This window comes from Thermobia domestica, chromosome 16, assembly GCF_964235325.1.
Source record: "Thermobia domestica chromosome 16, izTheDome1.hap1.1, whole genome shotgun sequence".
NCBI lineage: Eukaryota > Metazoa > Arthropoda > Insecta > Zygentoma > Lepismatidae > Thermobia > Thermobia domestica.
The window spans coordinates 105,204,223-105,276,311 of NC_137469.1; the positions used below are offsets into that span (position 1 = coordinate 105,204,223).

General features: G+C 35.9%; 1 protein-coding gene across 1 annotated transcript; it reads left to right on the forward strand.

The window, feature by feature from the left end:
* The first annotated feature begins 13,018 nt into the window (after positions 1-13,018).
* Positions 13,019-54,185, forward strand: LOC145672552 (putative glutamate receptor). Its single transcript, XM_081741710.1, has 6 exons — positions 13,019-13,062; positions 19,224-19,397; positions 22,073-22,302; positions 24,454-24,671; positions 44,570-44,826; positions 53,585-54,185. Exons 1-6 carry the CDS (start codon positions 13,019-13,021, stop codon positions 54,183-54,185), a joined length of 1,524 nt encoding a protein of 507 aa, XP_081597836.1.
* Positions 54,186-72,089: the final 17,904 nt, after the last annotated feature.

Here is a 72,089-nt window from a genome sequence, read left to right on the forward strand (position 1 = left end):
TTTCTACATCTAACATAATGGTCTTAAAAAACTCAAAAGAAAAAAGACCAGATTCTAGACTCTATTATGCATAACAAATTGTTAACTGTGTGCATGCAGTTAGGCAAATGAGAGTACAAAGTAGATGATTAATTTGTTTTGTTTTAACGTGTTAGCGTGGTTTACTTTTTTCTTAAATCTTTCATATTCTATTATAAACATTCTTCGTTTGCTGTAGGTTTACTAAACCAAAGCAATTGACTAGGAGGAGGGGATAGGGGCAGGAAATTGTTTGGGAGCCGGGCTCTCATTTGCATCCTGGGGACTACAGTCCTAGGCGAATGAATGTGGATGGATTAATATATTTTTTATTTATTAGCAGTTCCAGATACCTCTAGAAATCCATTTTAGATAGAAATATTAAAAATGAAAGATGGGAAGAAAATATTAAAGATAGTATCGCACTTTTTATCTAGAAGAATGAGGAAAGAATTAAAGTTTAATAAGAATGGCTTGCTGCAGGATTTGAAACTGGGATTTCATGATTAGAAGAGGCAAGGACATGAACTATTCATGCTCACCGGCTTGACTAATTACAACTATTTATGTTTTCAATGTCAAGACTATATAAAGTATTAGCAGAAGTGCCTGGCTTCGTAGGAAACTAGTAATGTTTAAGCACAATATTTGAAAATACAGAACTAAATAAATCACGACAAGCGTTGCCCTTGTCAATTCGTAGTCCCTCGTGAATCGTGACATGCATTGCACATTCTTGACTAAACTTGGACTTAAAAGTTATCTGGACTATCACTAGTCAGTTTACCGATTCCACCCCAAAAAATATAGATTTAACACTGACCTCGGTCACTTTGGATACTTTATTTTTCATTGTGTCTCACTCCCTTGGCAATGGAAGCTGAACTTTAACTTAAAGGACTTACATGACATCGGCAGGATTATTATTCATCTCAGCGACCCCGAAAACTAGAATTCGATACTACTGTCAGTTGTTTTCGATTATTTTTTTTACATGGCATTCCTTCTCACTCCACTAGGGGTACTAGGAGTGCTGTCACAGAATATTTTCGTTCTAGCATATTTCAGTACCTGCAATAAATAAAGTAATATCTGTAAATGGGACAGGGCAATAAACTTGCTAAGGATTTTAACTGCAAATAATTCTTGCCTTAAAAGCAGAATAAATGAACAGTGAATTACGCTCACAGTAATATTTTTAGATTGCAAGTCATATATGTATATCCATATATTTTTAAAAATGAGTTTCCTTACCGAATATCATCTTCCTAACATGAGGATCTCCTGAGATATCATATTTCTGCCATAAAATTTAAACTACCTTTTTCTCTTTGAAACCCCACCCTCTCCCGTTAGAATACACATTATAAAAAAATAATAAATAGCTTACGATTTCTTTCAAACTACGGCCTCTTCGATACAGTTACTTAGAGGTATACAAAGCCTATGGTATGGATTTATGCAGGGTGTTACAAAAAATGTGTCACGATATTTTGGAAACAGATTCCTTACATCAAAATAAGAAAAAGTTCATATGTGTCTGTGCTCAAAAGTGGATAGTTTCGGAATTACAGGATGCGGAAATTGTGAAACAAGAGAACTTTAAAAGTTCATAGCTCCACTACTATGGGACCCATCATGGTCAGGTCAATACCTCACTCAGAAAGTGATAGAATGGGAACTATCCAAATATCTATGTTTAAGAATGCTCCAGTACTTGCATATCATTTTTTTTTTAAAAAATAAACCCCCCAGTAGTTGTAGATAAGCATATTTCAAGTGACGTTAGTCGATTATTTACTAATTTAATACATTAATTTAATACGTTAACGCTCTTAAGTCATCATTCTTTATTTCCTTTAACCAATTAGTTATTAGTATTTTTAATCTATGCATTTTTCCTTCTTCCCTAATTTCTTTTGGAGTATTATTATAAAGTTTCGGAGCCAAATAATATGTTTGATTTTGTGATATACCCACTGAGAAAAATTTACGGGTAAAAAGTACGTAAATTCAAGTGATTTTTAGGACCTTTCGTAAGAATGACTTTCCAACATTACTGAGAATGTTAATTGTTCTTGTCCGTTCTACGTATGTTTTCTCCTTACTTTTCCAGATAAAAATGATGACGTCAGAACTTATGAAAGATATGACGTCATAGTTAATAACAGTAATAATGGAGCGACATCATTACCGGTCATGTTAAAACTCAAGTGGAATGGAAAAATCACAAAACAGGAATGTTATATTTCTAGCTGTTGCTAGACATTTTCCGAGGCAAACATGGAAAAATCACATGAAGGAATGGTAGAAACTCCGTCTTTGACTGCATTTAAATCTGTATGTGGAGACTTACGCACTGTATGTTCCAGTTAAATCTGCATGCACTACTGTGAAAATGCCATGACGAAAGGATACGAATACATGCATATACTTTCTTACCACGGTATAATGAAATGCTTGTAACAGTCAGCGACGAAATTAACTTAATCGAGCAATGTGTTTTCCGCAAGCATCGAAATAACGCTTGCAGTAAATAGTGCACGCAAACACTAATAGAATGTAGACTCCACTACATAGGATCGAAACACGCTCCTTCGGAATATACAAATTGTAAGCACCCGCCGCATGTCTTCCAACCATATCAGAAATAACTTCTGTACTGGCTATGAAAATTAGCATGATTTTATTGTTTGAAATAATCAAAGGTTTACGCAGTATCTTTGGCATTTATACCAAGTAACAAATAATGTTATATGTTTTCTGTATGCCCATCTGTCTCAATAATAGTTTTGTGAACGTGTGAATTGTTGGATAAAAGTTACAAGTCAATAGTGCTGCCATCTGTTTGCCATATCTGTTATTCTTGTGTCCTAGCACAAAAACATCCCGGTTTTTTTCATATAGTGTGGAATTGTGGGTGAAGGAAATTTTGTATTTCTTTTTCCCCACCTATTATAACTGGAGTAATGCGTTACTGTCTGTATGGTAATATTAAAGTAACATGACAATACAGACTTTAATACCAAACAACTGTATGATTACACAGAGTTTCAGGACTTTTTTCCATTACTTACTGTAAATTACTCGTTCTAAATGTAGTTTTATCCATTTTCTGGGATATATATAACATTATAATGACTTTCTATCATACCTTTACATACTTTATTTGTCGCACTTTCCGAGTGAAAGGTCAGTTGTACGTAGCAATTATACGTAATCATGTTTTCCTTAGACTGTCTTTTAAAAGTAATGATAAAACATTTCGTCTCCTTGCATAATGTCTGTAAAGTACGGATTTGTTTGATCTTTGCAGTGTAGAATGGGTAGGTCTCATTATCATGACAAAATTTCATTACTGACGTGAAGTTTGCACTTTACTACGAACATTTTCACATTACTGAGTTTCTTTTAACATTATAATGTAAAAAATGCATTACAAAGACTTTTTGTTCTTCTTCCTGCGATATTTTCTTTACTCATGTCAAAAAACACGTACTGGATAGGATAACCTGTAATATTTTCATTCCTGAAAGGCATTTATCTCTCGTGGATTACGTCACATTTTCTGTCCAGTCTGGAATGTATTCTTAACATTACAGAACTGAAAACCTTTCTGTCGTTACGTACATTTATTGCGTACTACAGATTTTTCATGAAAGACAAAATGCAGCATGTTGTATTTCCATTTCGCCACATGATAAATTAACATTATAATGGTTTCAAGTCCAAATGTACGTAATTTAAGTACGGAATTACGAAAAAATCAACTTTACATGTCTTTACTGTTAAATTTTCTATGAAAATTTTTCTCAGTGCCCTTATTTACTTTTATTGTTTCAAGATCTTTTTGAGTTACTTTTCTGGTTTCATACCCATGAGAAATTTTAATCCATTCATTTTCATGTTTTTTTTTTTTTTTTTTTTTTTTAACATAGAGTAGGACTGCTTTTATATATAATTTTTCAACAGTTAAGACTGAAAATTCTCTATACAGGTTTTCTAGACTGTCTTCTTTCTTTTTATTTAAACATATTCTTATAATATTATTTTGTTGAACTTTTAAAGGTCTTATATGCGTCTCATAGGCAGATCCCCAACTTAAGATACCATACTGTAATATATTTTGTGTTAGTGCATAATATACCATACGTAAAACTTTTAATTCTAAACACCCTCTTAATTGTACAAATTTATACAGCAATTTTCTTAATGTCTTGGCTACATGTTGAATATGCGATGTCCACTTTATATGTTTATCAATTTTCACTCCTAAATAATTTTGTTCAGTTACTTTATTTATTATATTACAGTTACAGTCTAAAGTATTAATACAGTTATGATATTTTAAGATTTTGTGGTTGTCCAGTTATTGTTGGTGAGAAAGCAATATAATTGGTTTTCGTTAAGTTTAGTACCAAGGAATTTTGTTCAAGCCATTGTTTTACTTTCTTTAATGTTATTTCCGCTTTTTTTATAAGTTTCTTAACACTTTTTCCCTGTTATTGCTATATTGTTATTGTTATTGTTATAGTGTCGTCTGCAAAAGATTGAATATAGCCATCAATGCCTATATTGTACAAATCATTTATATAAATTATAAATAAAATTGGACCTAATACTGATCCTTGTGGCACTCCATAGAGTTTTTAGAGAGGTAAGTGGAGAGTGATCAAGTACTCTCAACCAGCCTCTCTAGAAATGATTCCCAAAATATTGTGGCCAATTCTTGTAACACCCTGTATACCGGACAAACAAACAAACATACATTTTTATATGTAATAAGAGATTGACTTATAGATTAACGTGGGAATCGAGTAACATGTACTTCCATCGGGAATCAAAGTCGTATTTGCCGTGCTTCAGACACCAAAGATGAGAGTTACTTTTATGCTTCAATTTAGTATCTTCATATATGTAAAACCAGGATATTCTGCTGAATGAGATAATCAAAATTAAAGTAATCAATATTGTATTTTCAGCTTTTGCTGTATCTGTCTAAATGAACGAATCAATATATTTATCTTGTCAGGAATTTTACGATCGTATAAAGCGATTTATGCGTGTTCACAGAAACACGAAAAGAAAAAATGACTAATCATTTGGACACTCAATTATGAAGTCATTACTAGTTGTGAGAATTTATCGAGACATCAATCGTTTCTCTCGTGTACTGAACATTGTTCGCAGTATCAAAGGCGTGGATACAGATACTTAATAAATGTCGGTATTATTTCTATCCACGAGAGATTATGTCGCGCATTATTAGCTCTCTGTATTCTCATTCGTTATTACTTTATGAAACAAGTGATCCATAATTATTTTTCTTTTCCTGCCAATACAGTACATATACTTTTTGTATGTTAAATGCCTAATATATTATTTATACCTTAAAAACTAATAATGGTAACTAGCTCCAGTCATACTTAGTTACCTGAAGGTTGTCATAACCAATATTTACCCATCTTTTTAATATTCTTTTTTCGGAGATAGTTCCGATAATAGTATAGATATATTATTAAAAACATGCTATTATTTCGGCACTTGAAGTGAATTTTCTTCTTCTGGGAATATTACAACATTCCCAGAAGAAGAAAATTCACTTCAAGTGCCGAAATAATAGCATGTTTTTAATAATATATCTATACTATTATCGGAACTTTCCCCACAAAAACAAATAGAATAATTAATAACGCAGCTCGTGTAGATGACTAGGTTAATGAGGCAAGGAAATACTAACTTGTACTATTGGAAGATATTTTGCTAGCAGTACAAACTAATAATATTTTATACTACAAAATACACTTCAAAATAAAGTAAATGTAATTAAATTTTAGTCATAAGTAAAGACACTCTTCTTATTCGGGACAGGTCAATAGTAACACCCGAACAGCAGTGGCGTCGCCAGAATTTTAGGAAGAGCGTTCCGTGTGGAGCGCTTCATGGTCAAAACAGGGTTCTTATATATATCAAAATAATGCAATCCTCTGAAGGAATTGGAATTTACCTGATTAATACGACGTCATGCAACTGTTAGCCTGCAAAATATGTCTGGGAAGGAGGCGTATGAGTCATGAATGATTTCCAGAGAAATACAGTACCACTCTTCATACAATGTAGCAGTTAGTTTCACCACGAGTGAAAATATCTGCTCCGTAATCTGAGCTCCAGAACTAGCCACAAGAGTTTAACAATGTTGAAGTCTGGGAACTGAACAGGCCAAGAAAAGTGTTGTAGTTGATCCTATGTTCACGAAACTATTGTCATCCAGGAATATGAATTGACTCATTTCCCCCCTGGAAAATTACGTAATTGTCCGGAAACATCTAGATCGTGGGAAGAGGGCACAGTGTCTTAATAACAGAGTGCTCACCTCCGGTGTCAGGGATCGTTGGTTCGATCCCAGGCCAAGTGAATTTGTGGTGGTCAATTGTGGTGTTTCTGACTTTTCTAGGTATTCTTAAATTTCCTCCAACATTCTCATTCCACTATTTTTCATAATCATTCAGTTTTATTAGTATCTTTAGTATAAAAGATGTAATCGTGCTACGTAGAACTAAATATTTAATTTCATTTTAGATGCTAGGATTTGCATGGTTTCGTAAAATGTCCATATAATCACATACAGTAATGTTTGCCGTGAGTGTAACCAAAGGGCCCACGAAATATCAGAGAATTGCGACCCACAGCATCACAGAACCACTACCATATTTTACAGTAGATGAAACAGTTCGCAGCATAAGTTTCTTTGGGGTCTGCCATATATAAACGCGGGCCTGTGTTGGAAATGGGATGAACAATAACTCGTCCGACCATACTAAACATTTTCAATTATTGACGCTCTACTTTTTTGTCTTCGTCATTATTATTATTATTATTATTATTATTATTATTACAGACCAAGCTCGTTCCGTTCGATAAAAAAACGAACGCAAAAAGTGCGAGATATACAAGACAATTAGTTTAACACTACGTACACAGGAAATAAACTGCGAACAAAATAACAGGTTAAACAGGAAATGGTACAGTCCGCAGCAAAAAACCTGCAACATGAACACGTAAGTTTATTGTGAAACTACACCTATCAGCACAGGGAATCAAGATAACCTCTAAGTGGCACGAATCACGCCAGGAGAAAACTCGGCGTCCTCCCCTGCACATTTATTTTGGAGCAAAAGACTTCGTCGTTTCACAATAAACTTACATGCTCATGTTGCAGGTTTTTTCGCTGCGGACTGTACAAGAGGCGCCATTTGATCAGAGTAATGAGTGAGAGATTTATTGAGATAGGAAAGGACGTATATGCCACGTTTATTGATTTAGAAAAGGGAGTTGATTGATCGATAATGGATGATTTGGAGCTTAGCCTCCAGCTTGCTGCCAAAGCTATATGAGGTTCAGACTTACAACATAGGTAGGATCCAGACTACATGAGCTCCCACCGGGTGACACAAATCTAATAATAATAACAACATAAAGAGAATATTTCCATGGAGGTTAAAGAATATGGAACAAGAAAATAACAAAATTTTCAGTGCATGAAGGCGAAGTACGTGGATCTAAGAACAAATAAGAAAAACAGTAACAGGAAGAACAATGCAAAGAAATAATATTTTTGAAATGATGATGAAAATGAGGATGAATTGTACTGGACGCCACAACACTAGGTTTTATTAGTGAACGGATGCAGTTATCTTCTGTTCCTGGAGCTATTCAGAAACTGATGTAGACAGGAGAGGCCCATGTTAGTAGGTGATTATTGTGCATATGATGGATATATGGAAGATGACAGATGGTGTGGATGATATATGGCAAATACCTCTGGGTCTCGGTCGGCAGGATCCATTTGCAGTTGGTACAATGTGAGGTAATGCTGGAGCGGAGTATCGACGTATCGTGGCGGTGCATCATTGTCTCGGTCATAGCGTATTATATCTAGAAGCATGGGGTGTTGTGAGCCAATACGTTTAATAACGTAGCGGATAGGAAGCTGTTCTATATGGGTGATCAATGGTGGAAAATCTATGAGATCATAGAGGAACCTGGTTGGGCTTGATAATTTAATTCGATAGGCCAATCTGAAAGCATGTCGCTCCATTATAGATAATTGTTTGTAAAATTTGTCGGGGGCTGCCGCCCAAGCTGTATGGCCATAAGATAGAGTAGCCCTCATGAAGGCTTTGTAAGTATGGAAGACAGTTTGTGGTCTTAAACCCCAGCTTGTACCAACTAAGCGTTTAAGAAGATTTAGTCTATTCTTGGCTTGAATAACAATTTTCTTAAGATGCGGAGTCCATGTGAGTTTCGTGTCAAATATCACCCCAAGGTAGGTAAGAGATGATGAAAGAGGAACTGGTGTGTGGTCCACGTGGATGTTTAATAGAGTCAGATTGCGAAACACTCTGGATCGTCTACGAGGTAGTAGAAATACGATAGATTGTGTTTTCGCGGAGTTAATACTGAGTCTCCACACGTGACACCAACGGGCAAATGTATCGATAGCTGGCTGCAGTAGTCTGTTGATACGCTGAATAGTACGAGCTGTTGTTAGAAATGCTGTGTCGTCAGCGAATTGATAGACTTGAACGTGAGGAGTGAGTCGGAGATCGGCAACGTAAAATAAGTACAGCAATGGAGACAAAGAAGAACCTTGAGGTACGCCAGAGTGTAAGAAAATGGGGTGAGATGGAGCGTTGTTAATAGAAATATATGCAATACGTCCGGTTAAGAAGGCATTGATTAAACGTATATAAGATACGGGCAGCAGGTAGTTATGTAATTTGTATATTAAGCCAGGATGCCAGAATTTATCGAATGCCTTTTCCAAATCAAATGTAACTAAGCAGGAAGGGAAACCCTCGTTGTATTGGTTATAAATGGCCGTGGTAAGTCGTAATAATTGATCTAGTGAACTAAAATGCGGTCGAAAACCAGCTTGATGGATCGGCAGAAGATCGTGCATTAGGAAGTGAAGCCGTCGAACGAGAATACGTTTGAATATTTTACAGAGACAACTTGTTAAATGGATCGGGTGATACGACTGGACGTCAGATGGTGATTTCTTTGGCTTAGGGAATAAAAGAACTTTGGAGTACTTCCAATCGAGTGGAAAGAAGCCAGTACGAAGGATGAACGTGTAAATATGACTAAAATCAGAATAAAAGAAGGAGGTGCATATTTGATGAGAGCATATGTAATGGGGTCGAATCCAGGTGCTGTACTGCGTTTAGTTGCTAAAGTTGCTCTGATGTCATCTGGGGCTATGGCCTGAATAAGTGGATTATTAAGTTCCAGAACATGGTGGTCAGATGGTTGTAAATGAGCGGAGGTGGGATCAGCATTACGGTTGATCGAAGATTGAAGGCGTTGCGGTATGTACCCTTCAGGAAGTGGGAAGATATCTTGGAAAAATGCAGCAAAAATATTCGCCTTCTCAATGTCAGAATTTAGAGCTTGATTGTTGTGAATAATAGGATAGGGCTTGCTAGACGTTTGACCAGTGAGTTGATGGAACTTACGTCAATATTTGCTGGGATAAGTTTCTGTGGTAAAAGTGCTACACGTTTGAATCCACTGTCTTTTCTTATGAGCTATTATGTAGTTATGTGTTATTTGGAGATATTGACGATGTAGGCGAAGTGCCTCCAAGTTGCCGCTTGTTCGGTATTCGCAATAAGCGCGACGGGAAGCAGAAATTAATGCAATATATCTTGGCGGCAAGATAGGTTTAAGCGGATGGAAATGAGTAGAAGGAATTGAATGTTCTGCTGCATCTTGAACTATGGCGGTGAGGTCCGTGATGACGTGATCAAGACTATGTTGCGAAATAGGTACAGTGAGTGCGCTAATTGTGTCATCGATTGTGGATCGGTATAGGTCCAATTAGCCTTATGATAGAGATAGATTTTCCTAGCTGGTAAGGGATTTGTTGGCTTCACTGTACATTGCAATTCCAGTTTAATAGAAGATGATCGCTGCCGGTTGAGTCGAGTACAGTAATGTTGACAAGATGAGATAGAGAAGACGAGGTGATTACTACGTCTGGAGTTGTGTTGCTAGCTGGTCTCGTAGGCTGTGGCAAGATGTGAAATTCCCCTGTTGTGGAAGTTTGTATAAAGTCAAGGAAAAGCTGTTTGTCGCGCTGTGTTCGACTATGAAAATTTAAGTCTGCCATGGTCATATAATGCCGAGATTGTGTATCGATGAAACGAAAGAAATCATAACTGATAATCTTTCCTGGGCGAACATAGATTGTGGCAAATGTGACTGTGCGACCTCGAAAGTAAATAGTTGCTATATTGTACTCAGGAAGATTGAAAGCGTGAGGCATCGTAACAGTGCGGTATGGTAGACGAGCGCTAATGCCGATAGCTGTACCACCATATAGGCGCGGTCCGGATGGCGCATCATGGCGTAGTAAATTATATTTTGGTATGTAACATTGTACGTAAGGAGCCAGGTATGTTTCATTGAGCACAAAGGCTGAAATTTGTTCTTCCTGTAATAATTGCGAGAATAGCACTTGATATGTCAGCGGAGAACGGATGTTCATAAATAATAAATTGTAAGCCATAACGAAATAACAGAAAAGGTAGCAAATGAAAGCTGCCATATTAAACGTAGACTTCGACAGGTTGGATTTGAAAATGAACTGTTGGTCCAGAATAGGTGGCATTGAGTTGAAGATTAAACAAGATTTTAGCTGCATGAATGATTTGGTTGAGAATGTGAGTGCGAAGAAACGGGTGGATGTTCTGTAAACTAATAGTAAGAAAGCGGAGCAGATCTTCAACCGTAACAGGATGGAGTAATTAGCAGGTGGAGTTGGACGATCAGCAGACCTTATGGGTGCAACAAGTTCTTGTTTGGATGGCTCAGGTGGTGGCTTAGCCTTACATCTGTAGCTATAAGTCGGATGTTTCTCAGGACATGTACTGTACTGTGGCGGTGCTTTTTGATTGGAGCAATCCTTGGTATGATGCTGCAATGAACAATAGCCACATTTAATATTGTTAGTACATTCGGATGTGGGATGTGGATTATACATTTGACATCTTTCGCATCGTAACGGCAGAGGAGGTGGTGTACGAGAGGGTTCGACCTTAAAATGTCGTCTATAAATGTAAGCTCCTTTATACAACAATTGGTCGATCAACTGTGGTTGATCTGTGAGTACCAGCACAAGATATGTTGCACCGTTATTGTTCTTTAATCTGATACATCGTTTTACGGGGAATCCTTCCTGTTGTAATTCCTCACAAATTTCCTCATCGGTGAGGTCTGGTTCCACTCCTCGTATAACGACTGATAGCATTGGTGATCGTCTAGGAGGAGGAGGGGTTTTAGGGAGTTAGTGCTGTTAATTTAGCCTTTAGAACAAAGATTTCAAAAGTAGCCTTGTTACGCACATGCGATACAAAATTGGAGTTCGTTGACATTAAGATTATGCCTCTGCGAGTTTTAACGTTTTCGCGTATTTCAGGACGAGGTACATATTTAACCAACTGTTGAAAAACTGCGCGAACAGTGTCATACTTCTGGTCATATTCGATTAAGAGAAAATTATATACAGGCTCTGGGTGGCGCTATGTGTTGGTGTTTTCGACTGAACTTGATGCCCAATCCATGTTATGGCTGTTACTCTGATCAACTATAGGTGTTACACGTTGTTTCTTAGGATACATAGATTGTTCACCATCTGAGAGAGACCGAGAGCGAATGCGTTGTCCTCTTGTAATAGACTCAGCGTAACTAAGTGAAACAGAGGTGTTGAGTCCTGATCTTGGCGTTCCGGTAACAATACTAGGCTGAGTTTTCTAACGACCGTTTGGGCCTATATTAAGTGGAGTTTGTTGACTGAGATGCGATGGTCCGGTAACGTTGGTAAGATCAGTCATGCTGAGAAACAAACCTAGGGCCGAAGCCCAAATGATGATGGAATCGAAAAGAAAGATGATTAATGATGTTCAAAAAGCAAGCTTGCCCTCCGAAAGTGAGAACTTTCGTCAATCCCCTAAGTGCGTAAGCGTGCTATGCTCACAAGTACGTTTTGCAATACTTGGTCTTTGCTGGCAAAGTAACTAACACAAGAGAGGCTAGGCTTCTTGGTTAAAGTATGTCAGCACAAAGACATCGCCTTCTGAGCATATCAAAAATAATTAATGTTAGTTACTACCTGAGAGAATTTGCATTGGTATTTTTCGTTTAATATGAGCAAAGCTTTGCGAAATATCTTTGGCACTTCTGCCAAGTAACGAATAATGTTCTATGTTTTCTGTAATCGGTCACAATAATATTGTTGTAAACCTGTGAATTATCTGACAACAGTTACACAGATAGCTGTGCTTCCATCTGTTTTCTTTATCTGTTATTCTTGTGTCTTAGCATATATGAACATAAGATGGCAGAACTGTTGCCTGTGTTATTGTTGTCAAACGATTCATAGGTTTACAACAATATTATTGTGACCGATTACTGAAAACATAGAACATTATTCGTTACTTGACAGAATACCAAAGATATTTCGCAAAGCTTTGCTCATATTAAACGATAAATACCAATGCAAATTCTCTCAGGTAGTAACTAGTTATTTTTGATATGCTCGGAAGGCGATGTCTTTGTGCTAAATTAACACACAAGTAACACGCTAAAGTGGTAGTCATTTTGTGTTGTTTCAACATCTCATTTTTTATAGTGTATTTATGTACATTTGCAGATTCGCATATTATTACAAAATATACTCCAATAATAAATATGGTTTGAGTATTGTTATATCACACACTTTGTGGACTTCTCGTGGCGCGGAAGGATTCGATAATCTCCAACTGAAATCAAGAAGAAAAATAGGGTAGAAATATTGTATATAAGTTTACAAAATGAGACGGGAAGGGAAAAGCTTTCCGAAAATTCAGACCAGATCAGAAAATATTATTTCTCATCTCGTCTCATTTCGTAAGCAACACTAATAGCACCACATGCGCTCGCTAGCCACTTGACGAACATGGGGAGCGTAGAACACTCAAATTGTAAAAATATCAGCAAGAGGTAGGTAGCTTATAAAGTAGAAAGAAACTTTATTAAACACTATTTGAGGAGAAACCCTTATTATTGATAGAAGGAAATAGAGAGATGGGAAGAAGAAGACTATTATTTGATGGACAGGATTAAACATGACAATTCTTACATCGGTACTAAGCATTTAGAAGAGGACGTGACGCATGGAAACTCGTAATATACGTCAAATAATCTGACAGTAATAGTACAACACTTATAATAATACGTACCTATCTCTTGATTGCAGTTTCACCATATAATTCGTCTTATCTACACTCGTATATAGGCCTTTCTTTTTTTCCCACGCTGTCGAGACGATTTTCACATTTCCTTTCATTTGCCCACTTATCTTCTCTTATTGATCTCACATCATTCGTGTACAAAGTAGCTGATTAAACCCATTAAATCATAATCCTTTCTTACTATCTTTAATTTTCTTCATTTCCTATTTTAGAGCTACGTTGAAATGTATTAGATATTAAAAACACTAGCAATAAAAGAATGTGATAGACACTATTGATGTACTAAAAAATCAAAAGGATAGGTGCCTCACTTGTTGCCGGTATGGTGTAGTCGAACAGACTGAGGTATTAGGCTGACGATCGTAAGGTGAAACTCATTAGGGGTTTGAGTGTTTCTAAGGCTAGCCGCACACTAATCAAAGGACAGGACAGCCAAGCCAAGCTTAGATGCAATTCAAGCAGGAAACTGCGAAAAATGGAACAAAGCCTTGAATCGCATACTTATCCACATAGGTGCTAAACAAAGAGGTTCGCGTCTCTGAAGAGCATGAACGTTTCTAAGGCTAGCCGTACATTAATCCGATCACAGTATAGCCAAGCCAAATTGAGACGCAATTAAAGGAGGAACCTATGAACAATGGAACAAAGTTCGAACTGCATACCTACCCAGGTATGTGCTAAACAAAGGACTTTCTAAAGTTGAGAGATATGGTCAACACAATCAGATATCTCTCCGAATCCTTTCGTTCCTCTCTCTATCTATCTATCTCGGGTTTGCTATTCTGCCCTCTAGTCAATATGCGGCTAGCCAAACTTCTCGGCATTCTGTCTTCGTGTTACTGTCGGCTCTGGTAGTGATGAAAAGTGGAATTAAAAGGAAATTAAGAGTCAGAATGAATTTTTAAAAATGGCAGATTCCTTACCTTTAGTGAGAATGGCTCCTGGCTTGATCCAAGGCCACGAATATTTGTGGTGGACGACATCGTTTCTAGGAGTTCTTTCTTTTCCTTTCCCAATCGATCAATTCTTTCATAATCCTTTACTTTCATGAATCATCCGTCTCCCTTACACTAACGAGAGTACATATGAGACATTAAATTAAAGATATCATTGATTATAATTGAAATAATAATAAAAAGTAATAACTTTCAGTGTTTTCGTAAAAACGAAACTGGGAACGTGATAAACAAAAGTTAAAAAAAAAACATCATTAGAGATAAACATGGATTTCCAGAAATACATGATATCGCAAAAACCACTGAAATTATCCGGGGAGCATTCTAGAGTGACTCTCATATAGATACATCTACTCTCAAGAAGAACATCGAAGAACCCAACAATGAAAGAAGATGCTATAGACCCTCGCATTGAATATCTGAAAGGCACTAATATAGCTCCTAAATTTCACTATCGTGAAGCTTAAACAAGCTCTTTTCTGCTGAAAAAGAAAAGTTTTGTTAAGATCAACTCTCACTTTCTAATCGTATTTAAAAATATATACCTAGGAATCCTTGGACCCAAAGATAATATCTCTACTATTGATTTTTCCTTCTCTTTTTGCTCCATTATTGTATATAGCTCTTTGCTAAGCTCCTTCAACTTTTTAAAATTTTAGTTTATAAATTAAAAGCAGTGATGAATACCAAAAGTTTTGAAAGTGAGTTAGGTAGCGGGTGTAAAACGTGATTACATGAATTAGTAATTGCTTTCAAGACCTTTTGTATGTTGTATGAAATTTGGGTACCAACAAGCTTGACGTCGTAAGCTAGGCATCGAAATTAGTGATTTATAAGAAAACGTTTGGAAGCGGTTTATTACGTTAATAGTATCTTCTAAAGATTACCTGGGCCACTTTCTACATTTTAAGGAGTTTATTTTTTACCGAAACTCTTTTATATATGTACTCTGTCTTTCTGTGTGTGTGTCCGTTCGGAAAACAGAAAATCGCATGAAGTAGTTGATGGATCGCTATCAACTGAGGACCGTTTTAACAAAACTCAACAAACGCCACTTTTTTCCAAATACGTTTTTAAACGGATTCTGGTACTTTAATATGAGCCTCACACAATGGCTAACAGAAAATACGATGAAACTAAATATTTTCTGTTGCAAAAGGCGCCTGAATATAGCAAATTTTCACAAAATTCAATATCTCCATTTTCAAGATTCTACAATTATCTCGATCTCTCAAGATTATTTCCCAATACGTGGGCATAGCTTTATGCCTCTTGACAGGGTTTTGGCCTTATTGAAAAAAGAACTAAGAAAACACGAAATAATCTCTCTTCCCTCAGAATATTATGACATTTTGTGAAAGTTTGAGAAGGTTAAATTTTGGGGTAAAGACTGTTATAATTACAATATGAAATCAAACTCAAAACGTTTAATGAAAACCAAATTGCATTTTAAGATATCTGAAGCAAGAGTACTGCATTACGTAAGAAGACCTGAGATCAGAGCTCAATGCCTTTTCAAAATATTTGCTTTGCTTTACCGATAGATATTGAGGCGCTTAATCCTCAAAAGAGAAGTACTTCAATAATGTTTGAAGCACAACTTCTATCAGTGAATTATGTAAACAAAAATAAAGCTAATGACGTGAAGAAGTTGATGTCTTATTTTGACAATGATTCAGAGGAAAGTAGAGTTCTATTTGAAAGTTGTACAAAATAATGCTAGTGATACTGAAGACGAAATTCTGTATTAGGAACCTTTACATTAAAGAGGACTGTTCCTGATTGTTTTCAAACAACATTAAAAATCCTAACATTGTATTATGTACTATTGCTTTAGTTGTCATTTCAATCTATGGCTATGAGCTTCATAATAGGTTTAAGATGTGAGAAACAGATTTTGTTTCTGTGGAAAGTTTTTAGTTTCTTAGTTTTACGTTCCACGGATATGCGGGTTAGGCTAAAGGAGTGTGGAAATTTATGTTCGTGTGTTAACTTAACCCTTTATTTAGTACTGTTGCACTGAAGCAACAATGCATTCTGCTTACTGTAGTAGCAATACATAAGACCTATTTCATGGCGATGTTGCTTTGAAATAAACATCCTGTATTTTGTAACCAAAATACAAAAATACTTTAACAATTACGAAATTATGATCAGGAAGACATGGTTCAACCATAAAAGCAAACTAAATATTTTAATGGTAATGCTGTCAATGCTTGACAATTAAAGGTTTAAAACAAAACTACAAATTTACTAATACACCGTTAACTTCTTATTCTGATATTATCTACAAAATGTAATATACTGCAGACTCCACTGAGTTTAAATGTTTTGAATGTATATTTAAAACACCTGACTTAGTAAAAATAAAGAAGAAACATGCATGAACAAGTGGATATGTTGAGTTTTGTAAAAAAAAAAAAAAATGTAATTTCTTTTTCCTCAATAAAGGCCGTTACAGGGGCGGATCCAGGGGGGCGATTGCCCCCCTCAGAAGAGGAATTTTTTCTTATTTTATATTTGGTCTAGGAATTAATTCGTGCGGTTGGTACGCACACATTGAAGCTGTAGTACAAACACAAAATACATAAATACCTTAAGAAAAATATTGTCCATCGCTAGCCACCACTTTCGCCCATCTGTCAGGCAATGTACGGATTCCGTTGCGAAAGAAGTCCTCATCCTTGGAAGCGATCCAGTCAGAGACCCATGTTTCGATATCTTCTGAAGAAGTAAACCGCTGTCCAATCAAATCGTTGTTCATGCAATCGAACAAGTAGTAGTCCGAAGGAGCAACGTCTGGTGAATACGGCGGGTGGGGTAAAACTTCCCATCCGACATTTTCTAAATAGGTTTTGACCGGTTTTGCGACATGTGGGCGAGCGTTATCATGTTGAACAATAAGTTTATCATGTCTGTTCTCCCATTCTGGTCGTGTTCTGGCCAGAGCTTGCTTCAAACGCATTAATTGTCGTCGATAACGTTCTCCATTCATAGTTTCACCCGGTTGCAGCAGCTCATAGTACACCACACCTTTCATATCCCACCATATGCACAGCATAACCTTTGCACAGTGAATATCTCGTTTTGGTTGTGATGGACCTGGTTCACCTGGTTTCACCCAGGCCTTTTTTCGTTTAGGGTTCTCGTAATGGATCCACTTCTCATTACCCGTAATAATTCGATGCAGAAACCCCTTTCTGCTCTGTCGTTGAAGCAGCAATTCGCAAATGGTTTTTCGTCTTTCAACGTCTCTGTCTTTCAATTCATGTGGAACCCAATGTGACATCTTTTGAATCATTCCCATGGCTTTCAAGCGTTTGGAGACTGTTGTTTGATCAACGCCTAATGCTGCTACAAGTTGTTCCTGCGTTTGACACGAATCCTGCTCGAGCAATGCTGTCAATTCTTCGTCTTGAAATTTTTTTGGCTGTCCAGCTCGCTCTTGGTCTGCCAAGCCGAAATCACCGTGCAAACCACTTCTAAACCGTGCAAACCACTTCTGACACGTTCGCTCAGCTAGAGCATGGTCACCATACACTTCCACCAAAATACGATGACTTTCAGTCGCACTTTTCTGCATGTTAAAGTAATGCAGCAGGACACCCCGCGAAAACACTTTATCAGGCACAAATTGCGCCATGTTCACTTAACTACAAACTGGTGTTGTTGACGCTTTAATCCACTGCCCTATACTACGAACGATACGCGATGACAGGGGTTTGCAACACATGTGTGGATACACGGAACTGTGGGACGCTCCGTTCGTTGCGCCATCTCTTGTCCACCCGCACGAATTAATTCCTAGACCAAATATATAAATAAAACCCATCCCAGAGTTTGGAGCTATTAAAAGTAGCTCAAAGTAGCAGTATTACACCCCCCCAGAAGTTCGTCCTGGATCCGCTCCTGGGCCGTTAGCGATGAACTTCAATTATTCCTTCATCAATACCTATCTACGTATATGGATGACCAATATTATTTTTTTTATAAATCTTTTGAATCAACGATATTCAGTGCAACTTTTTTCTTTTTTCTTTTTTTTAAAAAAACTCTTTTGTAAAATTTTGTAAATGGCGTTTGTTGAGTTTTGTTAAAACGGTCCTCAATTTTGGCCAGAATGTAGGTCAAAAGTTTTGAATCTAGTTGTTTCATGAAGTAATATTCAAACATAAAGTGATAGAAATAAGCCCTTTTTAGTTTTAACGTTGAACACTATAGACCAAACATAGTAATAGATAACAAGAAGCGGTTTCCTGCAAGAATACTCCTCATTTCTATCCTTAACTCTCTACTAAAACCGGAAATGATAGGAATCCTTTACAACTTCCGGTTTCAATATTGATCTACATAAAGCAAGAATGAAATGAGATAGCGGGAAGCGTTTTTTCAAAAGTCGATTTACTGTTCTGATAATATATACACAATCTTCTCCCTTAACCCTATATTAAAAGAGGAAGTGGCAGCAATCAACCATTTCCGGTTTTAATATGGTTGTTATAGAGTGAAAAGGGCGGAAGATATCGAGAAACGGTTTTCTGAAATCAATTAAACGTCTCAAAATAATATCTCATCTTCACTTTAACTTCTTTCCTAAAACCGGAAGTGGTAGAAATCTACTTTAATCGCTGATTTCAATAATTAACTGAAAAAAAATCACGTCCTAAAACCAAGCTCCTTCATGTGGTGTACACATGACACTATTAGTTGTTTATGTTACTCGTTGTCTTTAAGTCATTAGCTTAAATTCAAAAAGTTGGCTAATCAACTTACTGAAGAGTCTTAAACTTGCATTTTGTTAAAATATGTCTGCCTCAGAATTTCAAGACAATTTCATGACATAAGCGTCAACTGTTGAATTTTGAAACTGAAAACTAATTTAAACAGTATCTAATTAGTATGTACTGGAAACATTTTCTTATGAACTATATATACACATTACTATCTCTTAAAGGTACGAATTATACCCATCTGTGGATGGCCAATGGGCAGGGTATGAAAATGGAACTTGGCGTGGTCTCCTTGGAATGGTGAACCGCAATGAAAGTGACGTAGCTATTGCACCTCTTACAGCAACATTTCAGCGCAGCCAAGCAGTACACTTTACATATCCCATTGTTATTACAAGGTATTTTATTGCTTTTAATTTAACATAAGAACCACTTTTGTTAAAGTAATTAAGACTTAATATAACATAAACTGAATAATTATATACTAGTATAGTCCACGATATAAATTTTGCCTTGTTTAGAAATTTATATCTTTTGAATTACTTGTAAGATCAGTTTTGTTATTATACTCAGCTGCTATAAATGATTCATTCATTTCCAAAAGACTGTATTTTCAAAAGTATTACATGTTCAAACATAAGAACACATGAAAATAACCTCAATCTCACCAAGTTCTCTGCACCGTCTATAAATGTATTATATGTGCCCCTTGTTATATAACTTGCATGTTTGAACGGCTATGATAGGCGAACATCTTGCATATTCTAACACACAAAAGCTCTTTTCGTGTTTTACCTCCATTTTGGACAGGTACTAAACTCGTGTTGTCACCTAGTGCCACTTGGAATACACAATACAAACATGAAGAATTTGCGGTTATTTTCATATATGAGTTAATTTTGAGCTTAACACTCCTTTCAGCAGCGAGGCTGTATGAGATGGGACCTACTGATTAACGTACAATCCGAACCACATGAGCTCCAGCCGAGAATCGAACCCGGATCCCCCACGCCAAAAGCGCGTACGCTAACAGCTTAGCCACAAATGACCTTATTTTCTTATACAAATCTCATGTTTGTACGTATACTTTTGAAAGTACAACCTTCTGAAAAGAAATGAATCATTTATAGTAGCCCTGAATAGCCATAACTACGAAATGTTAGTATACTTGGTTGCTATTACAACAAATTTACATTGTTAGTTACTTACTTACCTACTTTTGAATTTTTCTTTTAAAAAAATCAATTGACAAAAAAGAATTTATCAATTGCTCGTACTTTTTACTCTATAGTTACAAATACAGGTAACTCCATAGCATAAATAATCTTATCTTCTCTTGTCCAAAGGAAAAGAGGGAATATACAGTTTAAAAGTGAATAGAATAGGCATTGATGCTGCAAAGGTTTGTACATTTTTCTACGTGCTTAACTCTTCTAAATTAGTGTATTCCAGCAACTATTGCTGACGCAGATGCGTGCGTAAATAAGTGGTTGCTTGAAGCGATTACACTTCTTAGTTGTCACTTGGAGAACCCCGGGCCACCGGTCAGTCTGATGTTTTCCCATTCAATGAAGCGGCCATGATCTATCTGCGACAAAAGGAAGAAAAATGGAGAAATTACGATCAAACTTTCATCGCATGACCACAATAGCATAACACTACAATAAACTAGGACGGAGGTCAGCATGAACAATGTAAGAAAGGTTATAGCTACATTGCGGATAATTCTTGACATACCCTCGTACATGGAAAGAAAAATCAAGCGCGTGTAGAAGGAAAATCCGTAGATTCCGGCTACAGGTGGATTTCCTGGCGCTGCTTCTCCTACTGCAGGAGAACTGTAATCTATGTTGTGATGCAGATTTTTTTATTGCGTTGGGGTCAGGTCTGATGCATATGTGCTACTTATCTTTGTATGCATACAAATTTTCTAGATTATGTACGTATTCAACTCTTTCCCCACATGTTTATTTCCAGTCAGAAGGAAAGTATAAATGAAATGAAATGAAATCCTTAAGTCTTACGTCCCACGCTTATGCCGGTTAGACTAAAGGAGACGGTGATGATGAGAGATGAGTGAAATGGTGGAATGAAGAAAGTGGGAGGAAACGGAAGAACCCCGAGAAAGCCCACGAACACGGTGTTTGTCCACCACAAAGTCCACATGGCGCGAACTGAGATCAAACCAGGGACCCCAAGCACCAAAGGTGAACGCTCTACCACTGAGCCACCGTGCCCCCAGAAAGAAAATATAGGTCGTACACAAAAATGTACACAACCAAATAATGTTAGTCAAAGTATATAACCAAGATTTTCTGTATCCTGCACGTGTGGACGAAGTACACGCATGATTTCCGTTTATTTGTGCAGATTAATCCTGGGTAAGCAACAAAACTTCAAGTAGCCTGGCACAGAAAATCTTGTGTATGATGCAGAACCCTGCTAAATTTCGTCTCTCCGAACTTTTAAGAATAAAAATCAGCTTTTTTCTCAATGCACTTGTTACCAGTAACTTAGGAACGAATTGAACAATGTAGGTGCAGTTTTCGTAATTAACTTAAAATATTTTTTATCGTTTCTATGTGTCAAAGATGAATACAGACAAATTCGGTCATTTATTATGCCGGAATTATGTACAGATCAAATACTACAAGTACTCAAAATATATTGCAGTCTACTGTTTATCTGGTGTTTAATTTTTAGCATTGAGTTATGTGAGACGTGAATCTACGTGGGCCCCTATCACATTTATTAAAACCAAGAATGAACATGTCCACTGGACGAAAGAGTAGAACGCTTACAATTTAAAACATATGGCCACTAGGCAGTTTATACTTGGAAAGGGAAAGATTATATTTATTTTAAAATAATATGTAAAATGTTTCTATTGTGTTACGAAAACTAAATTAAATATATGTACTCTTCTTTGTATTATGAACGCCAAAGATTTGAAGATTTTGCTAATGAAGAAGTTCAGAGCTCATTCCCCTGAGTACTTAAACATTATGCTCTTTCCATTGCTTCACTATAAAATTTTTTGCCAACTAATTAGAAATCGTTCTTGTTGTTATAGATTTAGAATTTATGTTCGCCGCCCAAGTAGCAAAGCCTCTGTCTGGTATTTTAGTCAACCGTTCTCTCCGTCTCTGTGGATTGGCCTTTCAATGGAAATTTTAATTCTTCCACCTCTCCTATACATTCTTCTCCGAGTGAGATGCCAACAACTAGAAACAACTGTACCGGACTTTCGGTACGATCTCCAAACGTGTTACTTATATGTGTTGGGAGCTTTCTGTATTCAAGGTAAGATTACTTCTTATGTACACGTCGCTTTCAAAGTTTAATAATAAATGTGGCAATCAGAAAAACAGTATTTTGAGTGTTTCTTTAAAAAATAGTCAAGAAAACAACACATCAAATGTTTAATATGAGGTGTTATCTATGCCACATAAAGAAATAAGGACCTCTAAAATTGATATGGATGAGAACTGTAAAGCAACAGTAATTATTTGTTTTAAATTTCTAATGTCAAGATTGATTTTGTAAATGAGGCTGCAGTTTAAAAATTCCAAATGGTTGAGTTACTTTTAAATGTTTGGAATCTAGAGAATCATTAAACGTTGTCAACATGGAAAGTAATGTTTAAGATTATCAAATTTTGGGATTTTAAAATTCGTAAGTAGACTAAAAATATAAATTTGTGTCTGACTTCCAGAAACCCAAACCAATGTGTCCCTTTCCTCAAACATTCAAACAAGTATGCTACTTTTTAAAATTTAAAAATTCAGAGTTGTACTTAAAGTTGGAAATTTGAGGATAATCTTGCAACATGTGATATTTTCAGAACGTTTTTAAAATAGAAATTACTGGATTTGAATCTATATAAATTAGTAATTTAGATTACTTTCTAAACAGAATTTCGAATTTTAGAACTGATTTTAAAGATGGTAAATGTTAAAGCATCTAACCTTTTTAACCTCCCTATTTTCATTACTATTAAAAATATTCTTCAAAATTTTAAATTGAAGGGATACTACATTGAAAAAGAATTTTGATGCTGAATTTTCGTAAAATAAAGTTTGGAAGATGATTTTTAACAACTTAATTGTGTCTCTGGTACCTGAAAACTATTAATTTACAAACTAACTCTTGTAAAGTCATGGTTTGAGAAGAATGCTAAAAAAATTTATTTACTTTCAAATTAAAATATTAAAAATATTTTGAACATTATAATTTTTGCTATGTTGTTTCTGAAATACGGAACATAATTTTGGTTTTCGTAATTTCTAATTAGGAAAAAAGTTTGGTAGTTCGGAGTTGTGTAGTTAACTCCAAGTAACTTCAAATTTTAAACAATCCTTTAAGAAGTTGGCACAGGAGACCAATTTTTAGAATTTTAAAATTTTCGATTTGATTCGTAAAATCTTGGTAATTTCAAATTGTGAAGGTATCTTGTGTTTCAGAAATATATTGAATTAGGTTATTTTTAATTCCTAATTCTAATATTTCAAATTGTGAAGTTGCTTTTCAAAACCTATATTTTTAGCCCTCTTAAATTATTGAAGTACTGTTAAATAGTCAAGTTATAGACATAATTCTAAATTCTGAGGTTGGTTTTGAACAATTTATTAGTTCGTTTCTAAATGTTTGCACTTGATTTTTGTCGTTTTGAATATGAAGCTTCTTTAAGTTAATTTCAAGTAATTAGGTTAATATCTGAACGCTTCAAGCTGATTGCCTAATTTTTGAAATTTTTAAATTTTGGAGCTCTTTTGAAAAATGTTAAATTATTTACTTGCAAAATTACGGATTGATTTTGGATATCCCACATTGCGAGACATTTTCTAAAAAATGTCAATGTTCGAAAATTTTTTCGTCAAAGTTTCCATATTATTTCGTAAGATTTGAATAACGATTATTGAACTTCGTCAATATTTATAATTTTTAAATCAAAATTGGATATTACTTGCAAGTGAATTAATTTTTTGTTTCTAGTTATTAGGTCAAAAATTGACAATTCTTTCTTGCCAAAGGTTGTTAAATAAGAAAGGTAAATAAATTAGATTTGATTTGAATTTCTATTTCTTATGTTAGAGCCTTTTTATTTTAAATGTGTCCCTGATAGCGCTGCTATCGACGTGTCTTTTACCTTACCCCCCGTGGAAGAGGAGGAACAAGTTGCTGTGACCGAGATCAGATAGTTGGATGTCGACAGGGTTGCCATAAATGAATTATGTCATGGGTTTCGATGTGCATTATCTTGTTATCCATTCTAAGTAGCTTACGATCTTCACTCGCTAAGACCAAACGATTAAATGACAAAGTGGCAACAAAGCCGAGGTCATTGACTTCTTTCCTCAAAGCAAAATGAACGTTTCCGAGAGCACACTTGAAATACAAAGGTTCTAGGTATATTGAGTGGTATATTTTCTACATTTATGTTTCCTCTTTCAGGTGCTCCGGACTCTCCATACGCTTGGTCAGGACGGATGATATTTTGGTTGGTGTTAGCGTCAGGTGCACTTGTTTATAACGCATATGCGGCTGCCTTAACGTCATTTTTGGCGGTTAAAACTTTGAAACTTCCCTTTTACAGTATTGAGGAATTAGTAGACTCAAAAGCTTTTCAGCTTGGAGTTTTAGGGAGCTCAGTTATATCTGAGTACTTTCAAGTAAGTCCAAAATTTATTTCTGAAGTAAATATATATTGAATTTTAAAGAAGAGTACGAAATGAAACGCCAAAATTAAATTATAGAATAGCATTCCTGATTAACATAGATAGTTGTAGCAATATATACTCATAGTTCTTTGCTTTCTGCAGAATATTGGAAAAGCATGCTGTGAGTTGTGCTGTGACAAAGAATCGATTCCCCAGGAATTATTTGTTGTTCTTTAGTTCCTGTAACGTTGTAAAATATACCTTATGTGAAGTTTTCGAGTTGACGCTTAAACTGACCACATTAACGTTTTCAATACTTGTAATCTTAGAAAGTATTTGAAATGTAATTTGCCGCCGTTTCCCTCGTTCTTCGAGTCTGAATGAGTATCTTGGTGACAATCGTCCGTTCTGAATAGATAAAATTCGGTTTCTGATCTTTAACCATCGCTTAACATGAGCACTACACGTTGGTAATCATAAAAAACTTTGTACTTTATGTTGCATGTATGACATGAATCCACAGAGAAGCAAAAACAAAATCAATTGTGCAGACAATAAACTATTGTTAAGGTACTTGAGTTCAAATTGAAGAAATGCAACGATATATTTGAAGAAATGCAACGATATATTATATTATAAAAGTAATTCAACTTAATTTTATTGACATCATCTTTTGTGTTTGTTAAGTTTTACTATCATGCAAAAGGTCTGAAAAGAAATTATGTCATGTAGTTTATTGACATTAATTATGATTCCTGGTTTTTGTTATGAAACAAGATACTGCAAGCTAGTATATTACATCAAAAGAATTTACATAACAAGACTGTTAAATAATTGTCACTAAATCAGCATTTTAATTTCAAAATTGTATCAGCGAATATTTGTAATATTGTAAAATCTTTGTACTCATCTTTTCCAGTAATTTCTTAGATTGGCAGAATTTAAATCATCTGGAATTTTGTGTCCCGAAAATTTTGAAGGTTTTGGTCAGCAGAATGTTCTTTCTCAACTGAGATTCCACGTGCTGGCTGAGGCCGTTGCCGTCTGGAAACTTGAGTTGAGTTGATTTTGAGTTAAACGTCCCGTTCAACAGCGAGGCTATATGAGACGTGGACCTACTGATTAACATGGAATCCGAACCACATGAGCTCCCGCCGGGAATCGAACCCGGGTCTCCCACGCCAAAGGCGCGTACGCTAACCGCTTAGCCACGGAGGAGCTCGTCGTCTGGAAACTTCTTTGAAAATCTGGAATCTCATGTTTTTTGATCGTACAAAATGTTTCGTTCAAAATTTAGGGGTAGTTTAGAAGAGAGTAGTAGAGAGGAACGAGATACGCGGACAGAGACGTCAATCGAGTCACCGAAGTAAAATCTCGGAGTAACTTCAGAGTATAGATAATCGTTAAACGAGTCACATCTTAGAAGTATTACGCGCCTTGCAGTATATGACTTGTAAATTATCAATACGATATTATTCGAGTTTGAATAGTGTTTGAAGGATTCAAGAAAGACCTTTATTGTTATGTGCTCTAATCATCAAACTTAATAATCTTTGAGGACATTTTATATCAGCCGAAGACAGAGCTGCGGATCAGGATATTTTTGACGGCAAGGAACCAGCGGCGCAATAGGTATGACATTCTTATTTTGGCCAAATTCCTTTATCATTATCCTTCACGAATTCCAGATAGCTAAACACGATCAATCTATATTTTTTGAAACCTCAATTTTGTACGAACCTGTTCCTAATAAATCAAATTAACATGAACACAAAGACTTTACTAATTTTCGTATCAGCTTTAATAATCATTACTCCAATTAAGTTTTGCTTGTAATTTATACAATTTCTGCTCAAGTTTTAGGAGCATATTTGAGAGAGAAATTACAGATATCTCTCTAGTTTGGTCTGGCTTTTACTCAGTTGCTACGATCCCCATACACAAATAGAACTGGAGTAAGCCATTCGAACGCTATCAAAGAAAAATATTGCAAGAGCTAGAATTGCGTCTCCATGCGAACCATAACGCCGGTTTGTTATTCCCTTCTACTCGTGCTGTTTGGGAGGAGGGAGACATTCTTCCTGATAAGCGCACAACGTGATATTATAAACATCGCAAAGCAGGGCACGTTCGAAAAATGGGCAGGTGCTATTGTTAAGAATATTGTGATGTGAAAATGTTACGTTACGTGTGCCCACGCTGTAAATAACAGTGTGTGTTGAACACACTTAAATGCCGATGGGGTCGATTAATCTTAGTCCAAACCAATAGTCAAAAGGAAAATGGAAATAATCGCAGATAATGTAAGTGTGCTGTATACGAGTAGATCCTAGTGTATGCTAGAGTGTAACTATATAGTGTGGATAGTGTAAATAGCAATTACGTTGTTCATTCCTTTTTTATACACTACTAGTCAATAATAGGCTTTCTTCGAAGACAGTGTGTGTTAGAGTGTAAAAGTGTGGATAGTAGAACTAGCTCTTAACGTTGTCATCCAAGATATGTGGATATAATACTGGTACGCAGAATGCCCTCAAAATCGAAGAGGGTGAAATTTGTACAGTACAGTAAACATTTGAAGAATGCGAAGCAAAGGAAACATATTTCCCGAACATGTGCAACGGGATGTGGAACGAAACAATTCGTGTGCCTTCGTTTTTACAAAGAGATTCCAAAGCAAGCCAAAACGACCGATGTCTACAATCTGACAGGCTTAAAGTCTGCCCAGGTCAATGCTCTGTTATTTACGTCAGAGACGAAATATGCAATACCCAAAACGGTGCTAGGACTGCTCTTGGTTAAACTGAGAACATGACAGTCCTTGGGAGTCATTGGAATTCTTTTCAGAATCACAAAGCAACAGTGCTCACGAGCAATTCACACAGCCATGAAAGTTCTAATGACTTGTTTTGTTCCCTTACGTCTCGGATTCAAATATATGACACGGGACGACTTCATTCAAGAGCACATCAGACCGTTCGCCAAACACATCATGGTGGACGGGAAAGATGTGGCAGTTATTGTGGTTGATAGAACGTACATATACATTAAGAAGAGCTCGAACTATGCGTTCCAGAAGCGCTTGTTTAGTATGCACAAACATCGTCCACTTGTCAAACCTATGATGATCGTCGGCAGTGTTGGGTATGTGCTTTCTGTGTTGAGTCCTTACTGTGCTAAAGATTCCCATGCTGTGATTACGGACAAAATACTATTTGCTGACGTTGAAGAGATGCGTGCCTGGTTAAAAGAAGACGAAGTATTCGTCATAGACCAGGGTTTTAGAGACTCACCGCAGCTACTGGAAGACCTTGGATTCCATAATCAAATACCGTGCTTCCTTCCAAAAACGCATAAGCAACTAAAGCAATGAAAGCCAGTCTCGTATGGTAACAAAAAAAAAAAAAAAAAAAAAAAAAAAAAGAAAATGTCGAATCCGCCAATTCCAGAATGAAGAGATGGAAAGCCCTAAAACATGTTGTACCTAATACCCACATTCCATTTATTGGGGAATATGTACGAATTGGTTGCTCGCTTTGCAATACATTTCGATCTCCACTCATACTTGACACCACCACGACGAGTACATTGCACGAAGGATGCGGGCTCTTCTTCACAAAGAAAACGATCTCCAAACAATGATAAACGAGAAAGGTTGGGACCACGAGCGCAGCAAAATGAAATGGGCTCTAATGGATGCAGCAGATCTCCCGAACTTACTTGTATTGTTCGAAGAGATTTGCGTGAACAAACCCTCAGCGTATACCAGCTCTTAATATGCAAAAAGCTATATCGGGGACCATGTGGACACTGGAGGCGCCTATGAATTTTTCTTAATCAGCAAGAAGATGATGTCATTCGTATTAAAATTCAGTGTCACCACACGGGTTCCCGCACCTACACTCTCTGGATAAAGTACGATGTTGCTGATATTTTGGGATGGTACTGCCAGTGCAAGGCCGGTACCAGGGCGATAGGCTAATGTGTTCACGTAGCTTCGGTCTTGTAATACCCTGGGTTTCGTACGCACGACCCAACGGCATATCATGGACCTGCATCGTGTGAGGAATATGCCAAAGATTCACAGAGTAAGGTAGATGATGACTGGACTACAATGCAGAAGACGATTATACATTCTTCAGACGATATTTAACCCCGATGTCTTCACATATTTTCCTTTAATAGTTTTATGTTTGCACAATTAATTTTGTTGTTGCTTCCCATTAAATTCATATCATACGTGTGACTTAAATTGCATACTTTTATTTTTAAAAATAGTGGGTTTCCAGAACAAACTGAGTTTGTAGTATGTTCAAGTAGACACATCAGATTACAGTTTGGCATATTTTTGGTGATGTTCTGAGTGTCACCACCAGCGCTCTATTGTTACTACAACTCCGAAAACGAATATTGATGGCGAAATACAGGTTCACCGAACACGCTCTTTCCTGAACAAATTGCCCTCATAGTGTAAGAAATACATCTGTGGTCTTGCCATTTGGTTATTTTATATATATATATATATATATATATATATATATATATATATATATATATATATATATATATATATATATATATCAGAAGAATAAAACATTATTACGATTCTTTCCGTCATGTTGATGCCTTCCACGCAAATCCGTTTATTACGCACCCACCAAGACTTTTTGAAGGTTGGAGTGAGGGTGTAACTTCCGGACGCTCTACAGAGACAACCGGGAATGATCTCAACTTAATCTAAACGACCTTTCACGCGGAATATCGTGTAGATTATAGGTATAAACTTTCATAACAATCCATTCCTAGGCAGGAAATTGCCCTTATCACGACCCATCCTTTTTATATCAAAAGAATATGATTCTTTGAAAGCTGAAGTTATTGAATTTAAGATTGAACAGAAAAAATATCTGTAACATGTATAAAAGCACCAACGAATTAAGGAAGCCTATCAACATCTTACTTGTATATTAAAGAGAGCGGACGGAACAATTGTCACGTAAATGAAAAATATTTTGAGTAGGTGCAAAGATTTCTTTGGTAATTTTCTAAACAGCTGTCGAAACATAATGTTCATTTAGAAGAAATTGAGCAAACATAAATCTCCGCGTGTAGATGAAACTTCTGCTGAATTTAAATTTTAGCTGAAGCGAAAAATGTGGAATGCTATATTCAAACTCATTCTTCTCATCTGGAACAAGGGGGAATTGTCACAAGAAAAATGAAATGAAATCTTTCAGTTTTACGTCAAATGATTATGCCGGTTAGGCTAAAGGAGACGGTGATAATGAGAAATGAATAAAATGGTGGAATGAAGAAAGTGGGAGGAAACGGGAGAACCCCGGTAAAACCCACGAGCGCGGTGTTTGTCCACCACAAAGTCCATACAGCGCGACCTGGTATCGAACCAGGAACCCTAAGCACAGGAGGTGAACGCTCTACCACTGAGCCACCGCGCGAATTGTCACAAGAGTAGAAAGAATAAATCATTGCTCAAATTCATAAGAAAAGCAACAAAACTGACTGTACTAATTATCAAGGCATTTCTCTTTCGTCAACATCCTATAAAACCCTTTAAATCATTATGTTTGCGAAATTGACCTCATACGCAGATTAAACAATTACAGGTTACACTAGCCAACAGTGAAAATGTAACTGGAATGAAATAAATATTTCTTAACTATATCAACCACGCTGATAACGGAAACGACAATTAAACACTCGAATTAGCTCTCGTTTCCAAGTTAAAACGGGGAAGTGCATTTAATTATAATTATTATATTTTATTAACATTCATTGTCAATCCCTTCTCATATAGGCTTCGAAATCCCGCTGATGGTAGACAGACTGATTAAGTTTCTTGCAGGCAACAATAGCTGTGTGTATTTTGTCGCTATTTTTAGTCCGGGTTCCTTGTAAAAAGGGGATGGGAAAAGGGAAGAGGAAAGGAGGGGCGGAACACGTTTCATTTAAGCGTATTACAGTCTCTTACATGCTGTGTTCTGTTCGTATACTGGAGGCAAGTGTTACTGAAGTGTAGTTAGTGCGTGTGATCATCGTAATACCTGTGATTCAATATGCCTCGCAAATGTGTAAACAGTGCTGACAATTTTTGCTACATTTCTGGATACGCTACATTGAAAGTGCAAAGGAGGACAATAATGCCATATGTTAGGAAGGGGATACGGACAAATCTCGCGTGACCGAAACCTCGCCGCCCAAAACCTCGCGGGACAAAATCTCGCCGGGCCAAAACCTCGCCGCCCAAAACCTCGCGTGGCCAAGACCTCGCCGCCCAAAACATCGCGTGGCCAAAACCTCGCCGCGAATGAAACTTTTCTTTAAAATTTACCCAATGAGTTTCTTAATGTGCAATTCCACATTACAAGTAATAATAATAATAATAATAATAATAATAATAATAATAATAATAATAATAATAATAATAATAATAAGAAGAAGAAGAAGAAGAAGAAGAAATAAAACATCGTGTGCGTGGGCTTTCTCGGGTTATTCCCGTTTCCTCCCACTTTCTTTATTCGATTATTTCCTTCATCCTGGTCATCTACGTCTCCTTTAACCTACAGGACATAATCATGGGACGTCTTAAAAACTCATATTATTTCATACTTTCATAAATATTATTAGATTTTTGCTAAAATTTTAAGTTTTTGGATGTTCTAAAGTTCACGAAACCAACACCGTTAGTTGTTATTACTTTCCTTATGCAGACTTTCTTTCCCTATAACCAGTTTAAAAACACCCTGTCGCCCTACCTTCACATTGAAATCCTCTAATACAGAAATAGAATTTTCATATGTTATCGCGGGACTTGGTCAAATACCCGTGATACTTCTTCTGAAACAGCGTCTTTCATACCGTCATCCTTATCATCTGTCGGAACATTTACATTTTGGTCAGGCGAGATTTTGGATATGGCGATATTTTGGGGCGTGAGGTTTTGGAAGACGTGATTTTATCAAGGCGAGGTTTTGGCCCGCGAGGTTTTGGCCCGCGACGTTTTTGGCGGCGAGGTTTTGGCCCGGCGAGATTTTGTCCCGCGAGGTTTTGGGTGGCGAGGTTTTGGCCAGGCGGGGTTTTGGCCCGGCGAGATTTTGTCCCGCGAGGTTTTGGGCGGCGAGGTTTTGGCCAGGTGAGGTTTCGGTCCGGCGAGATTTTGGGCCGCGAGGTTTTGGCCAGGCGAGGTTTTGGTCCGCGAGGTTGTCGCCGCGAGGTTCTGGCCGCGAGATTTTGTACCCAAACCGTTAGGAAGGCGTACAGACAGTATTTTGGATGTAAAATCGGGGGCCAGGACAAGCTCTGGGCTCCTCATTTATGTTCCATATCTTGTGTCTTGCGTCGTCATTCGTGGTTGAATTGTAAAAGATCTTCCATGGACTTTGCTATAACCATGATCTGGCGAGAACCATCAAATTATGTGAATGATTGTTACTTTTGTATGACAATTATATTAACATATGATATTTGCAAGAAGAAAAAGTCTTCCTTGATATATCCTGACTTCTTTCCTGAAAATTGTGGTGCTGTACGCAATGAGCGCAGTGAACGCTTGCACCAGCTAATTTCGGCCATGGAAATTAGATACCGGGAATAGTGGAGTGCATTAATGCTAGCTGATTATTGCTGGACATTAATCAGGGAATCGCCTGCAGAAAATTACAAACGCCAGGCAAAGCGGTTGCGCCTTCTGTTACCTTCCTTCGAGAGATAGCAGCAAGGTAAATATATGTATAAGTTTATATACAATCAATAACTTAGTTACCGTAACTTCAAAACGAGAGCTTATCTTGCATTTTCATTAACAATTTCGTTATCAGCACACCCGAAAACATAAAAATTAGCTGTTTTCTTGCTAGTTACAGAAAACAAACTAAAATTTTGTTGACCTGTTATCAGTGCAGATTTAGGCGTAATCGATCAACTATTGACCAGATATTTACCATTCGTTGAATACTCCAAAATAAATAGAAATAGTTTACTATGCTAACGGAAATAGGCATTAATCTATGTATAATCTTTTCTCTGTGCTTGTGGCATTATTTATGTATCGTGATTGTAGCGTGAGACAAGAATTATTGAGTTAAATGATTATATTTATGCAGCAAGACACCGTTCTCCTTATTTAACTCAATGGTTCTTGAGTTACTGAAAATAAAATCGTGCGATAATCACGGTTGGAGGGATAAAAATTTAAAAAGTATTCCTGTGCCGTCGCGGTCGCTATCTCCCTCTCGAAACACACTCTTGCTGTTATTATTGGCTCAGCCCCCACTTGAGATGAAGTTTCGGAATAACCTTCACTTTCCTCAAGAAATTATACCATATTTTTTCTTCCAAATAAAATAAACATTGAAATTACGAGATATTCGCATTAACTAACATCTGCTCTGTAAAAATAAATCTATACGTCCAAAATTAAGTACCTGCTCGTTATGCCTATAGGACTGGTTCATATCAAAGAATTTAAATGAAAAGTTCGAGGAATTGGTATGGAGATTAATTATTTATTACAAATAAATATTCTAATTTAGGAAGTGGGATAATGGGTATAATCTCAGGACGCCACTCCGTTCCTATATGCATCCGAATCTCCTGCTTGCCTTTCACCAATAACTAATGGAGAAAGGAAGAATTCAAGCTAACTTATAATTTTTCTAATTCAATAATTATTCAAATTCTTTCTAATCAAGAAGGGGAAATATGGGTTACAGTAATCACTCAACTATGGACCGTACTCCTTAAATTTCAAAGACTGGACCTTGACTCACAGGACAGTCTGGCCTACCCCTGAATCTGAGACTCCAAATTAAGTCTACCACAAGGATTCTATATCTATCTATCTATCTATCTATCTATCTATCTATCTATCTATCTATCTATATATATATATATATATATATATATATATATATATATATATATAGGATAGGTTGGTCTTTGGGATAGGTTGTTAGCCTTCACTCCACGGCTCTGACTAAATTTCGTTGCACTCAAGGAATGAGGAACTAGGTCAACACTCACTCTCACACTTTCCTGCATGAAAGTTGCAATGAGAAAAAACTTCTAATCATTCATAGCACTTAATTGTGCTAATAAATACATACGCAGGGGATCGAACCCAAACGCATTCGAATTCAAATAAAAAGTTCCTCCACCACTAGGACGGAACCAATTCCTAAGTCTATTCGAGCGTCACTCACATCCGACATAGACCCCATAGGAAGCTTACTTGCTTCCATTCTAATCAACCAATAAATGACCCAAGTAACCTCTGTTATAGGGGTAGGATCAAACTTCTAAAAAATAAACTTAATTTCTAATTCCCTAACATGGTTTAAACTATCTTACGGCCAAAGCCCGATTGCTTTAGCGGACATCTGTATTGTAGCAGAATCTCTAATCTGACTACGTACATTAACTAACTAGACGGGATTCTCTCCAAACTTCACACAGTGAAGCGGACTGGCTTGCCGAGATCCTATACTCAAGGACTCCTACAACGCACAGCAGCGAACAAAAAGACAGGCTGCCTTTTATATACTTTGCCCTGCTCAAAAATAGCTACAGAAATTCCTTTGAAAATTTTTAGCGCCAACTACTCTAATGGAAAATTTCAAGCAAGAGAAACACAATATAATGGGATTCTCTGCTAGCCTCCTCGACAGGCTTCTAAACGGCAAAAAATTAGTATGTAAAAATCAACGTTAGGAGCTAGCTACCTGTAAAAAATAATATAATTAAATCTTAAGTATAGGGAATAAGTCTCTAATATATACACATATATAAATATGAACATAAGTAAATACCTATTACTCTACACCATTAATCTATATTATAAAATTGAAAGTGACTATGTTTGTGACCACTGGCGCAAATCCCGGGAAGACGAGGGGGACATGTCCCCCCAATCTTGGACCTGGGAGGACTGTTCCCCCCAATAATCTTACTTAAAAAGTGCTTTTTGGGATAAGTGTGATGATTTGTGTCCGACTGCCACAAAGGAATGTAAGATGAAATTCATTTCTTTTGCTTTTTAAGTTTTCCAAAACAATTGTCAGATCGTCATATACGTAAGTATTTTAGTGTGTGAAATATTACCTCAAAGAACAGGAAGACTAAACATTTATTTAGAGTACGCTAATATCTAAGAAATCTATACATACTAGAATTCAATGATTACCTTTTGTGGTTTTCTTGAAATATTGATATTTTGTTTCTTTAACCTTTATACAGAAAATATCCTAATCAGTTTCCATAGTGCTAGTCTAATGCGATAAATGTATTTTTAAGCCAACAATATGAGATTTTTGATGATTGAAACAATGTTTTGTGTATTTTTTAAAGGTTTCAACGTTACAATTACACTTTATCTCTCTGTTAACAGTTCGAAAAAATGTTATCGTGAAGCTAGTTTTTCGGATCCTCGATAAATTTCCAGTTGGTTAACTGAAAGATGAAATTATCAAAACTTTATATACTATAATTATTTATTGCTGTCAGGTGGTGGTAGAATATACCTAGATATAACACTATTTATTTACTGATAACCTAATCTAATCGTCATAGAGCTGGCCCTTAGTCTCAAGAATATTTATTATATTTTCTATTAGTTAATCTACTAATTTAGGGATGCGCTCGAGTCGAGACATGTCTCGAATCTCGACTCGACTCGACTCGAATTCGAGTCGAGATTCGAGTCGAGACATACTTTGTAAAATTCGAGACGAGTCGAGACAAACGTATTTCTCGACTCGAATTTTCGAGTCGAGACACGAGTCGAGTCGAGACGGCTCTTAAAAATCTCGACTCGACTCGAATGTCTCGAAAATCTTTCTATAATTTTTAATATTATTTTGAAGAAAGTATTCACTCAGAAACAGCCTTGAAACCAATTCCAGCTTTTATTCCTTTAGAAAGGTACAGAACGCATAAAATTAATAGTTAATCTTTAAAGATCAAGATTTAATTTTCAGCTCAATTCAGTTAATTAGAACTAATAGTTAATGTCGTTGTATTTGGTTGTACTGTAAATATAATGATAATAATAATAATAATAATTGATTATCTAGTTTGTATAAAACTATTATCCGTAGTCTAAATCTAGTTTGTATAAAACTATTGCGATACAGTGAACTTCATAAATTCTCTGAATGAGCAGTTGGTAGTCTATAGTAATTTAGCATAGTTATAATTATTGTGTTTTCGTTCCCATAAACGCAATAGGGTTACGTAACTTTTGGATTATTCGCTTGCCCAACTATTCTGAGGCTTTAATATGTTGCAGCATATCACGAGCTACGGTTAATATACAATGTAACATTTGTTGTACATCACATATTATGATACGAGACTATTTTACGTAGTATATCTTATCTAATATAAATAAAATAAAGAGTTTGTTTGTGTGTTTGTCTGTCTGTCTGTGCGACCTGGGGACCAGACGAGTGGACCGAGAGTTCCCAAAATTTGGTCACGGGTACCTTAGTCCAGGCCCCAGATCAAGACGAAGCGTTTTTTTTTTAAATTTCGAACCAGGGGGGGTCTCGGGGGAGACGTTTACTGGGACCGACCTGGGGACCAGACAAGTTGACCGAGAGTTACCAAATTTTGGTCACGGATACCTTGGTCCAGGTCCCAGTCTAAGGCGAAGCGTTTTTGTCAAAATTGGAACCAGGGGGTCTCAGGGGGGCGTTTAGCGAGACATGTAGTAAAAGTAATCCAAATTGATCGACATTAGTGTCAAATCCATAGTTTTCACGGTCGCTGAGATCAATGGTGACACTTCCATCAGCGATGACTTGCAAATTCAGCTACTACTGTATGCGGGCCGGGTGTCAGCGGGTGAGGGATACCGAGACATGTATAAATAGCCCATATTGATTGATACTAGTGTCAAATCCTTAGTTTTCGCGGTCACTGAAATGAATGGTGATACTTCCACAGGTGTTGACTTCCAAATACAGCCCCCATGCGAAGAATGGGTATATTAAGCTAGTATTACAATAAATGGACTGCTTGGATGCCAAGAACTAGTACAGATAAGTACCATCCACTTCTATGAATAGGTATTTTTTAAAAGGATTTTTGTAAACACTAAGTTATAAAACAATGAACTACATACAGTAGTTATGGTTTTGGTTCCCAACATAAAAGAAATATGGATTGTTCATGAGATATTGAACTTCAACTTTCACTCCTGGAAAATTTCAATTTTGGAGTTAGGTCACTTGGCATCAAGGCAGTTCACTGTAAGATAAATACATTCCGCACATTAGTAACATAGTTGTTCAGGGGCCTTCGATTTCCATCCTCTCAAATGAAAGCTGAACGATTGCTTGATACATGCTGACTATATAGGAGAAATAGTGTATTAAGTTTTCGAGCTTTGGTGCGTATCCGTATTTACACTCTGATATAACTTTAAGTTCACACTCAAATCGAGCTAATTGTTTAATGCATTTCGAAAGCTTTTGTTTTTATGCAGCTCATTAAGGAAAATCTATTTCATAATCGTAACACTTATGTACTAAGAAACTATGAACGTAAAGTGGACTCGACCTAGCCCCGTGGCCGCTGTGACTCAGTGGCACAGCTCTCACCCTTGGTGTGTGAGGACTCTGATTCTGTGTGTGTGTGTGAACTCCGCGGCTAGTGTATGCGTACAGAGTCGGAAGCGGTATGTATTGTTTATACTACTTACAACGTTACCCCCCACATAAAATATAAATTCTTCCTTTCTCCCTTCTCTTTTTCGAATACAATGAACCGACTCTTTTGCTGAAGAACGATGCTAAAAGAAAATTGAAACATCTGTGTCTAAACTTTCTTTGAAGCGCAGTCTTTTGTATTTGTAAGGTTTTGCGAGTGTTTTCGAGATAGCCAAATTTTTACCATGGACTCCTGCTGCGAACTGACCGTGAGTAAACACCCGATCTCGCTGTGCTCAATTTCTCTCGCACACGTGAAATGGGTTTGTTGTTTCCAAAACAAATAGGAAGTTACCTTGTGCTTTTGCATTTCTGCACGCACACAGGTACCATTGTTGTTTTAATGATCAGAAGAAATATCAAAACCATCCGATATATATGATACAAAACAGCTAACAGAGGGAGGCAAAGATAAAAGTAGGCCTATACCAAGTTTTTCGCGTGGTACCATTATGGAGAATAAATATTTGATAAAGTCACGTAGATGCGCTTAAACCTATTCCATCTGTCCTTATAATTTTTCTGGTCTCATCAATTTCTCAGGAGAATACGTACAACATCTGTCCAAATTCCATATATATTCTTTCTAAACTAATGAGTAAACTCATTAAGAATACCAACTGATATCAATAAACAGGAAAGAAAACAATACTTTATACTTCTATCATTTGGTACACATCTCTATGAAGCACAGCTTGTTTCTTTTTGAAATAGCTCCTTCGTGTCACAGCTGTGGTTAGTTTTGTTTTGTGTTAGGATGAAAGAGAGAAATGCAACATTTGCTTCGAGGTGAAGTTATATATATTATTAAGATGAGCGGTGATAAGCGAGGTTTAACAAAGAGTGCCTTTCGGATGCACAATTTAACGGGTAGTTGCAGTCCGTGTTGAGAATCAAACCAAAGATATGTAAGACATGTTAATATTGAGCTCTTTTGTGGTAAAAGTGAACTTCAGAAACACACAAAAGACTTGAAACATCAAGCTAATGTAAAGCAATTGAAAAATAGCCTACCTATCGCTGCATCTTTTCTGTGGCTAGAAACATGCAGTGTGTAGCAACAAGAATCGTGTTAAGGACTTTTTTTTCGAACATAACATTCCCTTCCACACCATAAAAGACAATATAATGTTTGTTAAAAGAAAGTGCACATAATATTTTTAAATTTTGTTTGTGATCCTATCATGCATAATTATAAATAATGCCTTTCATACTACGAGAATGAGTTCAACTATACGTCATGGCCCCTCTAAAGCGGGGCCGCGGTGGCTCAGTGGTAGATCGTTCACCTCTGGTGCTTGGGGACCCTGGTTCGATCCCAGCTCGTACCAAGTGAACTTTGTGGTGGACAAACACCGTGTGCGTGGGTTTCCTCGGGGTTCTTCCGTTCCTCCCACTTTCTTCATTCCACGATTTCACTAATTTCTCATCATCACCCCTCTCCTTTAGCCTAACCGACATAACCGTGGGACGTAAAACTCAAAGATTTCACTTCATTTTTTCCCTCGAAAGCGATATCTTTCAAAATTATTTATTGTTAGATATTGTAAATTTACGGTATCTATTTTAGTGGACGGGAAATTTTGCATCTAATCGGATAATTTCATGGCTTCTAACAGGAATTCGCAGTTACGAAATTTGCATCACTGTCTTTTGAAAGGTGCCTAGAAAAAATACTACTAGAAAATAACTGAAAACACAACATGGATTTGATAGCCAAATTCACGTCATCTTGGTGCGTCATCATTTTTCTTTAAATATTTGTATTTAGTATTAGATTAGAGTTTAGTGTCCCTTTCAGCATCAAGGCTATATGAGACGTGAACTTACAAATTAACGTGGGTTCAGAACCACAGGAGTTCCCATCGGAAATCGAACCTAGGTCTCCCGCACCAAAGACGCGTACGCTAATCATATGGACAAGGGTGTTCGATATTTAGTAATGTGTACATAAAGTTGTGAAATTGCGCTTGTATAATGGAATGCAATTCCTTCTACTGACATAAACCTTCACAATACTTAGCTGGACAAAGTATCTTTAAAAAGAAAATGTCACTCTTTATGTTTCAGTTCCTGGTTCGACTGAAGGATGGAACAAATTGCAATGAGCGTTTTTGGATCCTACTTTGTGTAGTTGATTCATCATAAACTTGGTATTTGATACGGATATGAACTATTACACTTATTTGGTGTTTATTTCTAAATAATAAGTCCTAATACAATTTCATAAAGTTGTAATTCTTCTTTAGTTTGTATCACTTTACACAATAACAAATCCAAAAGATGTGTTGTATCGGTGCAGTACCAGTTTATCACGTTTTTCAAAATGTTCCAAAACACAAAGAATAATCTTTAATTTCTGATACTTTGGTCGTCACAAATTACAATTTTATAATGTAGTCAATGTTTATAATTACTGGGCAGTTGGGCGTTTAAACTAATGACATCATAATAAAGTCAAAACCCTAATTTTGAGTTGAATTGATTCTGATTTTAACGTCCCGTTCAGCAGCGAGGCTATGTGAGACGTGGACCTACTGATTAACGTGGAATCCGAACCTCATGAACTCCCACCGGGAATCAAGCCCAGGTTTCCCACGCCAAAGGCAAGTATGCTAACCGTTAGCCACGAATGAGCTCCACCATAATTTTAGTGGGCGATAAGAAATATCTCGCCAGTGCTTTTACAATAAATAAAATTTTATAAGTATTAAAGAATAGTGGTAAGAGATTTTATAATAGCTCATTTATTTATGAGATATGAGTATTTTGAAAAAAAAAAAAAACTAAAGAATAGGTTGGCGGAACCACAAAAGACTCGTAAAATAAACTTTCTTAGAAATACATACGCACCTTACTCACCTTTTATAATTGCTATGCTTACGTTCTCCATAAAAACAGAAATTCTCTTTTAGTGATACTTTACACAAGATCATGAAGTGGGTTCAAATTTAATTAAAGGCAAAATACAATACAATAATCCACAAATATTGCCTCAAGTGAGTTTAAAGATTTCTAAACACTAGTGCGAAACCGGGCTCTGCCGTTGCGATCGATTTACAGGTCTTGAGACGAAAGTAAGAAGGGTCTTACGCACACAGTAAGTAAAAACAATTAATATGCCGGTAACTTTCCCCCAAATGGGTGTATCTTAAAACTAATCTCACCATTATTTTTCTAATTAAATTCTAGCCCGAAATTATGTATCATATTACCCTATTCCCATTTTGAAAACTTGACCTTAATTCAAAATGGCGGATTTGAAGATGGCTGCCATCAAGGTCATATCTACCATACGACTTCCCCCCAGGATTTATATGTATCCACATGGTTTTTCTTCACTTTTCTTCATTAACGCTCCGTTTACAAAGGGTAGTAAGGGACTTCTGTGGTAATCTCTAATAACCACATCACAACTCTTAAAAGTTATTTAAAAAAATAGAAAACATGCACCATGGCAAAAATTTGTCATCACAAGTAATGATGCATACATGCCTTCTATCAGCAAAAAAAGTTTCATTGAAATTGGAGCCGGACATTTGAGTGATGTCCCTTGTGGGATGTGATTGAACGTGACGTCAGAACACATCGCCCCCCTTCCCGGAATTTACGGGAATTAGGTGACTGAGTGAGCACATGTGGTGCCAGCTCTCTCCAGCGACCTATCAAGGATCATTGCGTGTATGCCAAGACATGTCGCCGTTTTTATCCATGCCAAAAGTCGACATACTGACAATTAGGTAGGTAGTCATGATGGTCTGGCTGATGTGTGCGTCTATTTTAACTCGTACATTTTGTCTCGACTCGAATTTCGAGACGTCTCGACTCGAATTCGAGTCGAGTCGAGACAGAGACTGTCGAGTCAAGACAGAAACATATTTTCGAGTCGAGACACGAGTCGAGACAACATTTTCTCGAGACGAGTCGAGACAGGCTTAAATCTCGACTCGACTCGACTCGAATGCATCCCTATACTAATTTCTTTGAAATATTTTGAATATATGACGAAAGAGTGTAAAGTTCAAAGTTCAAAAACATTATGTACAGTATGCTCGTCTTAATCAATAGATTTCTTTTTTCCTGATACACTGGATACCGCGTGAACCTGAAATTAATATTAAACGAATTACGTAGCTAAACATTTCAATATTACGGATTTTGGCTAACTTTAATTCCAAATTTTCTGTGGAAAGATTGTATGGAACGCAAAACGGCGTTAGAACGGAGAACACAAAAAGGATCCTAATTAAAAGAGATCGTCGACAAATTTAACGCCTGGTCAAGAAAATCATTTTTAAGAATACAGATCTGGTGTGGAAATGTTTCTCGTACTATGTCTTAGAGCTACTCATATAGGTGAATAGGAACATGGACCAGCATTAAGGGTTTTCACTACAGCGAAATTAAACTACCGCTAATTTTAGAATTTTTCTGTAATATCTTCAAAAGAAATAAAAAATATTCGAAAGCAGACACTTACTAAACTAGATTGTACAATATGAATGCATATGCTTGTAATTTAACTAAAATACAATGACAATGCTAAAAACAATCTTCTGAATAGTGGACTGTATAGGCTTCATTCGTATAGCACATGAATGCAACCAAATATAAATTCACTGTGTTTAAATGATTACAACTTTAGTTTGCACAGAAAAATAACACACGAGAAGAAACATATGTAAGGTAATTTTAGTTCTAACTGCTTGTAACAACGATGACTAATTGTTCAAACTATGTATATTGTATGATCTTCGACCATGATATATGGTCCACTAAAAACTGCATGTTCTTGCCTCCACACTCACACTGTTCACTAAACAATAGAAAAGCGTTGAGCAACTTAACACTGTTACCAGCTAAAGGCACACACACTGTCAAATACACAAATAATCACAAATATAGACAATACGATTTTGCATGTGATGCCGTTATCACAACTCATCTATCTGCTTTCGATTTGCAACTGTAGATACATTTAGCATTTTTGGGGGGTTCTGTAAGTAGCGGCATACTAAAAGCAGATAGGTGAATTGCTGTAAAGGTATCACATGTAAAATCGTATTGTCTAGTTTACTACGTTTCTGCTTTTCGAATATTTTTATTTCTTTTGAACATATTACAGAAAAACCTTAAAATTAGCCGTAGTTTAATTTCGCTGTAGTGAAGACCCTTAATTGGGACTCTCTCAATGTCAAGATATTGATATTTCATTAGTAATTCTTAAAGAAAATGTTGAGGATAGTTCCGTCTTCCAAGATGATGACACAGAATGAGGTGTTTACTAAGACTTAAAGGTCGAAGCTCTTGTACATGGGTTGAGGAGCATTCTGCTACCATATCGCGTGTGGATTAGCATACAAAGTCACCAAATTCTGCTCAACTCAAAATGTGCCATACTATCTCAACCAGCGAATCAACGTAGAACTATGTACTTTGCTGGAACTACAGAATGTACTGAATACCGAGTGGACTCAGATCAGAGTGTGCAACACTTTGTGGAGTTACTTTCAAACAAACAGAAATCCAGCAGTTATCCACGTCAGAGACGGTGTTATCTGGAATTAGATAAATTCTCTGAGGGAATGGTAAACGTTTTGTCTAAGTGCCATTGTTTGAAACGTGCGAGAAACAATAGTTGTTTATTTGTTCAGAAAATAACTTAATTTGATCGTACTTAAATATAAATTTGATTATTAAACATGTTACGTATGAACAACGAGCAAAAAGGACGGAGGAGGATGGAAGGTTTCTGAAGGGGGCCAAGTAAACAAGGTTGGGAACCCACTAGTTTAGACTAATTCGGTAGGGGTGACTCATCTGGTAGTGAATTACCGCCGACATAGCTCTAAGTTTCATCGTAGCACGCAATCGTCCCCACCTGACACATAGACTGGTTTAATGGACAAATTTGTTCTTCGTATTGCAAAATGGTAAATAGAATCACTTCTGTGATTCACGATTGAAGTAAGAGCCTAGAGTTCTAAAAATGAATAATTATCAAAAAGATCTAAGGTCCTAACATCCCATCCCTTTAATTTTTTTTATCTAATATATAAAATTGAAAGTTACTATGTCTGTGACTTCGTATCACTTGAACCACCGGACCGATCTCGATCAAATTTTTAACGTTGATAAGATTAGGACCTGGGATAACTAGTTTTTAATCTTTTCACTTGGACGGTAGAACTTAGAGGAGAGGGAGATATATGAAATAACCCTTGAACCACCTGAGTGATCTCGATCAAGTTTTCAATATAGACGATGTTCAGACCTGGGATAGTTTTTATTATTTCAATTTGACGGTGCAACTTAAGAGGAGGGAAAGGAGGAGAGATATTTAAAAATGATAGAAAGTGACCGATATTAGTATTGAATCCATAGTTTTCGGGGTCCTGAGATGAACAGTGACACTTCTGATCCCGTTTAAATCCAAATTCAATCCCGGAGGGGGAGGAGAGATATATATAAAATGATCGAGAATGACCAATATTACTAACGAATCCATAGTTTTCGGGGTCTCTGAGACAAACAGTAACAATTCCGATACCGTTTAAATCCAAACTCAGCCTCCATTGCCCATTATGTCCAAAATGAAACGTATTCTCCCCGTGCGAACAACGAGTCTTCTGCTAGTTATAAATAATACTAAGTTTTTATTTTTACTCTAAAAGGGTGAAACACAAAATAGAAGGAATCTATAAATACTTGTTTTCAGTGAAATTTTTGTTTCAAGACTACATGACCATTGTCTACAATGTTGACATAATAAAAATGGGGTCGAAAGGTTTGTTTATTCCTTCTAGAATTATTTAATTGTCAAACATTTAGGTGAAAATGCACTCAGAACTAGAATATGGTGGGATAAAATGAAGAAGCGCGACTAAGACTAAACGAATTAGATAATCCTCCTAAGGTTGAAAGCTACAGTCCTGATTGGTATTAGGAAGGTGGTTCACTTGTACCGAATGTGTTTAGTATTAGTGCTGTCTTCAGTCATTTCACCTTACTGACTGAGGAAAGTCTTCTTTAGTGCATTTTGACTCAGTTAAGCAGAAAAGTAAGCTAATAAATATAAAAAAGAAGAGTATAATAGTAAAAAAGTTTTCCTCCAAGAAACGTATTTTTAAACTTATTGTACTCAGAATGCCTCATATCTCATTTTTAATGGTTGTATACTTTCAGTCAGCGAAAGCAGGTATTGCTCAACGTGCATGGGAGGAACTTCTCAAGCCACATCCAGAGAATTTAATGACGCTGTACAATGGATACAAGAGAGCGGCAGACGACCCTTTGTTTGCATTTGTGGGACCAGAGGATGACACGGATTACAGAGAAAATTTTCTTTGTGATCTTATTCAGATTCGGAGGCACGTCTTCCTAGGTCAGGATACCATAATATTTCAACGACATTCGCCGTACAACAAATTATTTTATTACCAGTAAGTTCTCACTGACAACTTTTGTTTTGACCATAGCTATATCTATTTTTAAATATGTTTCTTCTTTTAATTTAATAAGATTTCAAATAATATGAAACAAATACCTGAATACTCTGAGTTGGATGAATATCTGGATGGTCAAGTCCAGAAGAACCAAGTGTTACGTTACTGCCGCATCTTTTTTTATCGACTATAACAAAAATAAATACAAACGACATGAAACTGCACATTTTCAAACAGTCTCCAGTAGGATATACTAACATTTAAATATGAACTACAAGCAAGGGCGGATCCAGGGGGGGGGGCGATCGGGGCGATCGCCCCCCCCAGAAGAGGAAACTTTCTTATTTTATATGTATAAATAAAACCCATCCCAAAGTTTGGAGCCCTTAAAAGTAGCAGTATGACAACCCACCGCCCCCCCAGAAGTCGGTCCTGGATCCGCCCCTGCCTACAAGTAAATATAACAAGCTGAATAGCTCTTCTTCGACCGAAGGTTTATGGACAATCCCTTATTTACATCATCTGCTCCTTTCCTACCAAATGTTCAAAACTAAAATATATTTGTTTTTCTTCAAATCAAGTTAATTAGTGCGATGTTAAAAAAAACGCTTTTATTAGTACTAGATACTTAATTAGAGGAAAGGGGGTGCGGTGGCTCAGTAGTAGAGCGTTCACCTCCGGTACTTGGGGTCCCTGGTTCGATCCCAGCTCGCGCCGTGTGGACTTTGTGATGGACAAACATCGTGGTCGTGGGTTTACTCGGGGTTCTCCCGTTTCCTCCCACCCTCGTTATTCCCCCATTTCATTCATTTCTCATAATCACCGTCTCCTTTAGACCGACCGGCATAACCGTGGGATGTAAAACTCAAAGATTTAATTTCTTTTCTTTCTTTTTAATTACAGGAATAATCTATTCTATGTTATCTTGGAGAGTGCTGACCTTTTTTTTTTTTTTTTTTTTTTTTTTTTTTTTTTCCAGGAAATTCTGATATCTCAGTTGAAAACAAGTGCGTAACTATGAATATAATCTAAATTTTCATAGGGTGTCACGGCTTTTTACACTAAAAATGTGGGAGCCCTATCTAATGGCAGGACCAGTTCGTCTATATAGGGTAACTAGGCAGCCGCGTAGGGCAGCAATGTTTAGGAGGCAGCAAAGCAAGTTTTCTTTTGTTTGTTTTGCGGAATTTGCAATATTAACCATTATTACAACAAGCTAGTATAAGCATTAAAGCTAGCTACCATATATGATAACAAGCTTCACAACGTACTTGATTGAAATCGAAATCTCTTTTACGTCCCACGGTTATGTCGGCTAGGCTACAGGAGAAGGTGATGATATGTGAATGATATGGCGGAATGAAGAAAGTGGAAGAACACAAGATAACACACGCACATGGTGTTTGTCCATCACAAATTTCACTAGACGCGAGCTGGGATCGAACAAAGGACCCCATGCACCAGAAGTGAACGCTCTACCATTGAGCCATTATGGCTCTATTGATTGAAATCGAAATGACATTTACTTATGTTCAGGTCAGGACGATATTTTTTTATTTAGATAAAAACCATTTTCCTAAACAAAATAAGGTAATGCCGTTAAATCAAGGTGTGCCAAAATATTTCTCACCTAGGGTGTCAAAATACCTAGAGCAGGCTCTGTTGATGGGAAATATTTGAAAGGAGTGTATAAGCTCCCTTCCCACTTGGAATGTGTATATTAATCGAAATGGAATTATGAGAACCGGGGGCGTTACGAAGGCTTATAAGTGGAGGATATAGTGAGTTAATGTGCCAAATGGATACGTATGATGTACCGAATAACGAGAAACAATATCAGATAGTTTGCCTTTTAGTAGGAAGATGCCGGGTTCCATTCCCACTTCAGAGTTCCTGAAGTATTTTCCGCTTGTCTGCAGTTAGATCAAAGTTTTGTACCTTATTCCTTTAATAATACACAATTTTAGATCATAGAATAAGTATACAACTTGTTATGATATAGATTTATTAGGTTGGGCTACCTGGGGACTTTGCCCCCAGATCCTGGAATTTGCTCGGCCTGGAGCCTCGCAATTCTCATATCCCTAACATTAATCTTATGGGATTTCAAGACATGGCCATTTTATTATAACAATTCCAATTTCTTCTAAGGAAAACATCAAGAAACACTGAAACACTTCTTTAATTAACATATATCTACTCTTAAGGGGGAAGACTACTAAATATTTTTCAAAAGCTAAAAATCTTTCTTTTGCCAGTTTTTCGTAAGTGAAAAGAGATAATGAAATGTAACTTACCTCAGTAATAGATAATGTTATACTACACCCGCAAATACGAATAGGAAGAATTTTCAATGTTGCCATCCATAGAAATTACAGCGTGACCACAATTTGAATTACCCAAAAATCTAGGTTATGGCAGCGACTAGAAATATGAACTCAACGGGAATTGATGACTTATCATGCTGTCTGTTCCTGGTTAACTACTTTTTAAATAATATTTGTATTTGTAATAAAGAGTACAAGATAAATATTTTTAATAAACAGTAGAATTAAAATACAAATATTATTTGAAAAATTAATTAACAAGGAACACAGATAGCATGATAAGTCATCAATTGGCGTTGAGTTCATTTTTCTAGTCGCTGCCATAACCTAGATTTTTAGATAATTCAAATTCTGGTCACACTGTAATTTCTATGGAAGACAACACTGAAAATGCTTCTGATTCCTCTTTTCGGGTGTAGAATAACATTATCTATTACTGAGGTAAGTTACATTTCATTATCTCTTTAACTTTAGGGGATTAGAGAAATTGCCATCTTATTTTAACAATTGCAACCCCTATTCTTTTGTCTAACAGCTGTTTTCTTCCCTTGTAGAGAAGTATAAGTAAACACTGAAACGCGTCTTTAATTATTTTAAATGCAAGATCTAAATACCAAATTTCATGTCTCTAATCTTACCGAATTTCGATATATGGTCATCAAATTATAACAATTGTAACCCCATTGGTTTTCTTCCTTCTTCTTTCTTCCTCTCTTCTAGAACAAATATCAACAATGAGAAGTTTATATAGATCAAATTTCATGTATCTAATCTTCAGATATTCAGAGATATGGACATTTTAAGATAATAAATTGCCACTATTCCCCTCCCCTTACACGTCGAATGTCCAAAAATTCTTCCTTAGTGGAACTTGATATCAGAAATCCTATAGCCTGCTCAAATTTCAAGTTTCTAGCTTAAGCGGTTTGGCCTGGGGGTTGATCAATCAGTCAGTCAGTACTTCTTTTATATATAGAGAGATACATAAATACAACATACTTTTTCATAATGACAATGTACTTTCTTTTAAAATTATACTACTACTTTATACGACAGTTCCTAATACTGCTGCTGTAACTATTGCAAGTACAGTACTAACATAAAGAGACCTTTAAAAAAATAAATGTGTTAAAATTTAGTGGTTTTTAGTGTCTTTATGGCATATAATATGAGAGAAACGTGTATGGTAAATATTATAGGAATATGGGAAATACTTTTAACCCCTTTCTATGAACCCTTTTAGGATTTTTGGTAACATTTGTTACCTGGGCTAGTGTCGTCTTTGGCTACTTATGTAGAGTCTATAGCAGGTATTTAAGCCGGCGTTTTATTAGTCAATTCAATGATAGACCAAATAACACCACGGATGCGTTTTGGAATCGGATGGCCAATTTGGCGGCGCTAAGTGGGGGCGCAGGGACGTGACTTTTTAAAAAAATTTTCTTAAGACAAATTTCAAAAAATTTTTACGCCTTTAGTTTTCACGATATCAGATTAGATCTTTGCATAAGGATTGTGTATACGTTTGGGCATTTCACAAATATTTCTGAGATCCCTATGTAAAACCGTGGCTGGGCTCGGGGGCGCAAGTGTTTCTAGGGGGTGATTTTTTCAGAAAAATCTCGATTTTTGAGATTTTTCCGGTTCAATTATACGATATGGACATGCAAGTGATACTGTTGGAAATAATTCGTTATACTGAAGAAAATAAGGTTTGAGCTATGACTCCAGGCCAAATAATAATGACGCAGTGTGTATAAATAGAGAGAGCCTAAATTCATATTTTCAACAATTTTTTCCGCCCTTTATTTTCAAGATACAAGATTAAAATTTTGCACACGTATTAGTATTATATACATAAAGTATTTTTAGAGAAACATTCAGATTCCAATGTCAACTTAAGCTTGGGCCAGAGGGGAAAGTATTTTGGTGGGATTTTAAAAAATCCGGGTTTTCCCTAATTTTCCCGTTCAGGTGTATGATACGAACATATGAGTGGTTCCGTTGGAAAAGGGCTCATAATACTGAAGCAAATGGTGTTTGAGCCATGACTCTAGGCCAAATAGTAATGACGCAGTAAATTTTTATAATATGTAGGCCTATATACAGAGTGTTAATGAACTATAGCGACAAATTTTAAGAGGTGATTTCTCACATCAAAATAAGAGAAAATGTTTGTATGGACCTATGGTGAAAAGTGCATAGTTTCAGAGCTAGGGCTGTCCAAAGTCGCGAGAAAGCCAAGATTTAAGAGGCCCTATTTCGAATCCAAGATACTGTGGATGGTGGTCCTTCTCAGCGTAAAGGAAGTCATGCATACGCAATCCAACAATGCATATTTCATTAATGTTCAATGGGTTTACAGAGTATTCCCTGCAGGGTGAAATTCCCAGACATGCCATCAACCAAATTTTGAGATATGCTCTGACTTTATGATTGGTCCAAAGTAGGCAAACGATAAGCCTTGATATCAGTGAATACGTAATCCTTTGGCGCGATATCGGAAGTGTTAAGAATAGTCATCAGCACGGTCTCTCGTACTCGGGAAAACGCATGGTGAGATGTTTTCTTTCACGCTTATAAGTGAAGAATACGTGAAATATACCGTAAAGAAATACATATCATCACACGTTATTGCGAACACAAAGAAACATGGAGTTTCCGATTCCTAACACTTCCGTCTTCCCTCCGAAGCATTGGATGTCCGTTGTCAAAGTTTACCTCCTGCCTAATTGTACCCTTCTTGAAATCACGGTATATCTGAAGACTCTATTGAAAACATATATGAGAATTACACCCTATAGGGAATACCCTCTATACCTATTGACAATTGATGAAACATAGACTTTTGGATTGTGTATGCCTGACTTCCTTTACGCTGATAAGGACCACCATCCACAGTTTCTGGAATTCGAAATAGGGCCTATTGAAATTTCTCTTTTTCGCGATTTTCGACAGCCCTAACTCTGAAACTATACACTTTTCGCCATAGCTCCATATGGACTTTTTCTATTATTTTGATGTGATGAATCACCTCGTACAGTTTGTCGGTATAGTTCATTAACATCCTATATATATATAAAGAGAAAGAGAGAGAGAGAGAAAGAGCCTAAATTCAAACTTTCATCATTATTCAATTTTTTCCGCTTTTTGTTTTCAAGATACAAGATTGAAATTTTTCACATGTAATATATACGTAACAAAGCATTTTCAAAAAAAAAAAAAAAAAAAAAAAAAAAAAAACTTTAAGATCCCTACGTCAACTTAGACCCGGGCCAGAGGGGCAAAGTGTTTTGGTGGGATTTTCAAAAAAAAATCGGGTTTTCCCTAATTTTTCCGGTTCAGATGTATTATACGAACATGTGAGTGGTACCGTTGTAAAGGGCTTGTTATATCAAAAAACACCGATAATGTTTGAGAGGTGATTCTTGACACCAAGATAAGACAAAAAGTATAGACCAACCTGGGTGCACAAATGCTTCTTTTCGGAGCTATAGGCTACCAAAAACATTACAAAAATAACTTTAAAGGTTCATAGCTCCAAAACCATGTGATATACCGTAATCAGGTCAAGACTTCACTTAGGAACTAGTACATGCCGTATTCAAATATTTACGTTTCAGAATCCTGCGGTACTTCCGCAACAATTTTCATAGAGGTGGTTGGCGAGTACTTCAAATTATATGCACATAGCCGAACTCCCTCTAAAAATTGTTGCGTCAGTACCTCAGTATTCTGAAACATGTATTTTTGGATAGCACATATATTAGTTCCGAAGTGAAGTCTTGACCCGACTACAGCACTGCCGTGTCGTGACAAAACGCTGTAACTTTGGCGGAGCAGTTATGCGAAAAAGAGCCGTAAAGTTTTCATCAGAAAATGTGATCTGTATCGTGTAGAACCAGTGTATCTTGACTTTGGAAACACGTAGTTACATGTAATGTTACGTAAATGCATGTTGTGTGATTAAATTTGGTGAAAATTGATTGGTTGACCATTATTGCCTAGTTACACTGGTTCTACACAATACAGATCACATTTTCGGATGATAACTTTAAGGCTCATTTTCGCAAAACTTCTTCGCCAAAGTTACAGCGTTTTGTCACGACACGGCAGAGCAGGTCCCATAATTTTGGAGCTATGGACCTTTCAAGTTCATTTTTTCATGTTCTTGGCAGCCTTTAACTCCGAAAGAAAGGATTTGTGCATCCAGGTTGGTTTATATTTTTTGTCTTATCTTGGTATCAGAAATCACCTCCCAAACGTTATCTGTGTTGTTTTGAAACACCATATATAGATTGATAAAAATAGACCATCTTTAGACTTCAAAAATTTCTTTCGACCTCATAATAACGTATTTTGTTTAAAAAAATTCAGATCTCTACATGATTCCAGGCCGGCCCAGAAGGGCACAAAAGTTTCGATTTTTTTTCGAAAAATTTCTTGTTTTTTCCCGAGTTTTTCGTTTCTGGTGTATAATAGGGACAAGCAAGTGGTACCGTTTGAAAATATGATCTATTCTGAAAAACACGAGGTATGAAGCATGATCCTACGATAAATAATAAGGAAGCAGTAGCTGTTTGAGTGGAAATCTAAAATTTACATCTAAAAGTGGAAATCCTAAAAGGATTAAAAAGGAGACATGAATTGTTATTCGAAAAGGAAAAATTTTGTCATGTATTAATGTTGTAGCAGCTTTGGTGTTTATCTGACGTTTAATGAAGGAAAAACGAGTGTGGAGTAAGAATATTACAATATTTTCTTTAATATATTTAACATGCTATCTTTTAGAAAGGAATGATCAGTTTCTATGGAATTTGAAATATTTTGTTATATATTAATATTAAGTAGCTTCTAGTGTTCATCTGATCTTTAATATAGGAGATACATGTGGAAGTTAAAATATTATAGGAGTTGATTAAATATCTTAAACCCACTGTTTGTTGTAAGGAAATGACTACTTTGTATGGAAAAAGTAATTTTTTTCTATTATTATGTTTAGCAGGTCTTGGTGTTCCTTCGATATATAATAATATAGAAACATTTTGGAGGTAAGAATAATATAGGTGTTTGTGAGATATTTGTAATTCGTCATACTTTTACCGGATGTATAAATGTTATGTCATGATCTTATCTCCCGGTATAAATGTGATAAACTTTGATCTTGTCTTCCAGTATAAATATGACAAATAAACTTCGAACTTATCTCCCGGCATAAATGTGACAAACTTTGATTTTATCTTCCGGTATAAATGTCACAAGTAAACTTGCATAAACCATGCAACCCGCTTATCAAAGCTGTCATTTGGGTTGCATAAATTTACTATAAAATATTTTAGTAGTCGGGGGTGGTGGTTGTTAAAGAGTACCGAGCATCTAGTTCCTTTACCATTGGATTCAATCCTTATTTCTATGTCTGTTAATCCGTCGGGGTGTTCGTCTGTCCGTTACCTTTCTGTGCTTTGCACGATAACTTTCATAAGAATTTCCGAAAAAAATGAAATGATTTTTTAGCTTAACGTTTAACGTTTATGTCCTTTCAGCTAAAGAGGATGAATGATTAATGGAAGTATAATTGTAAAATTAAATTTTTGTGTTTTCCCACTGCGGATCAAACCCAGGACCATGTATAGTAGAGGTGTACGCGCTAGAGCAGAGAGATTATGAAAATTATTCGATAATAATGAAGCGCGGTATATGTCTTCCTTCCAACTTTTGAAATGAATCTGTTATTGGTCGTTATAGCCTGTAAAATATTAAAGAGTAAAGTGGACATCTCATGTTTCACCTATACAAAAGAATTTAGAGTGTAAACAATTTGACAGATATTCGAGTTTTACAGAAGATAATGCATTATTTCTTTAATGGTTTCAGATCATCGGCACTTCCGCTGCATTATAGTTTGTATATTTTTGCAAGACACTACACGCACTACAAAGTAATTAGAGGAAGTTTTCGCAAAAACCTGGATTAATCCAAATCCCAATCTTGATGGCCCAGAATTCGGGAATCAACTCCAACATACTATAATAGTTCATATACGCACAAAACTGCTCAATATCTACCACCATGGCAAGTTTGCCAAAATCGGATGAGATTCGTCGATCGCGTACGATATTATACTAGTCTTTGCGATTTATTTTGTTAAGCAAAATCAAATGGACGAAAGATAAGAATGAAGTTCATTTACGCTTCACAGAGATGAGACAATACAACATTAATACCTTTTGAAACCGGGAATAGAGATTTGGGAGAGCGTGTGTCACGACGGATATGTTTCCCTATAAAATCAATTGTATTATTCGTTCGAAAGTTATGACTGGTAAGTGACTCTTAAAATGCTTGCAAAACATTTTAACCTTTATACATTTTTGTTATCTTTAATGTAAGAAATTTAACTTTACGTTTTCTTTATACTTTCTCTTCAGCTTGAAACGTTTTGAAGAAACAGGCCTTCTAACGCGCCTACGGAAGAAATATTTCCAAAAGTTAAACGACGATGAGCTGTGTGCTGAGAAAGGATTCTCGAGCGTCGACCTTCATCGTGTGTCAATGATATACCTGATGTATGGATCAGCCGTCCTGGCAGCTGGGTTTTTCCTATGTTCTGAACTATGTATTACAATTCTTTGGCATCGAATACGAGAGTCATGCATATCGAGACGACGATGTTCCCGAAAGATTAACGTTAAAAATTCTGTAGAGAAATCACCGAACAGACCTGTCCTGAATTCAGCTTTTTTGCGATATCATGCATCAATTATTTTACCTAAAGAATTCTCTTCGGGTTTATCACAAAAATCTTTACTTCAAACGAATTTTCGTAGACGCCATTCACCTTCAAATTGTAATCGTAGGAAAGCCTCCGACATTTCACCAATAAATGAATGTGTTGAGGATGACATTGATAAGTATTCAACTCCGGTTACCACTTCATTAAGTCCCGGTGCTATAAGTCCACCACGTACTGAATTACTAGAACTCGGCGACAATACAAGATACTCACTTGTTACTAAATTTGATATATAAGACATTTTGCACCATACGGTAACCACTGTAACCACTGTTTAGATTAAGTTTAAATAATTTTGGATCCTTAATATCTCTTACCGCATAGATCTGTAATTTTGGTACAATCCGTAGAAAAAACCTGCAACATGGGCATGTAAGTTTATTATGAAACGACGAAGTCTTTTGTTCCAAAATAAGTGTGCAGGGGAGGACACCGAGGTTTATCCTGGCGTGATTCGTACCACTTAGACGCTATGTTGATTTCCTGTGCTGTTAGGCATAGGTTCACAATAAACTTGTATGCTCATGTTGCAGGTTTTTTGCTGCGGACTGTACATAGAAATATAGAAAGAAATAACATACTGAGCAGAAACTAATACGGAGACTTCTAACTTCAGGCAACATAGACATTTGAATAGAATTACAGTACAGTATCATACCAAGTTCAGGCACGAAAGGGTACCCTTTGAAGCTTGAAAATTATTAAAATTGATAACTTTAGATAGTTGAATCAACAAAAGTAGAGTTGTTTTAAGTATGTAAGTGTTTTTATAATGGATTTTCTTGTACGATAATAGGGAGACATGTGAAGAACTGAGAGCCAGAGCGAGTCTTATCTATTTTCACGAAAACAATAAAGTCAAGAATTAAATTTAGTTTTTTATAACGATTAAATTCCTGATCAATGTTGTTATATTCATTATAAATCCGTAGGAGGTATGAGATAATTCTACAAGTCATAGACATTTAAAAGTCAGTAACAAGATAATATTTACTCAGGGTCCGTTATAAGTGGAAAATGAATGATTCACGGGCCTTCACATATTTTCTGTGCCTATCAGAAAAAAGTCAATTAAAGACACATTTTTCATGACGTTGAAACTTTCAATTTTTGTTGGATAGATTTGTAGACGCACATTACAGATAACATCTGTATGGAGGATGAGTAATTTGTTTTGATGATTTTTATCTCATAGAAAAGTTGTGGATGTTTCCTTAGGAGTAGCAATATTAATTACAAATAATTTGAAATTGCAAATCTAACCAAATACAGTGAAACCTCTACTAACGGACACCTCTATAAAGCGGACACCTCTCATAACTGACATATTTTGTAATCCCCAAACACTGTAATAGGAAAAACCATGTTGACAAACCTCTCTAAAGCGGACACTCTCTAGTACGGACACGGACAGTCTTTTCTGTCTCTTATAGGTATTATTTACCTCCATATTACGGACACTTTCTCTAGAAACAAGTTGAAAAATACAGAAAAAATACATTTTCAGAAATGCATACATATATCACCAAGGAAACATTGTAATAACATTTTTCCTTATCAACTGGCTGTTCAGAAATTCAGATGAAGCGTCTTTGTTTAACAACACCTTCATATCCTTTGCTTGCATTCCACTCCCACCCAACCTGTTTTAGAATCAAGCGATTGACAGTTGCCTGCCATTCGGGATGACACGTCATTTTACTGTTTTGCTGGAATCAAGCAGAAGACATGTTTGGTAATTTTTGTTCTCGTATTCGCATATTGTCTTAGTGCCTCTATTTGTAGACGGAAGCAATAAGGTGTAAGTTGTTGTGAGCTTTCGAAATGCCACGAGAAGCGCTAATGTTAAAATCGAATTGATTGAATTTTCGAAGAATACTGAGGTGTGCGAAGGATAGCTGAAAATTTTTGTATCGGTAAAACTCAAGCACCTGAGATCATATAAAACCTAGACAAGTTAATAAAGTTGTGGTGTGAAAATGACAATGAAAATTGTGTCTCATTGCTTTGAACAAAGTTGGTGTGCAAGTGAATGTTTTTATAGAGTGCGGAATGAAAAAGAAAATCCTGTGTTAGAGTCGATGCTAAAAGCTAAGAATTTAGAGGTAGCAACAGAAATGAATGTTTCAGATTTCAAGGTCTCGAACGAGTGGTTAGAGAAGTTTCGGATTAGACAAAATTTCTTTCAAAGCGATTTGTGGAGAATCCGCAGATATCGACATGCCCACAGTCATAGAACGATTTGATAAATTACCTTCAATAGTTTGTACTTACATATCACCTTATTTACTAATTTACGTAAGAAGATATCGAAACCTCTCTAAGACGGACACCTCTCTATAGCGGACAATTTTTGATTCCCCACGGCTGTCCGTTTTAGAGAGGTTTCACTGTACATGAATTAAACATTTGAGAAAATGACAATATATCAATGATAACATTTGATAAAAGTATTGTTAATATGCATATTTACAAATAGTAGATGAGAGGAGTTGGGTGATGTATATTCCATTTCAACATATTTCTAATGAAGTTATATATTGTGGTTAACCTTCATAATTTGTTTTAAATACTACTCAATACTACTCATAAAATTGAATTTAAGATTGGAAAGAGCTTGGTGCTCTTTTATATTTACATTTTTGAAGAACTAAATTTGGTTATTTTTTCACATTTATGATTTCTTGGTTGGATTAATTCTTATGGAAAAGGTAATTTTGTATTCCATGAAACCAGGCATATACTCTACTTCGAATGAAGAATGGCAACTTATAATTCTGTCTGTGAACACAGCATTAGCACTGAAATTTGCTACTAAGTTTGTTGAGCTCATTTTCAGTTTTCTATTTCCATTCGAAATATTCCAGTTAAATCTTATATGGTCTTATGAATAAAATATTGTCTGCAGCTCTGAAGATTTAGTTTTGGCCCTGAAAAGGAGTGTTGCAAAATTACATTTTTAATTAAGCCAATATTATTTTCATCCTGTTGTATTTTATGGTTGAAATGTAGATTCTTTAGAAAGAGACTAGAATTCTAAACTATTTATATTCCAAACTTACATAGTTTCTTTGAATATAAAAACTATCATTGACAATAATCCGACTGAAAAAGTAATTATTTCTAACTGTAAGTAGAATTGATAACTGATTTTGTAAGTGCAACTGTTAAGTCGTTCACCAAAAAGGAAGTGAAGAATAGATCACAAATTCAAAACGTCCTGAATTATGTGTATACAGTGAAAACTTCTTTTAAATTCGACAGAACTCCTTATATGTGAATTGGACTTCAGGTTAAAGGGCTTGGTTTCTATGTAAATGAAAAGATTTCCTAGGCCAATACACGGATGCAATAAGTTTAATGGTGTTGAACGAGATTTTAAGAGTTCTGGAGTTAACTCCAATTTATTATGTCAAATTTTGACTACTTTTAGTTTCACATTATAAATACGGAAAGATTACTTAAAAATAACACAGCCACACAAAAACAAAAGTGCTGTGCACCGGACCTCAGAGTAATGATTTGATGTATTTAGCTACACAGAATCCAAATTTCGAAGAAGCCCCAGGCGATCGATCGTGTTAAGTTTTTATCGGCGAGAAACTTTAGCGATTTTAGATGGGGAGGATACACGTAACACAGCCATACAAAAAAAAATCTGTGCAGTATCCCATGGTATGGATTCAATGTATTTTGCTACACAGAATCCAAATTTTGAAACCCCAAGAAGATGGACCGTGTCAATTTTGTTTTACGGACGAAAAACGTATGTGCTCTCTTACGTACCAAAATTTGCTTAAGATTTTTGCCCATAAAAAACAAATTGACACGGTCGATCGTCTTGGAGTTTCGAAATTTGGTTTCTGGGTAACAAAATATATCGAGTCCATATCCTGGGATTCGGTGCACAGAACATTTATTTTTTGTGTGTGGGTGTGTAATTAGATTAATTACAGATACTATTTTATGAATAATACAGTCTTGTTCAGCAGTTCAGTGTTTTATTTCTAACATCCTAGAATATAGTGCTATTGTCCGGAAACAATATCTGGATTATAGAATGCGGATGATACGTTTCTTTGGACGTCCACCACACACAAACACATCCCGTGTTTTGAAATAACGTAAACGATTCACCCGACTACACCACATATTTCCAGTCATCAGCGATCCACATTGCATGTTTGCGGTACCACTGGTGTCGTGCTAAAGCAATATGATCCCTTATCAGCGGTTTTTCCGGCGCAGCCCGCTCCCACATGTCCACGTCAAATAACGCGCTACTAATTGATTGTCGACACAAGCTTTGTGAGGTGCTACTTGGGTTCTCCCATCTACAAGTATTACAATTCAGTCTCATGACGGTTCTGAGTGGCAATCCGTTATACAATGATCGACGGGACCTGGTACTGAGAGCTTTCTTCAGAAACCTTTATTCCTCTTTGCCGACATGGTTTTTCTGTGAATTTTGAAGGTCGTCATCAACTTCGACACTGTCTTTCGCGATATACCAACTCATTCACCACTTTCGGAACGCTCGCAGCACATAACTGATGGCCGACAATTCGTTCTCCTTGAAAACCAGAGATGTCATCTATTTTTCACTTTCACCGTCTGCTCAGTAAACTGCTCGCTGGCGTTCCACCACTGCTCCTCACGTTGTATGGAGTTTGCTCTAACGCACCATCGAGATCTGGCGTGTTTTCAGCTCTAGGTACCTCCATTAAATTAATAAGTAGAGCTCCTTTGTGCCTAACGTAGATAGTGTACGCACCTTTGCGTAGGAACGTCCGGTTCGACTTTTGGTATGAGCACATGTGATTCAGATCCCACTTTAAGCTATAGCTTTACGGCTCATCGCTGCTAAAAGGGACGCTAAACTCAAATCGAACAAACTAAATTGATAAGTATTTCTAACTTTTACGTTATTTAAGGATAGTACAGAATTAGGTATTAGATTTCTGGGCTTCGTCATCTACTATGGCCATGTTAGATCATCACACATATGAGGGATGACGTCCCACGGCGATCCCACTGCCCGCGTAATTGGAGAGGAAGAAAAAAATGAGGAGGGAAGTGGGCTGAGACTATTATGTTAGGTGCCATCCCGGCATTTTCCTGGTGTGAACGAGGGAAAACCAGGAGAAACCTCACTCAGGATTGCTGGTCTGAAAAAGCTGTTACACCTTTTCGACCCAATGTCTCCACCGAGAATCGAACCCGGGGCAGCTCGCACCATACACAAGAGTGTTAACAACTATGCTACGCGGGGCCACAGGTTAGTGCAGAACAAATACACGTATTGCACAGGTACAAAACTAGAATTGTCTACATGTGTATGAGCCACGGCACACGTACATAATTAGGCGAAATGTTTTTATGGCGCTGGAATGCATCTACAACCGCTCTTTTGAACAAGTGAGTCCCAATAGTACGCTGCTTGTGTGGCTTTTTTCTATGGGAATTTAGGTAAGACAACATTTTCGTCCATCATGATTTAAATGACTTTGAAACAATGTATGCACTGGCATATTTAGGATTTTGTTTCGGGAGGAGGGGCTATGCAGAACAAGTGAATAAGTACTTAAGGTTTTCCTTTTGGATGCCAACAAATTTTAATAAAGTTGTGGACAAATTTATTTACAAGGTATCATATAACAAATTTATTTCGGGGGGCTTGAGCCCGATAGCGACTCCTCTAAATACGCCACTGAATGTATGATTAGAGTTGTGTGAGGTGTAGATTCACACATATTATTCCGGGAGCGGAATGAAATAGGCTGTGGTCTCGATGCATCTTGCGACAAAATTAACATCTATTCAAGTCTGTAAGTTATCGGCACTAAAACGTCGATATTTGCTTTCTAAAAGTGTAAAGTGATTCCTATGTTAAATAGTATTTTTGAATTTTTTGTTCCACAATGCATTCTTTTAAGCTAGAGGAGGCGATGAGAAGTGAAGATTGACGGGAGTACATAGAGAAAACCCACGGACGCAATGTTATCCACCACAAGCTTAATTGGATGGGGAGCAAAGCAGAGATCCCACGCACCAGAGATAAGTACTCAGTGAAGCCATATCTAGCATCTTGGTGCTAGATCTAGCATAATCCACAAGCATTTAGCATCTAGCATCTTGAGTTTAGCATCCTGGCCAAATCTAGCATAATTTCATTTTACCCTTTGTTAAAAGGAAAAAGAACGAAAATTTAGATGGTTTAAAGACCGTCGGGAATTATTCCTTTTAGTTGAAGAGATGGTTGGAGCAATGAAACCAGTCAGTATTTCTGCGGCTGTAATTTTTTGTTGAATTCAGAGCAAAGGCAAATGTTCAAAAACAGCAAACGTGACTGCAAAACATATTTACTTACCCATAGTTTTATTATTGCCAACTGACACCTGAATATGTGATTATCTGGGATGTTTCTGTTCCTTTCAATTTACAACTTGAGAGGGGAGGGATTTGAGCGTCAGGGGACAACTAGTAATACACTAAAAGAAATGCTTCAGGGCTGTGTCGGAAGCGGCATGTTGTATATATATTTCTTAAAATGTTATCCATTCATAAAATATAAATTCGACCATCCTCCCCCATAACGTGCCATTTATCATCATTCCTAACAGCGTCATATTAAATTTGTACATGAATACTGTTAATAACTTTATTAAAATAATGAAGGTAAGTAGGGACGTGTCTTTAAAATTAGCTAGGAAAGATAATTTGAAAATCTGGCATAATTCACAAAAATCTAGCATAATTCAGACCCGTGTTTGGCATCATCGCGAGTCTCGAGTGTGACAACCCTGTAAGTACTCTACATCACGGAGCCCAGTTCCCCCATGATAACGTGAAGAGTTCTGGATATGCTAAAGCGTTCGTCTATATCTTTTGTGGTAGTCCTAAATGAAATTTTGTTAAAGCATTTGTAAATAATTAACAAGTTGTATGAAATATTAACTATTAAACAATTTTTTGCATGTAAAAATAAATCTAACTAATGAAATGTATGTAAGATATAAACAGTACTTATCGCATTGTGTTTATAAGCTCAGTGAAAACATATAGCTCTTATAAATACAAATATTAACTAAAAATAATATGAATGAAAAGTTTGTTGTTCATGAATGAAATACAGACTTACCTTAAAAAGTTGTACCAATTTGTATTAATAATTAAAAAAATTATGTATATACTGCGTGTACAGTACAAATAGGATATGTACTTATCAGCTTCTTTATTATCTATTAGAGAATAATAGCTTCTAAAAGTGGTACGAAAGAAAATTGTATTTTACGTTTCGGGAACTAAGTAAAGAGACCAACAATGCATCAATGTGCTAATAAAGTTTAGTGTAACAATATAAACAGAGGTTAGGAATTGTAAGCATTTTATAAACAAATACTATCGTAGACATTATATTTCAACAAATTGATTTGAGAGCTTGTCAAAGAGCAGATGTCATGTATTTCTGGTAAATTTTCTAGAAAATATTTGTAGCCTACGTAAAATGTGGCCGTTCATAAAGCTGAACAACTAATAACAATAGTCCAAAGTTCCCTGTAATCACAAGGAAAACAAACATAAATGCAATAAGATTTATACAATTCGAAACTCGCTAGATTGAATTTGAAATATGATGGTTTATTAAAAGATGAAACGGCTTCATCGTTTTTTTTAAATCCTAATTTTTTGCACACGACAAGACTCATAACACAATTTAAAGCAAAACCACATTTAGGCTACTGTAGTGCCCTCCTAGTCAAATATTTAAATATCATTCTATTTTCGTGCGTATTTCCAGTTTTGACCTGCGGGGAGTACTCGCCTCGAACACACCGGCATAATGCCTCCTATTCCACTTTACACAGAAGCCCTGTCTTATATAGGTTCTGCTTGAGAAATGGAACATTATACTTCAATCCTTTGGTTTATATCACATTTAGGATTTTCTGTTTCAGAACTCACGGAAATCCCATTGAATATAGTGCAGTTTCTGGATTTACTTGGAATGTTATTCACTTTCAGGACTCTTCTGGAAAAACAGCAGGAGACAGATTTCAGTCAGTGAGATTATTTGAGGAGGCCACGGCGTCAATTGTCTCATTGAGTTGAGAAGCATATGCTTTTTAATAAACTATATGCTGACATAATGTAAAGAAAACCTCATCACTGTTATGTTGGTGGACTATCTTGAACCCTTCCGGCAAAACTTGAAATGATGTACGGGTTTAACTGTACTTAGTGTTAACCTTAGGATATAAAATTAGAAAGGAGGTACGAACAGCATTACTTCTTCCCTTCCTGCTTTAATCTTTCCCATGGGCTAATGAAAGATATATCATTCTAAACACGTGAAGAAGTATACCAAATATGATTTCTAACAGTGTTTCTTAAAAGCAATTTTAGAAGTCATGGAAGTTCAATAAATAAATAAATAAATAAATTACACAATTCTATGCGTCTATGTCCATAATTTATTACGGAAGTGAATTTACTTTTGCGTCAAAAACAATTCTGTCTAAGAAAATTTCTATAACATGTAGAAATTAAGAATTTGAAACACTCGCTATGTACACACACTAAATACTGACTTTGGGCAACATTTTCAATCGAATTTCTTAGAAATAAAACTGAAAATTGTATTTTTTATATAAAGTGTAAAAATAATAAAATATTTTTAATTCTGTAGCTATCTGTAAGAGAACTTTCTTTTCTTGTAATGTTTAATAATTTAAGACATTGAAAGGAATCTAAACAAATTTGAAAAGATAAAGCTTTAGGGATTTGGAAATAACTTAACTTTGCTTTGGAAATAGTTTGCTTTCAAATTTACTACAACTTTTAAATTCATTTGTGTAAAATACAGTTTATAAATTAGGGACTACAATTGTCATTATTATACACCAATTAACAGAATTAAGACACGTGTTTCATGTGTTTGGAGCGGAAATTTCCGGATTCGAATCCGGGAAGAACGTTCACGTGATTCGGACTACGTGTTAAGTTATAAGCCCATCTCTCAAGTAACCGCAGTGCTGAAAGGGGCGGTAAATTTCAATCCAACCAATTATTAATGTATTGCTGCGGACAGAAGTATTTGATCAGGTAATGGCGACTACTTTGAAACAAATGCAGAATATGAGAATTAAATCTGTCATATCTGTAGTTTGGTGTGGAGAAGAAACAAACTTGTGAACAAACTTATGAATATCCATACATATTATTAGAAAAGTTCCGAAAGATGTGTAATGGTTTCATTTTAGGCTAAAGTATTATGGTTCTACTGTTTCACTTTTGAAAGGAATTACGATTTCCCATGTTTATTTCTCTCTATATATCTTTGTGAGAACACGTTAGTGAGCAATACAAAATACAACTGTTTTTCGGTTTAGATTGGTTTCCGTTAACCGCTTGAAAATGAAATCTTTCCTTTTAATGTACCACAATTATGCGTGTTAGGTTGAGGAAGACCATGATTAAAGCAAGTGAATTATGATGGACAAATTGGTGGAATTAGAAAGTGAGAAGAAACGGGGTTGTCCCGAGAAAATCCACGAACACGATGTTCTCCGTCTCAAGCTTATTTGCCTTAGGAACGGCCCAGGTACTCCACCCATCATAATTTCGTAGTCGGATTCCCGGGTTCGACTCCCGGTGAGAGAGTGAAATTTTAAATGTCTTCGATGTATGTGTGTTCGTGTCCCTTTCATTTGTGGTTAATCGAAATAACTGTGAAACGAGTATAACCGAGTATACTCGGAGTTACGGAGATAATTTCGGTGAATCAGAAAAAAAGTGGTCTGAGGCACCAAGTTCCAATTACTGTTAAGGCCACTTTTTCCTTTATGTCCTTGCGTCCTTTTTAAGAAATTTGAATTCATTGGTTTATAGTATTTTATCATCACTTAAACTATAGTGTTTACTACGACTCACCAAAGGTAGTCGTCAACCTGGTTCGGCTAAAGATATCAGTAAATCTTGAGTGGTAGTAATTGTTTACACATAAAAATATCTTTAATAATTATATACACTATTATTCTCACCTTTTCTATCGAAATTACAAGTCGATGATCGGTATTAAATGGTTTATTAGTTGATACTCTTTTAACGTATTTTCACTCAAACTGTCTTGCAAACATACATGTTGATTAGGTATCTATAAACAGCTACATAGCAACGAATTATACAATAATGTATATTTCTTACATATATTAAAAACATTCTTCTTCTGTTATTTTTAAATTAACATTATATCAAGTATAGTGCTTGAGTATGAGCACTTTTTGCCCAAGGTACAGGTAATTATTAAACGATACAAAGTAACTCGTTGTATAAAAATGTCGCCCGACGATGGGACTGAATATAAAAGTTACAAGCGAGCTTAGCTTTTATATTTAAGAACCACTGGTCCGTTTACAATAATGATGTTACATTACTTATGTCCTTTACATTTTGATCGCCCCTCGTATATATATATCTTCCTTAAGGTTCATATATATAAATACATTTATAATAAATCTTTTATTCCATTATCATTTATCTTTTATTACAAAAACGTCGTCGCTTAATAATATAATTACTGAAGGGTGCGCAGTCAAAATCGTAAGAGGCAAATTACCTTTTAAAAACATAAATCACAATGATTAGCATTTTCAATCATTATTAAAACGGTGATGTTAAGAAAAATAATATTTGATCTTTCCAGGGCGCATTATATGATAACTACGTTAGATGATGTTTTAAAATATACATTGTATCCATAAGGCATCAGAATATAGAAGAATCTTATTCGGGTAACATATAAAGTAGCGCATAAAGACAGTCGTCGGATGAATAGCTTAATAGAATGAACCTTATTCTTAACATAATCTTTGACAACAAATTCTCAACACAAATCCATATAATATAAATAACCTTTGCCTTTGATCAATTATAAATCGAATTATAATTCTTCACATTAACAAGAGAGAATTAAAATCATTTGAAAATTATCATTGGTTAATAAGAATTAAAGAAAATTAAATTAAGTAAAAATCAAAAATTAAACGTAACCTACGTTTAGACGAACAAAAGGAAGAAAATAAATCTATTTTTACACAAACATATTCATAAGAATCAGTAGCTGATATGGGTTTAACTCTTACTTCATCAACTGCAGTCAGTTTACATTCGTACTTGCATATGATTCTAATAAAGTACATTGTACTGCACAATCGTGATTAGGTTCCGCATTATTTTGTACATGAATTGCGTCATTATCTTGATTTTGACACAAAGTGACATCTCTTGAACTACGATTATGTCTATACATAGGATTTATAGCATTTCTAGAATTTCGCCATGTATTTCGACTGTTTTTGTGTCTACTTCGAGTAAGTGATCTGACATAATTATTGTCACGATTGGTTAGGTTAGGTGAATTCCTATCATATCTTTGCCTATTTTGTCCATTCTGATTGTTGAAATTTGCTCGACTTAGGTTATGTTCCGTATCGTTCGCATTACGGATATTTAGATTACGAACAGGTACAAAGTGATCTGAATTATTTTTAATTTTACCTACTCCCGCTTGATGATTCTGAGCGTGGTATTGAGTTTCATAACATTGTACAAGCATTAATAAATGATTAAAACTCATACACTGGGTAGAAAACAGGATCTGTTGTAGTTTAAACGGTAGCAAATTTCTGATTGATGCAATTACTCTGGATTCCGATTGCAACGGATTAACGACTTTTAATTCGTTATATGTATTTACAACAAAGTCAACAACAGATTTGTGCAAACGAGGATTGAAAGGTTGATTTCTAATCGTGGCATCTCTGTTTGCAAGCAAAAAGTCATTTTCGTAATTTGCAATCAGCGCAGCTTTAAATTCCTCATATGTATTGACGTGATCTCGTACTGCTTTAAACCATAAAGAACATGGTGGGAGTAATAAATGAGGGATTAGTTTCATATATTGCGATTTATCTATACACACTATATTGCACTCATCCTGAAATTTTTCTAGGAAAGAGGTAGCGTTTTCGTTACATTTACCACTGAACTTACTCATAGCACGTATTTCACTCATCTTTACACTTAACTTTACCTTTCTTTCACCTTTCCGTGTTCGTGTTGAGTGACAATTCCTACCTACTGCATGATGTGTAGTTCCACCATCTCTTTTACGCCCATCTGTATTCCTTGGATGAATTTCTTCCAAAATAATGTCCTCATCGGATGGGTCATTAGAAGATGAGATAATGCGAGGTTCACATTGATCTGCTACGGGTGACTGCGAGGTCATCTCCTGTGAACAAGGGAACTCCAAATGATCATTAACCATGTTGTTTTGGTATGCGTTGTCCTTAATCTGTAGCATCCTGATTTCCTCTTGTAATGCAGATATCAACTGAGTATTCGCACGTATTTTGGTAGAATTATCCGTGACCTGAATCTTTTGTTGCCGTATAGAAGATTCTATTACTTCCAAATCCTTTTTTACACAGTTGACTTCTTGAATTGTATGGTTGTAATTATCCTGGCAATCTTCAGATACTCTTCTTAGCTTTTCATCGAACTGTGATGTAATGTCACTCACCGCCTGGATAATAGATTGTTTCGTCTCTCCGGATGTCTGTTCCAATCGTTTACTTAATTCCTCGTACTGTTTACTGGAAGTCTGCTTTAATTCTTCATACTGTTTACTGGAAGTCTGCTTTAATTCTTCATACTGTTTACTGGAAGTCTGCTTTAAATTTTCCGACATCTGGGTTAAACTTTGTTCCAATCGTTGTTCTTGTCTCTGTAAAGCCATTAAGATTTTGTCTTCTAACGATAACATTTCGGGTACAACAGGAGCTGTATTTTGTTCTTCGTTATCACTGTCACCAGTTTCTTTTTCCATTGCCTCACCGATCATCATTTTTCTTGTGATTATTTTACCACTTCGAAGTATAGTAAAGGTCGTAGTCTTGAACCTTATTACAGAAGTAAATTCACCCTTACTTTATACTTCAGGATAAGAATTTACAAAGTTCCCGGGTGAGGTAAACCAAAAATTTTACAACGACTCACCAAAGGTAGTCGTCAACCTGGTTCGGCTAAAGATATCAGTAAATCTTGAGTGGTAGTAATTGTTTACACATAAAAATATCTTTAATAATTATATACACTATTATTCTCACCTTTTCTATCGAAATTACAAGTCGATGATCGGTATTAAATGGTTTATTAGTTGATACTCTTTTAACGTATTTTCACTCAAACTGTCTTGCAAACATACATGTTGATTAGGTATCTATAAACAGCTACATAGCAACGAATTATACAATAATGTATATTTCTTACATATATTAAAAACATTCTTCTTCTGTTATTTTTAAATTAACATTATATCAAGTATAGTGCTTGAGTATGAGCACTTTTTGCCCAAGGTACAGGTAATTATTAAACGATACAAAGTAACTCGTTGTATGTTTCATCGTTAATAAAATATTGGAATCGTAAACGTGTGCAATTTGCTACATACACGAGTGTTTTTTTTAACTCTTACTTAAGAAAGCAGTCTTTGGGTAGTGGCTTGCACATTCGTTTCGTAATTTAGGATTCCTGGGTTGGATTTCCGCTGAGGTAAGTAAGGAATTTTTCATCATTTACAATGTTGATATTTCTGATGTATAATGACATGAAAAATATTCAATTTCTTTCGTTCCTACAAGTTAGAGTTGAAATGGCTTTCTTCACAGAGAAAATACTAACAACATGACGTAACATATCTACAACCTTCATTCGTACTGTGTGAGAACGTAACGTGTTTAGCAAACAATTTATGAATACATAATTCTTATCCTTAGGGCCTAGTATGAGTCATAAATGTGTCTGTAACATTATTGTTTCATTGTGGAATTGTTTTTAACTTCCTCCACTATTACCAGAAATAATAATATTTTCGTTTGCCATTTTCAACACTTTCCATATATCCGTTCAACCAAAATTTGTAAATAGCAACTGTACTTTTTTATATTTGTATGTATATTTTGTAACAAAAATCAAAATAACGCATACATAATCCAAAATCTTTTCCCCAAAGAAAAGGCGTTACAATGTATCGTGATGAAAAATCCTACTTAGTTTCTGTTAAGGCATTCGATGTTTTGATTTTCATATTACCCAGAAGCAGACCCTTTCCCCCTCTTTTTCTTTGGACACTAATTCTAAGGAAATTCATCCTAAACAGGGACAAAATTAATTTCTTTTCCTTTTTCCTATCAACTTCAGTATACTTATTTGCATTGGAATAGGGCGTAATATTGAGGTTTCTAAACTTCAGTAATAATAATAATAATAATAATAATAATAATAATAATAATAATAATAATAATAATAATAATAATAATAATAATAACAATAACTTCATTCTATATCGGCATCAGTCAGAATAGTTTACAACCACTGCACGTCCATTTCTAAGGTATTAGAAATATTCTCTGAAGTTTTGATGATATTAAAGAGAGATTGACCTTTCACGATAGCCACAAAGGGTGGGCACGGTTCCTTTGGACCGCGGTATGAATAGGCGTTACTTGTAGCAAGTCACTGAGTTTGAGATGATCTAAAGATAAACCTTTCAGACGTGGTATTGTTAATCCATATGATCGTCTCGTGTCATCGGGTATATATTGTAAAACTTTGTCCCATATAGGTATAGGTAGAGCGTTAATAAAAAGAGTGTCCGGAATCGACTCCCACTACCGATTTTTATTATAAAATTTCTCACTATAAAAGTATTTTTACAAAATACTATTCACGTAATCTCTTTTAATTTACAAGATAAATTACAGGTAGTCTTTGACCGTAAGGTCGCAGACAGGATCTCTACAGATCCTTGAAGCAGGCTAAGCAGAGTGGAATTAGAGACCCTATGCTCTGATGCAAGCAGAGGGAACGTTAATTGGCCAACAGAGCCCCGAAGCAGGCTAAGCCAGGAGAAAGGATAGGCGTAGTGCCGAAGCAGACTAGAGGCCCTGGGGTTAGGTTACCCCTAATGTTTCGAAGCAAACAATAGGAGGGTAACCGGAAAACTGGTACAGAATTGCATTGGTCCATCCAATTTATAGCGTTCCTTGGGTGGCGGTGGCGCTAGTGTTACGATGTTGTCCTCTGCTCCGTGAGAAGGTTAAAAACCGTCGTCTGCAAGTGATTGTAGATCCATCTGGTGTGAAATCTTCTTGCCAAACCACGTGGTGGTGTTTGTAATCATTGGCGTGTGGAAATGTTTGTTTACCACATTACGTGGGACATTACAATATGATTCCTGTACAGTATACATATTAGCGTAACCTAAACTTATCTCACCTTTTATTTTTATATAAGTTTTACTCTAGTGCATTCATGAGCAAGAAATATTTATTTTATATTTTTGTTTGCCATTTCCTTTAGTTTGGTCCAATTAGTTCAAATATTTCGTTCATAGCGAATAATTAAAGTGAATGCATATTTTTCCAAAATTGTGACGTAACTATATTGTTTTCATACCAGGAATGGTCACCAAAATGTTCCAAACCCTATGCCCTTACGGTTGTACTTGTTGGTAATACATAGGATATTGTTGCTGTGCTGGTCCGTTCTATTGATTCCAACCCTGCCTATTGTTGTAACTATTTTGATAATGTCTTTTACCACGACCTCTATTCTGATGAAAATTGCCTCGTTTCTGAGAATAGCTCCCTCTATTCTGATTAAAATTTCCTCTGTTATTCGGAATTCTACCATTATTCGAGTTTTGACCACTTTGCTTATTTTGACCTCTAAAATTCGTTTGCTTTCCACCTCGAAAATTTTCGGACGAACTATTTTCCTTCTCTGCATTGTTCACTGTTTTTGCCTGACATCATTTTTAATTTTAACTCTTCCAGTACTTTTTCTATTCGCGCCATTTGCGTTTTAGATGTTTGTTCTACCTTAATTTCTTTAATTCCTACTGAGTATTTTGACTATCCTGAGACTTTTTCTTTGATTCCTTATCTACCACTACTTTGTCATCATCTGTATCACTATCTGATGAATCTCGTATTAGTACTGGTTTCTTAATTCTAGTCATTAATTCCTGCACCGAAACTGATTCTTATTTCTCTTTTCCTTTTTGACGCTTCTGCTTTCTTTCTACTTTACATTTATTTTTCTCTACTTTTAAGAAATCTTCTATAAACTCATGAATAGTGTCGTATGTCTTTATTCTCACTTTGTCTATATAGTAAGGTAGCAACCCAGATGTTATTAATCCTATCTTCTTTGTATCGTCCATGTTCTTGTCAAACTTCTCTATAAGAGCTAACATGTCATATACAAAATTTATTATGGGCTCTCCTTCCTTCTGCAGCCTATTCCTAATTCTTTCTTCAATGTCTAATGCCAAATTTGAATTTCGAAATTCCTCAATTAACTCCTTTTTTAAGTCATTATAGTATGCATTGTCAACATCCTTCCTGTCTAAGAATATTTTTATCCACTGGCTACACTCACCTTTGAATATAGCTGGCAATAACAATTTCTTCCTATTATTATCGTAACCATTGATTTGGCATGCGTCGTCAAATTCCCCAAAGAATGCAACTATGTCATTTCCTGACTTATATCAAAAACGCGGTAGCTTGCATAAATCTGGCTGTATGTTTACCGTTACTGGATTACCCTGCATATTTGAATGACCTTGATCGCTACTAATAATACCAGAATTGTTCGTACTTCTAAAGTTTAATCTTGTATCAGATACCTGAGTAATTACGTATTTTCTCTGTCTAGGAGGAGTAACACACTTAAGAATTTGATCTAATGTACTGTCTAGTCTAAAAGACACACCATTCACGTAAGAACATTAATAAAAAAAATAAGAAGCTTGAACTTATAAACCTGCATATATATATATATATATATATATATATATATATATATATATATATATATATATAAACGATTCAATTCCTCATACCGTTTTAACATTATTTTAATCACCTACGTGAAATTAAAGTAACTTATAAATAATACCTACACCGGTGTATATTATAGTTCCATTATTAAAATTAAAATTCATTCTTTTTCAAAATCTTATAATAACCTAGACTCTTTGTGAAGGCGTAAGCCTAACGCGTCTTCCACCATATGGTTATGCTTAAGGTTTATCTTAATTGGGGTACGTTGCGAGAGGTTTTGTATTTTAAACATAACCAACTACCTTCTATACTCCTGATACAACATTAATTGAACTAAGAAATTCTAGGCATGAATAAAAGATACAAGTCTCAAATGTGTGATTGATTTTAATGTTTCAGATTAGTTATGTGGTGTTTGTGAATCGAATTATGTGTAGAGACATTCTTGGCAGTTGACAGAGTTCTTAAGCATATACCTGAGTTTCTTCTTGAAGATATCGTCCCACGACTGTCACTCGAGGTCCAATCTCAGCACAAGTCTTGGGATTGACGAAACAGTAACTCTTCCAAACTTTATCTGATATAGACTATGATGTTCGGAGTCTAAAGACAAAATGTGTTTCCAATATCCCAGTTACATCGAGACTGTCAATGATATTATGTCTAGTCACAACTCTCTATCCCGGGAATATCGTGAGGATATATACTATTTCTTTTGGTGAAATTGTTACCCAAAATGACGTAGAACCACACCATGACCCAGAAAATCGGGTTCATGTACAAGTCGGAATTTGGTTCAGAAGAAGAAATCTGTCAACGCAAGATTCACATAATGAGGAAGTTCATTATGCAAGTCAAACTGTCTTCAGCACATAAAACAAATTCGCAGACAAATTACATAATAATTCTTAACATTTTATTATAGATTTTTGATCTGAATTTATGTAAAGGGATCTTTTCCTTGTTTTGTACATCTTTAAGAATTAAATTTGAAATCAAAATACAACTAAAATAAAAAGTTTAATTGGCCGGTTACAATATATATATATATATATATATATATATATATATATATATATATATATATATATATATATATATATATATATATATATATATACAAAAAATGGGTCATCTTGAGAGTTTCAAAAATTTCTCCCGACCTTAGTTTTCAAGATACAAAATTAAAAGTTTGCTCACATATTATGTATATACATAGCAACA

What these genes read in the sequence shown, in the direction of transcription:
- LOC145672552 (XM_081741710.1), top strand. Translation starts at nt 13,019, where the DNA reads ATGGGGAGCGTAGAACACTCAAATTGTAAAAATATCAGCAAGAG. An exon ending in TATCCCATTGTTATTACAAG is followed by an intron (nt 19,398 to 22,072) that starts GTATTTTATTGC and finishes TTGTTGTTATAG; the next exon opens with ATTTAGAATTTATGTTCGCC. An exon ending in AACAAATTATTTTATTACCA is followed by an intron (nt 44,827 to 53,584) that starts GTAAGTTCTCAC and finishes CTTTCTCTTCAG; the next exon opens with CTTGAAACGTTTTGAAGAAA.